Below are 68,791 nucleotides of genomic sequence, written 5' to 3'. Positions count from 1 at the left end.
GGAACCAACAAACCTTCTGTTCTACCTGCCGCCTGAGAGTCTCCTCTGGCTGCGGGTGGGGTGCAGGGCCCAGTGGCTCCCCCCCCCCCACTCCGTGACACTCCCCAGCCCATTTCGTACAAGGGCCTTATGGGAAAGGCCAGACTGAGGCTGCTGCAAACCAAAGTGGCATCTGGCCCGGAGGGTTGAACTCGTCACTTTCCTATTGCCCAGGGAGCCGAGCTGGAGGCCCAGAGAGGGTGACAAACGTGACGCACACATCACTGGCGGGGCTGCGTCGGGTTTTAATGAGGGGCACAGGGACAGCCTGAAGAACAGCACGTTGGGATGTAAACAGGCAGCGGGGGCAGGCTCGGGCACTGGGAGAGCTCCCGCTGTGGGGAACATGTTGCTGTTACATGGCCGGAACTTGGATCCTCTGGGTCTCACATTTGGGGGGAAATCTGGTGCCTGGAGGTCAACCTGCAGTAGCAGCTCCAGCACCTGCCTGGGGAGAGATTCTCACCCCTCCCAGCTGCTCCCGCATCCGTCCTTCCCCTGCAGACTCCCCTGACATGTCCATGGGGCGTTACTGCAAGGGGAGCCCGCGCCTTCCGGAGAGCCGGGAGCTGCGACACACTCAGGCTCCTGCCAGCCGGCCTCACTCCTTGTGCTGCTCAGCTGTGTCCAAGTTCGCCTTCAGATGGGGGGAGGGTGATGAGAACAATAATTGTGTTGCCATAGCACCCAGCAGCTCCAGTGTTGGACCAGGGCCCGTGGTGCCAGGCGCTGCACAAACACAGACAAAGAGACAGTCCCTGCCCCAAAGAGCTTGCAGTCTAACACACACGTGACGTGTAAAGTCTCCTGCACCAGGAAACCTTTATATCCCCAAAGGAGATTTCCCACCTGGTGAGGCTGGGCTCTGCATATTCTAACCAGAGAAGTGGAGAAAACTAAAGAGAAAGGCGACGGCGACAGACAGAACCTTCTTCCAGCTGCCACGTCCGGTCAGCAGAGACCCAGCCGTCAGTTCCCATGTGCAGATTCTCTTGCACCGGACAGCTCAGGGTTTTGAACGTTTCCCTCTGGCTGGTTGCTGCAGCGTGCGCCCGCCACGATTCCGCGAATCGAAATCCAGATGAGAGTAGACGATTCCAGCCTGTTTGGCGACAGTCAGTAAAATTAGCCACCCACTTTGTGAAATGAGGGAGTACAAGCTGGGCATCCAAGTGGGTATAACCTGATAAAAAACTCCCCCTCATCTCTGATTCCCCTGCTTGTCGTGGAGACAGTGCGTCAGAATGGACCCTGGCTGGATTTGCACTGTAAGAACTCATCTGTTGACAGGATTTTGCCAGACCCAAAGCCCATATAAATGGACAGTCTCCTCCTGAGATCAGTGAGCTCTGGATCAGGCCCATAGCACCTTTCAGTGGGAAACCTACATGTGCTTTAGGAATATAATGTCTCAAAACTCTTTTTCAGAGAAATGTTAAAGCTGCACACCAAAAACCAGTAGAGAGTGCGGTCCAAATCAATATCAAACTTCCCCTCATCCAGCAGCAGGCGTCTTGTTATCCACTTTTTTACAGATGGGGAAACTGAGTCCCGGAGCTGTAAGGGTACGTCTGGATGGCATAGCTCTTTCGGGATAGCATATACAGAAGCCGCCCGTTATTTCCAAATATTATTTGAAATAATGGGCTTGATATTTCACAATCCTGGTAAACGTTGCGGCATGAGAGATTAGCTATGGCTCATAATAGCGCATCATTTTGAAATTTGGTGCTGTGTAGATGCACTAAATGTCAAAGTAAGGTATTTCTAAATAGATTCAAGATCAGATAAGCAATCTGCATAGTGCAAATTGTATATCTTCTTTCGAGTTCTGGGTGTTGTGTAGATGCACCCTAAAGTATCCTGTCTACTACCCTACAGTGAGTTAGTAGGAAAGCCCACAGAAGGGGCACGTCTCCATGGCAGGGCTAAAGTCGAATGAAGTGATGCAACTTCAGTGATGTCAATAGCGCAGCTGAAGTGGAAATAGCTTAACTCGGCTTTTAGCACCATCTTCACAGCAGGAGGTCGAAGGAAGAAAACTCTTCCTCCGACTGCCCTTACTCCTCGTGAAATGAGGGGTACAGGAGTCGGAGGAAGACGTCCTCCAGCTCGACATTATTTCCAAATAAAGCCTTGTACTTTAGACACGGAGTCTGATATTCCGAAATTACGCTGCTGTGTAGATGCACCCTAAGTCTCTGTCCTCCCTTCCTGCTACTCCAACCACTCGATCTCGCCTTTACCTGCTCCTTCCAGAACAACCAGTAGTTTAAATCCCCAATCTAGTAAGGGGAGGATTAGAAATGCTTGAGACAGACCCGCTGATGTAGACAGGGACAGTTTGGGAAGAGCCGTACCTGGGGCTCCCGGGAAGCTGGAGGCGCTGAGATCCGGGGCCGGCATCCTGGAACAGACAGAGAGAACAGTCAGAGTTTCTCTTCCACCGTCACTCCCCCAGCGGAGGCTCAGTGAGGGATGTTGCAGCCGAGCTCTGGACTGGCCAATGCAGAGAGACTGGTCGGAAGGCCAGTGCTCATGTTGAACCAGGGACAAGGTGGCTGGGTCATGGGCAGTAAAAGCCGTTCTGTGTCGCTCCCCGGACAAGGGAATACGCTGGGACCGGTGCTGGCAGGGGTGACATTTGACACTTGGACGGGACAGCTGCAGCCCCCAGTAGCAAGCTGGGGGCAGGATTTCTCTCTGCGGGGGAGGGGCTGGGCGGGGCTTTTTCTCACCTAGTGTGCAAGGGCAGAGGGTCCAGACGAGGCTCAGAGACACCGACAGCAGCAGCAGCCCAGCCCCAGCCGCCAGGGGCACGAGGTAATGTGAGCATTGCTTGTCTGGGGCTGTAGGGGAAGGGACGAAACAGACACAAGAAGCTGAGTTGAGCCAAGAAGTTTGTGATGCCACCGCATCCAGCCCCTCCCTCCTGATCCCTATTTCACCCTGCGCCCCAACCCCCCAGTGAGAGTCTACCGGAGCCTGCAGCATCTTCTCAGAGAATCCCCGAACGGAAAGGGTCCTCGAGAGCTCGTCAAGTCCAGTCCCCTGCCCTCACGGAAGGACCAGGTACCGTCTAGACCATCCCTGACAGACGTCTGTCCAACCTGCTCTTAAAAATCTCTGGAGATGTGGATTCCACAACCTCCCCAGGCAATTTATTCCAGTGTTTTACCACCTGGACTTTTAGGAAATTTTTCGTAATGTTCAACCTTAAACTCCCTTGCTGCAATTCAAGCCCTTTGGCCTTCTTTTGAAAACGGGGCACTTTATAAAGAAAGGTTGAGAAAAAGGTAGAGAAATTCAAGCTAAGCCGCAAAGAGTCCAGCATTCTGTGCTGGAAACTTACATAGAGGGAGTTCTGAGTGTGGCCCCTTCACACCTCTGTCACTTCTGTGTTCCCATGACCCTGCAATGCAAGATCACTCACCGGCAGGGTACCCGGCACTCGCAGTCAGATTCCTGCCAGAAGAGTTGAATTTGACGTCACAGGTGAAAATCTTCCCGCTGGCCCAGGTGTCCCAGGGGACGCTGATGTGATTTATGAGCGTTAAAGATCCATCCTTCGCCTTCAACCAGCGCATCAGCCCCTGTTCCTGCCGCTCCCCAGAAACGCTCCAGGAAACATGGACGGGGCCGGACACTCCCTGGACCACACAGGCCAGATGTGCTGTCCTGGTGTCTTGGCTGCTGTGTGGAAATGGGACCAGAAGCAACACCCCGCTTCTGTCGGTGTAACTGTCTGAGCAAGGGATGGTGGAGAATTCAGTGTCATTATCATGTGTGCAGCAGCCTGATTACAGATGTGACTCTTTCTCCCAGAGACCAGGTGGATCAGATAATATCTTTTATTGGACAAAATTCTGTCTGTGAGGGGGACAGGCTGTTGAGCTCACAGAGAACTCGCAATGTCATTTCCCAGACCCAAAGAAGAGCTTTGTGTATGCTCCAAAGTGGGTCCAATAAAAGATATCGCTTCACCCATCTTCTCTCTGTAACATGCTGGAAACAACACGGTTTCAACACCACTACACGTATCTGTCTCTAAGACATCAATTCAAAGAAACAAATGAATCGAAGATGGAAATACGAAATGAGCAAACCACCCACTAACATAGAGCACATTCCGTAGCTGCACTAGCTGCAAGGAAATTGTTGTGACATCGTATAGATTTGATAAATATTTTTACTAAAAATATTGTTTAGTGCCTTGAGGACTTTTAGGCTCTGTTTTTCCGCTTTTGGGGAAAAACTTGCCAGCTGTCTACACTGGCCGCTTGAATTTGCACAAGAACACTGATGATCTAATGTAAGATTGTCAGTGTTCTTGTGCAAATACTATGATGCTCCCGCTCAGGGATAAGCCCTCTTACGCCAATGCATTTGGCAATAGGGCCAGTGTAGACAGGAGAGGACTATTTTGTGCAAAAAAGCCCCAATAGCAAAAATGGCGATCGGGGCTTTCTTGCATAAAACCGCGTCTAGATTGGCATGGATACTTTTCCGCAAAAAGTGCTTTTGCGCAAAAGCATCTGTGCCAGTCTAGATGCTCTTTTCCGGAAATGCTTTTAACGCAGCCTTAGGGTTAACATTTTTCCAACCCAGGAGCCGTGTACATCTATAGAGAGTTCACTTTTGGCACTTCCAAGTTTTAATATTTCCATTATATTACTTGCGTACCCATATCATTTAATGGTAAGCTGCTCTGTTAAACTTAAAGTATTATTTCCCTTTGGCTGTTCCTCGGGAGCTATTGTATCCTGTCACATTTCAATGGGAATATAAAGTATGCTTTGTCAATCAGTTATTAGTTTCCCAAAACAAGGCTGGGTTCCTTACCTCCAACAATCAGTGCAGATCCATTCCCGAAAACCAGGTAGCTGACGTATCTATATGCACAGTAGTAAATGCCAGACTCATTCTGTTGGATGTTGCTGATTTCCAGCTTCGTGCTGTGTGACTTGTGTTTGCAAACAAATTTACTCACATTTTGATCATCCAAACAGCGCTTAATGCATGTGGGTGTCTCTCCTTCTCTTCTGACATACCAAAGCACAGCACTTCCCGCTTCCATATTCCGAGTGGAAGAACAGTCGAAAGTTACGTTGTCACCAACTTCAACAAACTGGATCGGCTGAGGCTGGTACAGAAATGACTGCACTCCTAGCACTGGAGAGAGAAAACGTGGTTATGGTCAGTTTCCATCTGGTCTGCACCTGCCACCGAGGGAATGGATAGCGCAGCAATAGAAATTACTTCATCTGACAACATCTACACTCTGCAGCCTATATGCGAAGACACCTGCTATAACCTTGCACAAGTGAAAGGAAATGCAATTAAAATCCAGGAAATCTTTGCAAAGACACAGTCGTTATTCAACACCCATTTGCCTATTGAAGAGGCTGTTTTCCCAGTTGCAAAGCTTAATGGAGAAGTTTTACCTAACGAAGATAAAAGCAGATATCTGGCAAAAATCATTTTCAGAAAAAGGAAGAAAATGCTGACACACTAGCCCGAGGGCTGGTGCCGAGTGCAGTGCTGCAGTGACTGGGCGCAGTGTCTGGGTCCTTTCCAGTGAAGACGCCTCTGATGAGCATGTGATGTGATGACAGACATTAGCTGGGTGGGTGCAGCATCTACAGCAGCAGCAGCATTTCTTGTCGAACTTCTCCACGGTCCAGTGGCTCACGGATGTACCCGAGTGAGTCAGAATAATTTCACACACCCGGAACAGGGATGGTCTAGATAACGAAACCCCCGTGATGCGGGAGCACAAGGCCCATTGACTTTGAAAGGAAAATGCTCCTAAATCACTTGGTTTTTTCCCACAATGTGAATGTTACTCTGTCTGCAGCCTTCCATGCTTGGTCTATTACTGTAGCATACTTTGAGGCGCTAGGACACGTGTGTGTAACAATCACGTGGAGTTTCATCTCGGTGGACATTAATAGCACTTGAAATGATCATTTAATAGCACTTGGAAGCTCTGAGATGTAGGAGAAATACGACAATGCGGGGTGTGATTTTCAAAAGCGTCTCGATTTAAAAAGTGACCTCGGGCCAGATTTTCAAATGTTTTTCGGTGCCTGTCAATGCAGGTGGCACTAGAGCTGTAAAATCCTGTTTAATTGGTTAACTGTCCAAACATATTTAACAGCCCTCTCCTCCCCCGCCGCAGGCAGGGGCTGCTCCGGTGTTCTGGTCGGAGTAGCCCCAGCTTGCTGGCTCCTGGGCCCTCACCGGTTAACCTTAACCAGTTAAACATTCACATCCCTCAGAGGTGCCTAGTGGGATTCTCAACATGGCTAAGAGAGGTAGGGGTAATGTTCCCTCCAATTTTTTTTCCATCCATGTGTGGAATGAATTTCGTTATGTGCACCAAAGCATATGTGGAAGTGCACCACCACGAGAAACACACATGCTGCTGGCTATGAGTGGCAGTGGTTGCTCTGCTATTAGCTGGGTAGCAGTTGAATCTCCCGGGGTGGCCGCCGAAGTGTTCAACTTACAGGGAACACTGGTTAGAGGCCTCGCTCCTGCTAAAGTCCATGGAATTCATGCGACTCCCCTCAGATCTAGCAATAAACTGGCTGACAGGGAACCGAGCGGGGCTGGTGAGCAAGCTGCGTGTGGCCGCAGGGTGCAGGAAGAGAGAAGGAAAGTGCATCTGTCCCTGAGTGCCCTGACAGAGCTGACAATAGAGGGCAACGTGGGCTTGCGATTTGAATACAGATGGAGAGGGGCTTGATACAAACTGGAATCAGGCCCCCTGGCTGCCTGGGAAGGGGCTGCCTGTTGGCAGGGATTCTACAGCTCAGACTCTGGAAATCAGAGCGCTGATCACGCAGTGTCTCTCTGTGAGGGAGTGGGGGTTGGGTTCGCTCTGTTTGCTTTGTGACACTGTGTGTGATTCCTACTGTCCCGTGCTGTTCTGCAGTAACTCTGTGTGTGTGTGTGTGTGTGTGCGCGCCTCAGTTTCCCTGTTCATTGTACTGGTGCCCGGATGCGGATGGGAACTGTGGGCGTGACTCTCACTGAGGGTGGCTGCTCCAGGCTGCCCAGCCAAGCACAGACACAATGGCTCAGGCTACCTTGTAACCTGAGCCTAGGTGGGAGATGCAACTGGGTGGCACGTTTTGCCCAGGGAAGCTGAACAAAGAGGAGGTGGGGCTGCCTGTGGGGCTGGGGCTGGGGCTGGTTGCTGAATGTGTGAGCTAGTCTGGACTGGCTGAGTTTGCAGAGAGGGGGTCAGGGGGCTGGCTCTCGGACCCTCTCTCCCCAGGTTGGATTGTGCTGAGGGCTCCTGGTTCCTGTGTTAACAACAAGTCTGTGCTACGCTGGGAACCAATAAACCTTCTGTTCTACCTGTTGGCTGAGAGTCACCTCTGGCTGCGGGTGGGGGTGCTGAGCTGGTGGCTTCCCCATACTCTGTGACAATGGTGGCAGCGGTGGGATGGATTGCTCCCCATGAACGGAGCATCCAACAGGAAGTGACTGTGGCACAGTAGAAAGAAGGGGGCTTGCAGGAGCCAGGTGTGCTAAAGCGAGTGAGGAGCGGTTCCACGAAGCGGAGGGGCCTACGGTGTAACCCGGGTGTGATCCCCGAGAAGGGGTGTCACCCCGAGGAGGAGATCCCCTGCGGGCTGTGGGAAGCGGTCCCAGGAGGTGGAGAGGCCTACGGTCTAACCCCCGAGGGGTGCGACACTCCAGGGGGCTGGCACATTGAAGGGATCTTCCTGGGAATTGTGGGCAGCGGCCTGTGAGTCTGCAGCCCTGGGAAAGCAGGGAGGTGGCCAATACCCATCTCGCTGTTCCAGGAAGATCCCAGGGTTCAGCAAAGCCCGGCTCATACCCAGCTGCCAGAGAATGATCCCTCCATGGAGCTGGATCCTGTCCCAGCTGGGAGCAGCCAGACAGCTCCAGGGCTGCACTGCACCTGAAAGGGCCCAGGGCCGAGCTGCTGAGATGGAGGCTGCTGCTGGCTCACTGTGTCACGGAGGGGTCTGTGTTAAGGACGGGGCCAAGTCCTGGCCGATGCTCTGGGGCGGAGAGACGGGTTTGAACGTCTCCAGGTCACTGGCTGAGTGACCCTGCTCAGTTTGGTCTCGCTGTGGGGAGATGTGACGGAGCAGGGGTTCTACTTTGTTGTGCTGTGTGTGAGTCCTAGGGTCCTGGGCTGCTTTCCAGTGACTGTGTGTGTGTGTGTGTGTGTGTGTGTGTGTGTGTGTGCCTCAGTTTCTCTGATGGGCGTTTTGGGTGTGACTCTTACTGCAGGAGGCTGCCCCAGGCTGCCCAGCCCAGCACCCACGTTGGATTGTGCTGACGGCTCCTGGTTCCTGTAACAACAAGTCTGTGCTACGCTGCGTCCCTGGGAACCAATAAACCTTCTGTTCTACCTGCCGCCTGAGAGTCACCTCTGGCTGCGGGTGGGGTGCAGAGCCCGGTGGCTCCCCCCCTCCACTCCGTGACACTCCCCAGCACATTTCATACAAGGGCCTTATCGGAAAGGCCAGACTGACGCTGCTGAAAACCAAAGCGGCATCTGGCCTGATGTGTTGCAGACGTCGCTTTCTTATTGCATAGGGAGCCGAGCTGGAGGCCCAGAGCGGGCGAGAAATGTGACGCACACGTCACTGGTGGGGCTGCGTTGGGTTTTAATGAGGGACACAGGGACAGCTTGAAGAACAGCAAGCTGAGATGTAAACAGGCAGCGGGGGCAGGCTCGGGCACAGGGAGAGCTCCAGCCGCAGGTGACGGGTTGATATTGTCATTAGAAGGGGGAGAGGGGCTGGAACTTGGGCCTTGGGTGTAGCAGCTCCAGCACCAGCCTGAGGAAAGATTTTCTTTGATCCAAGCTGCTCCCGTATCCGTCCTTCCCCTGCAGACTCCCGCGGCACGTCCATGGGGCGTTACTGTAAAGGGAGCCCGCAACTTCCGGGGAGCCGTGCACACACAAGGGCTGCACGTCCCCTCTGCAGGCTCCTGCCATCCGGCCTCACTTCTTGTGCCGCTCAGTTGTGTCTGGGTCCCGCTGCAGATGAGGGGGAGTGTGATGATGACAATGATTGCGTTACCATAGCACTCAGCAGGCCCAGAGTTGGATCAGGGCCCGTGGCGCCAAGCGCTGCACAAACACAGACAAGGAGACAGTCCCTGCCCCAAAGAGCTTCCAGCCTAACACACACATGATGTGTAAAGTCACCTGCACCAGGAAACCTTTATATCCCCAAAGGAGATTTCCCACCTGGCAGGCTGGGCTCTGCTTATTCTATTCAGAGAAGTGGAGGAAATGAAAGAGAAAGGTGACGGCGAAAGACGGAGTCTTCTTCCAGCTGCCACGTCCGGTCAGCAGAGACCCAGCTGTCAGTTCCCATGTGTGGATTCTCTTGCACCAGGCAGCTCAGGGTTTTCCACGTTTCCCTCTGGCCGATGGTGGCAGCGTGCGCCCGCCGCGATTCCATGAATCGAAATCCAGATGAGCGTAGACGATTCCAGCCTGTTTGGTGAAAGTCCATAAAATTAGCTCCCTGGCTTGTAAACTGAGGGGATCCGAGCTGAGCATTGAAGCGGGTGTAGCCTGATGAAAAACTCCCCCTCATCTCTGATCCCCTGCTTGGCTCGTAAACTGTGTGCGCTGTCAGAATGGACCCTCGCCGGAGTTGGACTGTAGGAACTCATCTACCAACAGGATTTTGCCAGACCCAAGCCCCATATAAATGGACAGTTTCCTCCTGAGATCGGTGAGCTCTGGATCAGGCCCATAGCACCTTTCAGTGGGAAAACTACATGTGCTTTATAAATATAATCTCTTCAAACTCTGTGTTGTTGAAATGCTAAAAATGACTCCCATCTACAGAACAAAAGCCTATGGAGGGTACGGTCTGAATCAATATCAAACTTCCCATCTACACACCTGCAGACGTGTTGTTATCCACATTTTTCAGGTGGGGAAACCGAGTCCCAGAGAAGTAAATGACCTGTTCACTACCGTACCATGAGTTACTAGCAAAACCCAGAGAAGGGGCACGTCTCCATGGCAGGGCTAAAGTCGAATGAAGTGATGCAACTTCCGTGACATCAATTGCGCAGCTGAAGTGCAAATGGTTTAACTCTGCTTTTGGCGCCGTCTCCACAGCAGAATGTCGAAGGAAGAAAACTCTTCCTCCGACTGCCCTTGCTCCTCGGGAAATGAGGGGTACAGGAGTCAGAGGAAGATGTCCTCCAGCTCGACATTATTTCCAAATAAAGGCTTGTACTGTAGACGCGCAGTCTGATATTCCGAAATAACGCTGCTGTGTAGACGCACCCTAAGTCTCTGTCCTCCCCTCCTGCTACTCCAACCACTCGATCTCACTTTCACCTGCTCCTTCCACAACAATCAGTTGTTTAAATCCCCAATCTAGGAAGGGGAGGATTAGAAATGTTTGAGACAGACCCGCTGATGTAGACAGGGACAGTTTGGGAAGAGCCGTACCTGGGGCTCCCGGGAAGCTGGAGGCGCTGAGATCTGGGGCTGGCATCCTGGAACAGAGAAAAGCAAAGTTCATCTTCCATGGTCACTGCTGCTCAGTGAGGAATGGTGCAGCCGAGCTCTGGACTGGCAATGGAGAGAGACTGGTCGGAAGGCCAGTGCTCATGTTGAACCATGGACGAGGTGCCTGAACCCTGGGCAGTAAAAGCCGTTCTGTGTCGCCCCCCGACAAGGGAATAAGCTGGGACCGGTGCCGGCAGGGGTGACATTTGCAGCTTGGATGGGACAGCTGCAGCCCCCAGTAGCAAGCTGGGGGCAGGATTTCTCTCTGCGGGGGAGGGGCAGGGGGGGGCTGTTTCTCACCTAGCGTGCAAGGGCAGAGGGTCCAGACGAGGCTCAGAGACACCGACAGCAGCAGCAGCCCAGCCCCAGCCGCCAGGGGCGCAAGGTAATATGAGCACGGGTTGGCCGGAGCTGTGGGGGAAGGGACAGAAAAGGCACAAGACACTGAGTTGAACCAAGAGGTTTGTGATGCCACCGCATCCAGCCCTTCCCCCCCATCTGTATTTCACCCTGCGCCTCAACCCTCCAGTGAGAGTCTACCGGAGCCTGCAGCATCTTTTCAGAGAATCCCTAAACGGGAAGGAACCTCAAGAGGACATCAAGGGCAGGACCAAGCGCTGTCTAGACCATCCCTGACAGGTGTCTGTCCAACCTGCTCTTAAATATCTGCAGGGATGGAGATTCCACAACCTCCTCAGGCAACTTATTCCAGTGTTTCATCACCCGGACAGCTAGAATGTTTTTCCTAATGTCCAACCTCAAACTCGCTTGCTACAGTTTAAGCCTATTGGTGTTCTGGTCCGTGTTGCTTCTTTTTTTCCTTAGGCAAATTATTTCTCCTGTAATCAGAATGGTTGCACCTTCTGCCATCTACAAAATCCTCGCTGTAGGTCTCTCCCCATCTCACCCCCTCTCCATCACTTTATATCTCAGTGGAAAGATCTCTCCTGATATGGATTATTGTTGAACTCGTTACCTGGATCTATTATGTATCATCTGGGTGTGAGCTACCCTAGAGATCAGAGCTGCATTGGCTCGTGGTCCCTGGAATGTCCTTAAGTTATCTTCCCCAATTGTCTGGAGCAGTGTTTCTCAAGCAGTGGTACGAATATCCTTATGGGTACTCGAGATATGTCAGAGGGGTACATTAACACAAGTGATATTTGGAGAAAACTCAATTTTTGTTTTAAATTTTACAGCGTTTTATTTTTTTTTTCCTTTTTACACCCAAAAATGTCATTGCCCGCCTGGCTACAATGAAGCTGTTTAAACAAATGTATTGCAACAATAGAAAAAAAAATGTGTGCCTGAAAAATGTATGTACTAAGGGTACTTATTTTTTGTAAAAGGGGTCCGTTATAAAAAAAAAGGTTGAGAAACACGAGTCTAGAGAAATTTAAGCTAAGTTTCATAATAGTCAATTTTCCAGGCTGGACACTAACACGGAGAGAGTTCTGAGTGTGGCCCCTTCACACCTCTGTCACTTCTGTGTTCCCATGACCCTCCAATACAAGATCACTCACCCGCAGGGTACCCGGCACTCGCATTCACACTCCTGCCAGAAGAGTTGAATTTGACGTCACAGGTGAAAATCTTCCTGCTGGCCCAGGTGTCCCAGGGGATGCTGATGTGATTTACGAGTGTTAAAGATCCATCCTTCGCCTTCAACCAGCGCGTCAGCCCCTGTTCCTGCCGCTCCCCAGAAACGCTCCAGGAAACATGGACGGGGCCGGACACTCCCTGGACCACACAGGCCAGATGTGCTGTCCCGTTGCCTTGGCTGCCGTGTGGAAATGGGACCAGAAGCAACACCCCGCTGCTGTCGGTGTAACTGTCTGAGCAGAAGGAGGTGGCGAATCTGATCATCAAGTGAGCTCTGGTTACAGATGTGAATTGTTTGCTCAGAGAACAGCTGGATCAGGTAATATCTTTTATTGGACCAAATTCTGTCAATGAGGGAGACAGGCTGTCGAGCTCACAGAGAACTCGCAATGTCATTTCCCAGACACAAAGAACAGCTTTGTGTAAGCTCAATATCTTGTCTCCAAAGTGGGTCCAATAAAAGAGATTACTTCACCCATCTTGTCTCTCTAACCTCCTGGGAACAAGGCTACAGCACCATTGCACATATCTGTCTCTGAGACACCAATTCGAAGCAACTAATCTACTGAAGATGGAAATACGAAATCAGCTACCCACTAATACAGAGCACATTACATAGATGGATTAGAAGCAAGGAAATTTGTGTCTTTTTATACATTTGTAAATATTTTTACTCAAAATATTATTTTGTGACATGAGGACATTTGGATTAAAATTTTCCAAACCCATCACCCTATACATGTATAGAGAGACGTCAGTAATTCTGTTTTGGCACTTTCAAGTTTTAGTGTTTTCAGATAGAAAATGCATTATATTCCTTCTGCACCCATATCATTTAATGGTTAGCTGATCTGTTTTGCTTAAAATACTACTTCCCTTTAGTTGTTCATCAGGTTATATTGTATCTTGTCACATTTCAATGGGAACATGAAGTATGATTTGTTAATCAGTTATTAGTGTGCCTAAATAAGGCAGGGTTCCATACCTCCAACAATCAGTGAGGATCCATTCCCGAAAATCAGGTAGCTGAGGTATCTATATGCACAGTAGTAAATGCCAGACTCATTCTGTTGGATGTTGCTGATTTCCAGCTTCGTGCTGTGTGGCTCGTGTTTGCAAGCAAATTTACTCACATTTTGATCATCCAAACAGCTCTTAATGCATGTGGGTGTCTCTCCTTTTTTTCTCAGATACCAAAATACAGCACTTCCAAGTTTCGAGGTTTTAGTGGAAGAACAGTGGATCTCTGCGCTGTGACCGACTTCCACAAACTGGATCGACTGAGGCTGGTGCAGAAATAACTGCACTCCTAGCACTGGAGAGAGAAAACGTGGTTATGGTCAGTTTCCATCTGGTCTCCACCTGCCACCGAGGGAATGGGTAGCGCAGCAATAGAAATTACTTCATCTGAGAACATCTACACCCTGCAGTTTAAATGCCAAAAGACCTGCTATAACCTTGTACAAGTGAAAGAAAACGCAATTAAAATCCAGGAAATCTTTGCAAACACACAGTCGTTATTCAACACCCATTTTCACATTGAAGAGGCTGTTTTCCCAGTTCCAAAGCTGAACACAGAAGTTTTACCTAAAGAAGATAAAAGCAGAAATTCGACAAAAATCATTTTCAGAAAAAAGAAGAAAATGCTGACACACTAGCCCGAGGGCTGGTGCCGAGTGCAGTGCTGCAGTGACTGGGCGCAGTGTCTGGGTCCTTTCCAGCGAGGATGCCTCTGAAGAGCATGTGATGTGGTGACAGACACTAGCTGGGTGGGTGCAGCATCTATAGCAGTGGCAGCATTTCTTGTCGAACTTTTCTATGGTCCAGTGGCTCATGGATGTACCCGAGTGAGTCAGAATAATTTCACACACCCGGAACACGGCTGGTCCATATAACGAAACCCCCGTGATGGGGGAGCACAAGGCCCATTGACTTGGAAAGGAAAATGCTCCTAAATCACTTGGGTTTTTCACAGTGTGAACGTAACACTCTCCCCACCCGGCCATCCTCATTCTAGGATTGTCGCATACTTTGTGGTGCTGGCACACTTGTCTGTAACAATCACGTGGAGTTGAATAGCACTTGAAATCATTATTTAATAGCACTTGGAAGCTCTGCGATGGAGGAGCAATATGAGAATGCGGGATGTGATTTTCAAAAGCGTCTCGTTTTAAAAAGTGACCTAGGGCCAGATTTTCAAATGTCCTTACTTGTCTGTCAATGCAGATGGCTGCTAAGGATGCAATATCCCATTTCATTGTTTAACTGGTTGAACATATTTAACAGCCCATCCTAACCCTGCCACAGGCAGGGGCTGCTCCATTGTATGGTTCTCGGCCCCCACCAATTAACCTTAATCAGTTAACCGGTTAAACATTCACATCTCTAATAGGTGATTAGTGGGATTCTCAACAGGGCTAAGAGAGGTGGGGGTAACATTCCTTCCAACTTTTTCTTTCCATCCATGTGTGGAATGAATTTTGTTATATGTGCCAAGGCATGTGTGGGTGTGCACCAACCACATGGGGAAACACACACATGCTGCTGGCTATGAGTGGCAGTGGTTGCTCTGCTATCAGTCGGGTGGCATTTGTATCTCTCTTGGGTGGCTGCCCAAGCGCTCAGCTTACAGGAAACTCTGGTTAGAGGCCTCACTCCCACTGAAGTTGATGGAATTCACACGACTCCCCTTGGATCTATCAATCAACTGGCTGACAGGGAACTGAGCAGGGCTGGTGAGCAAGCTGCGTGTGGCCACACAGGGCAGGGAGAGAGAAGGAAAGTGCATCTGTCCCTGGCTGCCCTGCAACAGCTGACAATAGAGGGCAACGTGGGCTTGCGATTTGAATACAGATGGAGAGGGGCTTGGTACAAACAAGAAACAGGCCTCCAGGCTGGCTGGGGAGGGGCTGCCTGTTGTCAGGGCTTCCACAGCTCAGACCCTAAAATCAGAGCACTAGTCGCGCCGTGTCTCCCTGTGACGGAGTAGGGGTTGTGTTCACTGTGTTTTCTTTGTTACATTGTGTGTGATTCCGACTGTTGTGCTGTTCTGTAGTAACTCTGTGTGTGTGTGTGTGTGTGTGTTTGCCTCAGTTTCCCTGGGCACTGTACCAGTGTTGGGCTTGGAATGGGAGATTTGGGAGTGACTCTCACTGAGACAGGCTGCCTCAGGCAGCCCAGCCCAGCACACGTACACAATGGCTCAGGCTGCCTTGTAAGCTGAGCCTTGGTGGCAGATGGAAGCAGGTGACACCTTTTGCCTGGGAAGCTGGAGGAAGGAGGAGGCGGGGCTGCCTGCAGGGCTGGGATTGGTTGCTGAGGGTGTGAGCTACACTGGACTGCCTGAGGTTGCAGGAAGGAGGCCCAAGTCTATGGGCTCATCTCCCAAGGTGGGGGTGTACTGACGGCGGGCTGTGGGAAGCGGTCCCAGGAGGCAGAGAGGCCTCCGGTTTAACCCCTGGGGGGTTGTGATGCTCCAGGGGGCTGGCACACTGACAGGGTCTTCTTGGGAATCGTGGGGGGCTGTAGCACCGGCCTGTGAGTCTGCAGCCCTGGGAAAGCAGGGAGGTGGCCGATACCCATCTCGCTGTTCCAGGAGAGAGGGATGAAGATGGGAGGGTTCAGCAAAGCCCGGCTCATACCCAGCTGCCCGAGAACGATCCCTCCACGGAGCTGGATTCTGTCCTAGCTGGGAGCAGCCAGACAGCTCCAGGGGCTGCACTGCACCTGAAAGGGCCCAGGGATGAGCTGCTGAGATGGAGGCTGGTCCTCCCGGACTGTGTCACGGAGGGGTCTGTGTTAAGGACGGCGCTAAGTCCTGGCTGATGCTCTGGGGCAGAGAGACGGTTCCGAACTTCCCCAGGTCATTGGCTGAGCGACCCTGCTCAGTTCGGTCTCGCAGTGGAGAGATGTGACCGAGTTGGGGTTGTGTTCACTGTTTGTTGTGCTGTGTGTGATGCCTACTGGCCTGTGCTGTTGTGTAGTGACTCTGCGTGTGCCTCCATTTCTCTGTAGAATAGTGATAGAAAGGTAGCCGTGTTAGTCTGTTGTAGCTGGAACAAAAAACAGGACGATGTAGCACTTTAAAGACTAACAAGATGGATTATTAGATGATGGCCCACGAAAGCTCATCACCTAATAAACATCTTGTCAGTCTTTAAAGTGCTACATAGCCCTGTTTTATGTTTCAATTTCTCTGGGCACTGCATGGGTGTCCGGCTGGGGATGGGGGTTTTGGGCGTGACTCCCCCTCAAGGAAGCTGCCCCAGGCTGCCCAGCTCAGCACCGAAGCTGGACTGTGCTGACGGCTCCCGGTTCCTGTGTTAACAACAAGTCTGCACTACGAGTCCCTGTGAACCGATAAACCTTCTGTTCTAGATGCCAGCTGAGGGTACGTCTATGCTATCCAGCTTTTCTGAGATGCCAGAGGTACCCAGAAAAACTCTGCTGCATTTAGGGAAAGTGTTTGCTCTTCCAAACAAATTTTTGGACAAGCAGCCCCTTTTTTGGGTATCCCTGTTAACCTCATTGTATGGGGGAAGAAGGGGTGATGTGAAAGAGGCATTTTCCCCAACATTTGGCCCAGTGTAGACATGCCAATTGTCGGAAAAGCCACTTTCAGAAGAAAAGCAAAAAAAGATACATAAACTGCAAACCAGTATGTGTGAATCTGCCTCCGACAGAACGTTGTAGTGTAAACACAGCCTGAGAGTCACCTCTGGCTGCGGGTGGGGGGCAGGGCCCAGTGGCTCCCCTCCCCCCACTCCGTGACACTCCCCAGCCCATTTCGTACAAGGGCCTTATCGGAAAGGCCAGACTGACGCTGCTGCAAACCAAAGCGGCATCTGGCCCGGAGGGTTGAACTCGTCACTTTCCTATTGCCCAGGGAGCCGAGCTGGAGGCCCAGAGCGGGCGACAAACGTGACGCACACATCACTGGCGGGGCTGCGTCGGGTTTTAATGCGGGACACAGGGACAGCTTGAAGAACAGCAAGTAGGGATGTAAACAGGCAGCGGGGGCAGGCTCGGGCACTGGGAGAGCTCCAGCCGTGGGGAACGTGTTGTCGTTAGATGGCGCAGAGGGGCTGGCGCTTGTGGTCTATGGATCTCGCCCTGGGGGGAAAGCAGCTGCCTGCAGAGGAGTAGCAGCTCCAGCACCAGCCTGGGGGGAATATTCTCTCCTCTCCCAGCTGCTCCTGCATCCGCCCTTCCCCTGCAGACTCCTCCGGCAAGTCCATGGGGCGTCACTGCAAAAGGAGCCTGCGACTGCCGGGGAGCCGGGAGCTGCGGCACACACAGGGGCTGCACGTCCCCTCTGCAGGGTCCTGCCAGCCGGCCTCACTCCTTGTGCTGCTCAGCTGTGTCCCGGTCCCCCTGCAGATGAGGGGAGGGTGATGAGAACAATGATTGTGTTGCCATAGCACCCATCAGCTCCAGTGTTGGACCAGGACCCGTGGCGTCAGGCGCTGCACAAACACAGAGAAAGAGACAGTCCCTGCCCCAAAGAGCTTCCAGTCTAACACACACGTGACATGTAAAGTCTCCTGCACCAGGAAACCTTTATATCCCCAAAGGAGATTTCCCACCTGGTGAGGCTGGGCTCTGCATATTCTAACCAGAGAAGTGGAGGAAATGATAGAGAAAGGCGACGGCGACAGATGGAGCCTTCTTCCAGCTGCCACGTCTGGTCAGCAGAGACCCAGCCGTCAGTTTCCACGTGCGGATTCTCTTGCACCAGACAGCTCAGGGTTTTGCACGTTTCCCTCTAGCTGCTTGCTGCAGCGTGCGCCCGCCACGATTCCGTGAATCGAAATCCAGATGAGCATAGACGATTCCAGCCTGTTTGGGGACAGTCAGAAAAATTAGCCACCTGCCTTGTAAACTGAGGGGATACGAGCTGAGCATCCAAGCAGGTATGGCCTGATGAAAAACTCCCCCTCGTCTCTGATCCCCTGCTTGGCTCGTAAACTGTGTGCGCTGTCAGAATGGACCCTCGCTGGATTTGCACTGTAAGAACTCATCTACCCACAGGATTTTGCCAGACTCAAGCCCCATATAAACGGACAGTCTTCTGAGATCGGTGAGCTCTGGATCAGGCCCATAGCACCTTTCAGTGAGAAAACTACATGTGCTTTATAAATATAATCTCTTCAAAGTCTGTGTTGTTTAAATGTCAAAAATTACACCAAGCTGCACACCAAAAGCCTGTAGAGGGAACAGTCTGAATCAATATTAAACTTCCCGTCATCCAGCCACAGACGTCTTGTTATCCCCTTTTTACAGATGGGGAAACTGAGTCCCAGAGCAGTAAGGGTACATCTACATGGCATGGATATTTCAGGATACATAAGGCACCCGTTATTTTGAAACATTTTTGAAAATAATGTGTGTGCTATTTTGGGATCCTGGTAAACCTTGTTCTACGAGGTATAAGTGATGACAGTAAATATAACGTTATTTCAAAATTTGGTGCTGTGTAGATGAGCCAAATTTCAAATTAAACTATTTCGAAATAGATTTGACATGCAATCGGCAACTTGCGTGTCTTATTTTTAGTGTAGGGTGTTGTGTAGATACACCCTCACTGACCTATCCACTACCCTACAGTGAGTTAGTAGGAAAACAAACCCACAGAAGCGGCACGTCTCCATGGCAGGGCTAAAGTCAAATGAAGCGACGTGGCTGAATTGTGCAGCTGAAGTGGAAATAGCTTAACTTGGCTTTTGGCGCCGTCTACTCAGCAGGAGGTTGAAGGAAGAAAACTCTTCCTCTGATTGTCCTTGCCCCTCGGGACATTAGGGTTACAAAGAGTCACAGGAAGACGTCCTCCAGATCGACATTATTTCCAAATAAAGGCTTCTATTTTAGACGCACACTCTGATATTCCGAAATTACGCTGCTGTGTAGACGCACACTAAGTCTCTGTCCTCCCCTCCTGCTACTCCAACGGCTCGATCTCACCTTCACCTGCTCCTTCCACAACAATCAGTTGTTCAAATCCCCAATCTAGGAAGGGGGAGGATTAGAAATGCTTGAGACAGACCCGCTGATGTAGGCAGGGACAGTTTGGGAAGAGCCGTACCTGGGGCTCCTGGGAAGCTGGAGGCGCTGAGATCCGGGGCCGGCATCCTGGAACAGACAAAGAGAACAGTCAGAGTTCCTCTTCCATGGTCACTCCCCCCGCTGATGCTCAGTGAGGGATGGTGCAGCCGAACTCTGAACTGGCCAATGGAGAGAGACTGGTCAGAAGGCCAGTGCTCATGTTGAACCATGGACAAGGTGGCTGGGCCCTGGGCAGTAAAAGCCGTTCTGTGTCGCCCCCCGACAAGGGAATACGCTGGGACCGGTGCCGGCAGGGGTGACATTTGCAGCTTGGACGGGACAGCTGCAGCCCCCAGTAGCAAGCTGGGAGCAGGATTTCTCTCTGCAGGGGAGGGGCGGGGCTGTTTCTCACCTAGTGTGCAAGGGCAGAGGGTCCAGACGAGGCTCAGAGACACCGACAACAGCAGCAGCCCAGCCCCAGCCGCCAGGGGCACAAGGTAATATGAGCACTGCTTGTCTGGGGTGGTGGGGGAAGGGACAAAACAGAGACAAGAAGCTGAGTTGAGCCAAGAGGTTTGTGATGCCACCGCATCCAGCCCCTCCCCCCTGATCCTTATTTCATCCTGCGCCCCAACCCCCCAGTGAGAGTCTACCGGAGCCTGCAGCATCTTTTCAGAGAATTCCCGAATGGGAAGGGACCTCGAAAGCTCGTCAAGTCCAGTCCCCTGCCCTCACGGAAGGACCAGGCACCGTCTAGACCATCCCTGACAGGTGTCTGTCCAACCTGCTCTTAAAAATCTCTGCAGATGTGGATTCCACAACCTCCCCAGGCAATTTATTCCAGTGTTTTACCACCCGGAGTGTTAGGAAGTGTTTTGTAATGTCCAACCTCAACCTCCATTGCTGCATTTTAAGCCCATTGGCCTTCTTCTCCATGTTGCTCCTTTTCCCTTAGCCAAATTATTTCTCCTGTAATCACAATCGTTGCACCTTCTGCTGTCTACGAAATCCTTCCTGTAGGTCTCTCCCCACCTAACACCCCCCCCCCCCCATCACTTTATACCTCAGGGGGAAAGATCTCTCCTGATGTGGATTACAGGCAGTCCCCGAGTTACGCGGATCCGACTTATGTCGGATCCGCAGTTACGAACGGGGCCATTCCTCTCCTTGGTCTCCAGCAGACCAGGGAGAGGAAGCAAAGCGGCGGAACACGTGGGCAGCGGACAGGGCTGTCCGCTGCCCACGCGCTTAGCGGCTTGGCTCTGCTTTGCTCTGCTTTGCCCCCCCCCCCCGTCCCCCTGGTCTGCAGACCAGGGGGACGGGGGGCGGGGGGGCAAAGCAGAGCCAAGCCGCGGAGCGCCCGGCCAGCTGACAGCCCAGACGCGTCTGGGTTGTCAGCTGGCAGCGCGCTCCGCAGCTTGGCTCTGCTTTGCCCCCCCCGTCCCCCTGGTCTGCAGACCAGGGGGACGGGGGGGCAAAGCAGAGCAAAGCCGCGGAGCACGCGGGCAGCGGACAGCCCAGACGCGTCTGGGCTGTCCGCTGCCCGCGTGTTCCGCCGCTTTGCTCCCCGTCCCCCTGGTCTGCAGACCAGGGGGACGGGGAGCAAAGCAGAGCAAAGCCACGGAGCCCGAGGGCAGCAGGATAGCCACGGCGTGTCTGGGCTGTCCTGCTGCCCCCGTGCTCCGCGGCTTTGCTCCGGACACCTGTGGTACAGCAGCTGGGGCGCTGCCAGTTGGTCCCGTAGCGCCGCTCTGGGCGCTACTGGACCAACCGGGCAGCACCCCAGCTGTTCTGCCCCAGGCGTCCTGATTCAGCCACTGCTGGTCAGATTCAGCAGCGGCTGAATCAGGACGCCTGGGGCAGAGCAGCTTGGGTGCTGCTGGGTTGGTCCAGTAGCGCCGAGGAGCGGCGGCGCTGCTGGACCAACCCAGCAGCACCCCAGCTGCTCTGCCCCAGGCGTCCCCAAGTCAGCCGCTGCTGAAACTGACCAGTGGCTGACTACAGGAAGCCCCTGCCCTGGGCTTCCTGGAATCAGCCGCTGATCAGTTTCAGCAGCAGCTGACTTGGGGATGCCTGGGGTTCTTATGTTGAATCTGTATGTAAGTCAGAACTGGCGTCCAGATTCAGCCGCTGTTGAAACTGATCAGTTTCAGCAGCGGCTGAATCTGGACGCCAGTTCCGACTTACATACAGATTCAACTTAAGAACAAACCTACAGTCCCTATCTTGTACGTAACCCGGGGACTGCCTGTATTATTGAACTCTTTACCTGGATCCATTATGTGCCATCTAGGTGCGAGCTGCCCTAGAGATCAGAGCTACATTGACTTGCTCTCCCTAGAATGTCTCAAGTTACCTTCCCCAAATTATCTAGAGCACTGTTTCTCGACCAGTGGTATGAATACCCTTAGGGGTACTCGAGAGATGTCTGGGGGACATGTCAACACAACTGAAATTTGGAAAAAACTGAATTTTTAAAAAGTTTTAGTGTTTTACTATTTTTTCTTTTTTACACCCAAAAATTTCATCGCCCAGCTAGCTATGATTAAGTTGTTTAAACAAATGTGTTGCCACAGGAAAAAAAAATGTGCGCTACTGAGAGTAGTTATATATATATAATAAAAAAAGGTTGAGAAACACTGGTTTAGAGAAATTCAAGCTAAGCCGCAGAATAGTCCAGCTTTCTGTGCTGGAAACTTACATAGAGAGAGCTCTGAGTGTGGCCCATTCACACCTCTGTCACTTCTGTGTTCCCATGACCCTCCAGTACAAGATCACTCACCGGCAGGGTACCCGGCACTCGCATTCACACTCCTGCCAGAAGAGTTGAATTTGACGTCACAGGTGAAAATCTTCCCGCTGGCCCAGGTGTCGCGAGGGACACTGATGTGATTTACGAACGTGAAAGATCCATCCTTCGCCTTCAACCAGCGCGTCAGCCCCTGTTCCTGCCTCTTCCCAGAGATGCTCCAGGAAACCTGGACGGGGCCGGACACTCCATGGACCATGCATGCCAGATGCGCTGTCCCGTTGCTTTGGGTGTCGTGTGGAAATGGGACGAGAAGCAACACCCCGCTGCTGTCGGTGTAACTGTCTGAGCAAGTGATGGTGGCAAATTCAGTGTGATCATTGGGCGAACTGCAGCCTGATTACAGATGTGACTTTTTCACTCGGTGTGGATCAGGTAATATCTTTTATTGGACCAAATTCTGTTGGTGAGAGAGACAGGCTGTCTAACTCACTGAGAACTTGCAATGTTATTTCCCAGACCCAAGGAACAGCTTTGTGTAAGCTCAAAATCTTGTCTCCAAGGTGGGTCCAATAAAAGAGATTACTTCACCCATCTTGTCTCTCTAACATCCTGGGAGCAAGACGGCTACAGCACCACTGCACTTATCTGTCTCTAGAACATCAATTTGACAAAATAAATCTATTGAAGATGGAAATACGAAATCAGCAAACTACCTGCCAACCCAGTGGTTTGCAACCCAGGGGTCGGGGTCATGGATGTCTTCCTGGGGGGTCGCTGTAGTAGTGGGCATAAGCCCCGGCCACTCAGATTTAAGTGCCACACTGCGCCACTCCACGGGGCCACCAACAGCCAGGCCCAGGCTTTCGCTGGACGGATCTAAGCGCTGCTCAAATTACCTTGGGGGTCATGACAAGAGTAAAGGAAATATGGGAGTCGTAGTTGAGAAAATGTTGTGCACCACTGCACTAACCAATAGAGAGCACATTGTTCCGTAGCTTCAGGGAAATACTGGTGTAATTTATACATTTAATAAATATTTTTACTCAAAATATTCTTTTGTGCCATGAGAACTTTTAGCATTAAAATTTTCCTAACCCAGGCACTGTTCATTTATCGAGAGACATTCGTAAGTCACTTTTCACACTTCCAAGGTTTAGTATTTTCAGATTGCATTGTAAAATGCATTATATTCCTACTGCACCCATATCATTTAATGGTTAGCTGATCTGTTTCGTTTAAGATATTACACCCCTTTAACAGTTCCTCAGGAGCTATCGTACCTTGTCACATTTCAATGGAAACATGCAGTATGCTTTGTTAATCAGTTCTTTGTCTCCCTAAACAAGGTAGAGGTCCTTACCTCCAACAATCAGTATAGATCCATTCCCGAAAATCAGGTAGCTGCTCTGTTTATTTGCACAGTAGTAAATTCCAGACTCATTCTGTTGGATGTTGCTAATTTCCAGCGTCGTGCTGCGTGGCTTGTGTTTGCAAGCAAATTTACTCACATTTTGATCATCCACACAGCGCTTAATGCATGTGGGTGTTTCTCCTTCTCTTCTCAGATACCAAAACATTTTCCCTTCCCCATCCAAGTTTTCAGTGGAAGAACAGTGGATCTCTGTGCTGTGACCAACTTCCACAAACTGGATCGGCTGAGGCTGGTACAGAAATAATTGCACTCCTAGCACTGGAGAGAGAAAACATGGTTATGGTCAGTTTCCATCTGGTCTCCACCTGCCACCGAGGGAATGGATAGCGCCGCAATAGAAATTACTTAGTCTGAGAACATCTACACCCTGCAGCCTAAATGCTAAAAGACCTGCTATAACCTTGCACAAGTGAAAGGAAATGCAATTAAAGTCCAGGGAAACTTTGCAAAGACACGGTAGATCTTCAACACCCATTTTCACATTGAAGAGGCAGTTTTCCCAATTCCAAGCTTAATGCAGAAGTTTTACCTAAAGAAGATAAAAGCAGATATTCGGCAAAAATCATTTTCAGGAAAAAAAAAAAAAAAGAAAATCCTGACACACTAGCCCGAGGGCTGGTGCCGAGTGCAGTGCTGCAGTGACTGGGCGCAGTGTCTGGGTCCTTTCCAGTGAGGATGCCTCTGAAGAGCATGTGATGTGATGACAGACACTAGCTGGGTGGGTGCAGCATCTACAGCAGCGGCAGCATTTCTTGTCGAACTTCTCCACGGTCCAGTGGCTCACGGATGTACCCGAGTGAGTCAGAATAATTTCAAACACCCGGAACATGGATGGTCCAGATAACGAAACCCCCGGAGAAGAAAGCCCATTGACTTTGAAAGGAAAGTGCTCCTAAATCACTTGGGGTTTTTCACAATGTGAATGTAACTCTCTCCCCAGCCTCCCATGCGTGGTCTGTTATTGTAGCAAACTGTGTGGTGCCTGGACACTTGTGTGTAACAATCATGTGCTGTTTAATAGCACCTGAAATCATTATTTAATAGCACTTGGAAGCTCTGCAATGTGGGAGAAATACGACAATGCGGGATGTGATTTTCAAAAGTGTCTCATTTTAAAAAGTGACCTTGGGCCAGATTTCAAATGTCTTTCAGTGCCTGTCAGTGCAGATGGGCGCTAAGGATGCAAAATCCCATTTAATTGATTAACTGATTAAACACATTTAACAGCCCAGCCTCCACTGCAGGCAGGGGCTGCTCCGGTGTCCTGGTTGGGCAGCGCTTGCATGTTGGCTCCTGTCCCCACAGGTTAACCTTAACCATTTAACAGATTGAACATTCACATCCGTAAAGGTGAGTAGTGGGATTCTCAACGTGGCTAAGAGAGGTTGGGGCACTAGTTACTCTAATTTTTTTTCCATGTGTGTGTGGAATGAATTTTGTTATGTGCACCAGATCATATGTGGATGTGCACCACCAGGAGAAACACACATCTGCTGCTGCTGCTGGCTATGGGTGGCCATGGTTGCTCTGTTGTCAAGCGGACGGCATTTGAATGTCTCCTGTGTGGCTGCCCAGGCGCTCAGCTTACAGTGAACACTGGTGAGAAGCCTCGCTCCCACTGAAGTCGATGGAATTCATGCGACTCCCCTCGGATTTAGCAATAAACTGGCTGACAGCGAACTGAGCGGGGCTGGTGAGCAAGCTGCGTGTGGCTGCAGGGAGCAGGGAGAGAGAAGGAAAGTGCATCTGTTCCTGGCTGCCCTGCCACAGCTGACAATAGAGGGCAACGTGGGCTTTCGATTTGAATACAGGTTGGGAGGGGCTTGGTACAAAAGAGAAACAGGCCCCCAGGCTGGCTGGGAAGGAGCTGCCTGTTGTCAGGGCTTCCACAGCTCAGACCTAGAAATCAGAGCGCTGATCACGCAGTGTCTCCCTGTGAGGGAGTGGGGGTTGGGGTCGCTCTGTTTGCTTTGTTCCGTTGTGTGTGATTCCTACTGTCCTGTGCTGTTCTGTAGTAACTCTGGGGTATGTCTACACTGCAGGTTTCTTGCGCAAGAACTGTTTTGCAGAAGAGTTCTTGTGCAAAAGTTCTTGTGCAAGCGTGCGTCCACACTGCCATGTGCTTTTGTGCAAGAGCGCCCATGGCAGTGTGGACACTCTCTTATGCAAGAAAGCTCTGAAAGCCATTCTAGCCATAGGGCTTTCTTGTGCAAGAAACCCCTGTTGCCCATCCACACTGCCTTCTTGTGGAAGAGCTCTTCCGCAACTGGGTTTATTCCTCATGAGGAAAAGAATAACTGTTGCGCAAGAAGCCCTGTTTTCCGACGCTGTACTATAAATTTACTTGCGCAAGAACGCACGTGCAGTGTAGAGGCTCTGCAAGTTTAGACATAGCCTGTGTGTGTGTGTGTGCCTCAGTTTCCCTGTTCACTGCACCGGTGCCCAGCTAGGGATGGGAGTTTTGGGCGTGATTCTCACTGAGGGAGGCTGCCCCAGGCGGCTCAGCCCAACACATGCACAATGGCTCAGGCTGTCTCCTAAGCAGAGCCTAGGTGGGAGATACAATCAGGTGACACCTTTTGCCTGGGAAGCTGGACAAAGGAGGAGGCGGGGCTGCCTGCAGGACTGGGATTGGTTGCTGAGGGTGTGAGCTAGACTGGACGGGCTGAGTTTGCAGAGAGGGGGCCCAGGGCCTTGACTCTCCCTCTGGTCCCCTTGCTCCCCAAGTTGGATTGTGTGGATTGCTCTTTGTTCCTGTGTTAACAAGTCTGTGCTACGCTGTGTCCCTGGGAACCAATAAACCTTCTGTTCTACTTGCCACCTGAGAGTCACCTCTGGCTGCGGGTGGGGTGCAGGGCCCGGTGGCTCCCCCCCTCTCTGTGACACTCCCCAGCCCACTTCATAGAATCAGAGAATCCCAGGGCTGGAATTGACCTCAGGAGTCATCGAATCCAGCCCCCTCCCCAAAGCAGGACCCACCCCAACTAAACCATCCCAGCCAGGGCTTTGTCAAGCCAAGACTTACAAACCTCCAGGGATGGAGATTTCACCCCTCTCTAGGGAACCCACCCCAGGGCTTCCCCACCTCCTAGTGAAATAGTTTTTCCTAATATCCAACCTAGACCTCCCCCACTGCAACTTGAGACCATTGCTCCTCGTTCTGCCAACTGTCATTACTGTGAACAGCCTTTTTGGAACCCCCCTTCAGGGAGCTGAAGGCTGCTCTCAAATCCCCCCTCACTCTTCTCTTCTGTAGACTCAATTAGCCCAAATCCCTCAGCCTCTCCTTGTAGGTCATGTGCACCAGCCCCCTAATCATTTTTGGTTGCCCTCTGGTGGACTGTCTCCCATGTGTCCACATCTTTTTATAGCTAGGGGGGGCGGGGGTAGGGCCCAGAACTGGACACTATACTCCAGATGTGGCCTCACCAGAGCCGAATAAAGGGGAATATTCACTTTTCTATATCTGCTGGAAATATTCTTTCTAATGCAACCTAATATGCCATTAGCCTTCCTGGCTACAAGGGCGCACTGTTGACTCATATCCAGGTTCTCATCCACTGTAATCCCCAGGTCCTTTTCTGCCAAAATGCTAGTTAGCCAGTCAGTCCCCAGCCTGTAACAATGCTTGGGATTCTTCCGTCCCAAGGGCAGGACTCTACACTTGTCCTTGTTGAACCTCATCAGATTACTTTTGGCCCAATCCTCCAATTTGTCTAGGTCACTCTAGACCCTATCCCTACCCTCCAATGTAATTACCTCTCTCTCTCTAGCTTAGTGTCATCTGCAAGCTTGCTGAGGGTGCAATCCATCCCCTCAACCAGGTCATTGATAAAGATGTTGAACAAAACCAGTTCTACAACCGATCCTTGGGGCATTCTGCTTGAAACTGACCACCAACCTGTCATCGAGCCATTAATCACTACCTGTTGGGCCCGACAATCTAGCCATCTTTCTGTCCACCTTACAGTTTATTTATCTAATCCATACTGTCTTAACTTGCTGGCAAGAACATTGTGAGAGACCGTATCAAAAGCTTTGCTAAAGTCAAGATACATCACATCCATGGACTTCCCCATGTTCAGAGAGCCAGTTATCTCATCATAGAAGCTAATCAGATTGGTCAGACATGACTAGCTCTTGTTGAATCCATGTTCACTATTCCTGATAACTTTCCCGTCTTCCAAGTGCCTCAAAATGGATTCCTTGAGGATCCTCTCCATGATTTTAACAGGGACTGAGGTAAGGCCGACTGGTCTGTAGTCCCTGGATTGTCCTTCTTCCCTTTTTTAAAGATGGGCACTACATCTGCCTTTTTCCAATCATCCAGGATCTTTTCCAATCTCCACGAGTTTTCAAAGACTCAGAAATGACATTTGCCAACTTCCTCAGTACCCTCAGGTGCATAAAATCTGGACCCATGGATTTGTGTACGTTTAGCTTTTTCTTAAATAGTTCTTTTCCCACTAGGGACTGTCCACCTCCTTCCCATACTACATTGCCTATTACATTAGACTGGGAGCTGACCTTGTCCATGAAGACAGAGGCACAGAAAGCATTGGGGACTTCAGCTTTTCCCACATCATCTGTCACTAGGTTACCTCCCTCATCCAGTAAGGACTCCACCCGCTCTCTGATCACCCTCTTATTGCTAACCTGCCTGTAGAAACCTTTCTTGTTCCCCTTCCCATCCCTTGCTAGTGGCAATTCCAATTGTGCTTTCACCGTCCTGATCACTCCCCTGCATTCTGGAGCAATAGAAGGGCCTTATCTGAAAGGCCAGATTGACGCTGTTGCAAACCAAAGTGGCATCTGGCCCGGAGGGTTAAACTCGTCGCTTTCTTATTGCACAGGGAGCCGAGCTGGAGGCCCAGAGCGGGTGACAAACGTGACGCACACATCACTGGCAGGGTGGCCGTTGGGTTTTAATGAGGGGCACGGTGACAGCTTGAAGAACACCAAGCTGGGATGTAAACAGGCAGCGGGGACAGGCTTGGGATAGCTCCAGCCATGGGTAACAGGTGGCTGCCGGTGCAACGGGGCCGGCATTTGGGCCCTGGCAGTAGCAGCTCCAGCACTGGCCCGGGGAGAGATTCTCGCCCCTCCCAGCTGCTCCCGCATCCGTCCTTCCCCTGCAGACTCCCCCGGCACGTCCAATGGGACGTCACTGCAAAGGGAGCCTGTGACTGCTGGGGAGCCGGGAACTGCACGTTCCCTCTGCAATCTTCTGCCATCCGGCCTCACTCCTTGTGTGGCTCAGCTCTGTCCCTGTTCCCCTGCAGATGGGGGGAGGGTGATGAGAACAATAATTGTGTTGCCATAGCACCTAGCAGCCCCAGTGGTGGACCAGGGCCTGTGGTGCCAGCCGCTGCACAAACACAGACAAAGAGACAGTCCCTGCCCCAAAGAGCTTCCAGTCTAACACACAAGTGACGTGTAAAGTCACCTACATCAGGAAGCCTTTGTATCCCCAATGGAGATTTCCCACCCGGGGAGGCTGGGCTCTGCATATTCTAACCAGAGAAGAGGAGAAAACGAAAAAGAAAGGTGAAGGCGACAGACAGAGGCTTCTTCCAGCTGCCACATCCGGTCAGCAGAGACCCAGCTGTCAGTTCCCACATGTGGATTTTCTTGCACCAGACTGCTCAGGGTTTTGCACGTTTCCCTCTGGCTGGTTGCTGCAGCGTGCACCCGCCGTGATTCCGCGAATCGAAATCCAGATGAGCGTAGACGATTCCAGCCTGTTTCGTGACAGTCAGTAAAATTAGCCTCCTGCTTTATAAACTGAGGGATACGAGCTGAGCATCCAAACAAGTGTAGCCTGATGAAAGACTCCCCTTTGTCTCTGATTCCCCCGTTTGTCTTGTAAACTGTGTGCGCTGTCAGGATGGACCCTCGCTGGATTTGCACTGTAAGAACTTATCTGCCAACAGGATTTTCCAGACCCAAGCCCCAGTCTCCTCCTGAGATCAGTGAGCTCTGGATCAGGCCCACAGCACCTTTCAGTAGGAAACCTACATGTGCTTTCTAAATATAAAAACTCTTTTTCGTTGAAATGCTAGAAATTACACCCAGCTGCACATCAAAAGCCTGTAGAGAGTACGTTTTGAATCAATATCAAACTTCCCATCAGCTATCCTCAGACGTCTTGTTATCCACTTTTTACAGATGGGGAAACTGAGTCACAGAGAAGTCTGGGTATGCCTACACTTCGTGGCTATTGCAGGATAGCGTCCACACAAAGCGCCCATTCTTTCCAAATATTTCTGGAAATAATGGACGTCCTATTTCGCCATCCTGCTAAACCTCGTTGTACGAGTGATAAGTAAAGGCTCAAAATAGCACCTTATTTTAAAATGTCGTGCTGTTTAGATGTGCCAAATTTCAAAATAAGCTATTTTGAAATAGATTCGAGAAGAGATACACAATTTACATAGCACAAATTGTGCATCTTATTTTGAGCTTAGGGTGCTGTGTAGACACACCCATCAGTGACCTGTCCACTACCCTACAGTACATTAGTAGCAAAACACACAGAAGGGGCACAACTCCACCGCAGGGCTAAAGTCGAATGAAGCGACGCAACTTCAGTGACGTCAATTGCGCAGCTGAAGTGGAAATAGCTTAACTCGGCTTTTGGCACCATCTTCACAGCAGGAGGTTGAAGGAAGAAAACTCTTCCTCTGACTGCCCTTGCTCCTTGGGAAATGAGGGGTACAGGAGTCAGAGTAAGAAATGCTCCCACTCGACATTATTTCCAAATAAGGGCTTCTACTGTGGACGCACACTCTGTTATTCCGAAATAACGCTGCTGTGTAGACGCACCCTAAGTCTCTGTCCTCTCCTCCTGCTACTCCAAACGCTCGATCTCGCCTTTACCTGCTCCTTCCACAACAATCAGTTGTTTAAATCCCCAATCTATGAAGGGGGAGGATTAGAAATGCTTGAGACAGACCCGCTGATGTAGACAGGGACAGTTTGGGAAGAGCCATACCTGGGGCTCCCGGGAAGCTGGAGGCGCTGAGATCCGGGGCTGGCATCCTGGAACAGACAAAGAGAACAGTCAGAGTTCCTCTTGCATGGTCACTACCCCCGCTGATGCTCAGTGAGGAATGGTGCAGCCGAGCTCTGGACTGGCCAATGGAGAGAGACCGGTCGGAAGGCCAGTGCTCATGTTGAACCAGGGACAAGGTGGCTGGGCCGAGGGCAGTAAAAGCCGTTCTGTGTCGCCCCCCGACAAGGGAATACGCTGGGACCGGTGCCGGCAGGAGTGACATTTGCAGCTTGGACGGGACAGCTGCAGCCCCCAGTAGCAAGACAGGGGCAGGATTTCTCTCTGTGGGGGAGGGGCGGGGCTGGGCTGTTTCTCACCTAGCGTGCAAGGGCAGAGGGTCCAGACGAGGCTCAGAGACACTGACAGCAGCAGCAGCCCAGCCCCAGCCGCCAGGGGCACGAGGTAATATGAGCACTGCTTGTCTGGGGTGGTGGGGGAAGGGACAAAACAGAGACAAGAAGCTGAGTTGAGCCAAGAGGTTTGTGATGCCACCGCATCCAGCCCCTCCTTCCTGATCCCTATTTCACCCTGCACCCCAACCCCCTAGTGAGAGTCTACCGGAGCCTGCAGCATCTTCTCAGAGAATCCCAGAATGGGAAGGGACCTCGAGAGCTCGTCGAGTCCAGTCCTCTGCCCCCAAGGCAGGACCAAGCACTGTTTAGACCAACCCTGACAGGTGTCTGTCCAACCGGCTCTTAAAAATCTCCAATATATAGAGAGTCCACCACCGCCCTGAGCAATTTTTTCCAGTGTTTCACTGCCTGGACTCTTGAGAAGTTTTTCCTAATGTCCAACCTCAATCTCCCTGGCTGCAATTCAAGCCCATTGGTCTTCTTCTCTGTGTGACTCCTTTTCCATTAGGCAAATTATTTATACCGGAATTAGAATAGTTGCACTTTCTGCCATCTACAAAATCCTCCCTGTAGGTCTCTCCCCACCTCACCCCCTCTCCGTCACTTTATAGCTGAGGGGGAAAGATCTCTCCTGATATGGATAATTATTGAACTCTTTACCCAGATCCATTATGTACCATCTGGGTGCGAGCTTCCCTAGAGATCATAGCTACATTGGCTTGCTCTCCCTGGAATGTCTCAATAGTAACAGAGATGTAACCGTGTTAGTCTGATCTTGCTGAAACAAAAGATAGGACTATGCAGCACTTTAAAGACTAACAAAATGGTTTATTAGGTGATGAGCTTCCGTGGGCCAGACCCACTTCCACAGATCAAATTGTGGAAGGAAATCTATCCCCAATTATCACCCCTAATACCATTACCTCATAGACACTAACCTTTCCCCTCGCCTCCCGTCTGCTCTAAAATCTGATTTGTCAGTTTTATATGTGTTCACTTTTTTTTCCATTGTATCCTTTTGGTATATATGGTCCTGCCAATTTTCTTCCACAATTTGATCTGAGGAAGAGGGTCTGGCCCACGAAAGCTCATCACCTAATGAACCATCTTGTTAGTCTTTAAAGTGCTACATAGTCCTGCCTTTTGCAATGTCTCAAGTTACCTTCCCCAAACTGTGCAGAGAAATTCAAGCTAAGCTGCAGAATTGTTCAGCTTTCTGTGCTGGAAATTTAAATGGAGTGAGTTCTGAGTGTGGCCCCTTCACACCTCTGTCACTTCTGTGTTCCCATGACCCTCCAATACAAGATCACTCACCCGCAGGGTACCCGGCGCTCACATTCACACTCCTGCCAGAAGAGTTGAATTTGACGTCACAGGTGAAAATCTTCCCGCTGGCCCAGGTGTCCCAGGGGACGCTGATGTGATTCACAAGCATTAAAGATCCATTCTTCGCCTTCAACCAGCGCGTCAGCCCCTGTTCCTGCCGCTCTCCAGAAATGCTCCAGGAAACATGGACGGGGCCGGACACTTCACGGACCACACAGGCCAGATGCGCTGTCCCGGTTCCTTGGCTGCCGTGTGGAAATGGGACCAGAAGCAACACCCCGCTGCTGTCGGTGTAACTGTCTGAGCAGAAGGAGGTGGAGAATTCAGTCTGATCATCGGATGAACTACAGCCTGATTACAGATGTGACTCTTTTGTGCAGAGACCAGGTGGCTCAGGTAATATCTTTTATTGGACCAAATTTTGTCGGTGAGGGAGACAGGCTGTCGAGCTCTCAGAGAGCTCGCAATGTCATTTCCCAGGCCCAAAGAAGAGTTTTGTATAAGCTTGAAACCTTGTCTGCAAAGTGGGTCCAATAAAAGAGATTACTTCACCCATCTTGTCTCTCTAACCTCCTGAGAGCAACACAGCTACAGCACCACTGCATGTATCTGTCTCTAGAACATCAATTCGACAAAATAAATCTATTGAAGATGGAAATACGAAGTCAGCAAACCACCCACTAACATAGAGCACGTTCCGTAGCTGAACTAGCTATAAGGAAATGTTTGTGTCATTTTATACATTTGATAAATGTTTTACTCAAAATATTGTTTCGTGCCATGAGGACATTTAGGGTTAACATTTTCCCAACCCAGGTGCTGTGCACATCTATAGAGAGACGTCAGTAGTTCTCTTGTGGCATTTTCAAGTGTTAGTATTTTCAGATAGAAAATGCATTATATTCCTTCTGCACCCCTATCACTTAATGGTTATCTGTTTTGTTTCACTTAAAATATTACTTCCCTTTAGCCATTCCTCAGGAGCTGTTGTACATTGTCACACTTCAATGGGAACATGAAGTATGCTTTGTTAATCAGTTGTTAGTCTCTGTAAACAAGACAGGGTTCCTTACCTCCAACAATCAGTGCAGATCCATTCCCGAAAATCAGGTAGCTGCTGTATCTATATGTACAGTAGTAAACGCCAGACTCATTCTTTTGGATGTTGCTGATTTCCAGTGTCGTGCTGTGTGGCTTGTGTTTGCAAACAAATTTACTCACATTTTGATCATCCAAACAGTGCTTAATGCATGTGGGTGGTTCTCCTTCTCTTCTCAGATACCATAACACTTTCCCTTTGCCTTCCAAGTTTTCAGGGGAAGAACAGTGGATCTCTGCGCTGTGACCGACTTCAACAAACTGGATCGGCTGAGGCTGGTACAGAAATAACTGCACTCCTAGCACTGGAGAGAGAAAACGTGGTTATGGTCAGTTTCCATCTAGTCTCCACCTGCCACCGAGAGAATGGGTAGCGCCGCAATAGAAATTACTTTATCTGAGAACATCTACACCCTGCAGCCTAAATGCTAAAAGACCTGCTATAACCTTGCACAAGTGAAAGGAAATGCAATTAAAATCCAGGAAATCTTTGCAAAGACGTGGTAGATACTCAACACCTGTTTTCTTATTGAAGAGGCAATTTTCCCAATTCCAACCTTAATGCAGAAGTTTTACCTAAGGAAGATAAAAGCAGATATTCGGCAAAAATCATTTTCAGGAAAAAAAAATAGAAAATGCTGACACACTAGCCCGAGGGCTGGTGCCGAGTGCAGTGCTGCAGTGACTGGGCGCAGTGTCTGGGTCCTTTCCAGTGGGGATGCCTCTGACGAGCATGTGATGTGGTGACAGACACTAGCTGGGTGGGTGCAGCATCAACAGCAGCGGCAGCATTTCTTGTCGAACTTCTCTACTGTCCAGTGGCTCATGGATGTACCCGAGTGAGTCAGAATAAATTCCAGCACCCGGAACATGGATGGTCCAGATAACGAAACGCCCGTGATGGGGGAGCATAAGGCCCATTGACTTTGAAAGCAAAATGCTCCTAAATCACTTGGGTATTTTCACAATGTAACTCTCTCCGCAGCCTTCCATGCTTGGTCTGTTATTGTAGCATACTGTGTGGTGCTGGGACACTTGTCTGTTACATAAATCTGGAGTTTCATCCTGGAGGAGTTTACTAGCTCTTGAAATCATCAGTTAATAGCACTTGGAAGCTCTGACGCTGGGAGAAATACGACAATGCGGGGTGTGATTTTCAGACGCGTCTCATTTTAAAAAATGACCTCGGGCCAGATTTTCAAATGTCCGTAGGTGCCTGTCGATGCAGATGGGCACTAAGAATGTAAAATCCCATTTAACTGGTTAACTGGTTAAACGTGTTTAACAGCCTCCTCACCCTGCTGCAGGCAGGGGCTGTTGTGGTGTCCTGGTCAGAGGATCCCCTGCCTTCTGGGCTCCCACCGATTAACCTTAACTGATTAATGGATTAAACATTCAGATTCCTAACAAATGACCAGTGAGATTCTCAACGGGGCTAAGAGAGGTAGGGGAAATGTTCCCTCCAATTTGCTTTCCATCTGTGCGTGGAATGAATTTTGTTACATGCACCAAAGCATATGTGGAAGTGTACCACCAGGAGAAACAAACACGTGCTGCTGGCTGTAGGTGGCAGTGGTTGCTCTGCTGTCATCTGGGCAGCATTTTAATCTCTTCTGGGTGGCCACCCAAGTGCTCAGTTTACAGGGCACACTGCTTGGAGGCCTCTCTCCTGCTGCAGTCGATGGAATTCACGCGACTCCCCTCAGATCTAGCAATAAACTGACAGAGAACCAAGCGGGGCTGGTGAGCAAGCTGCATGTGGCTGCACGGGACAGAGAGAGGGAAGGAAAGTGCATCTGTCCCTGACTGTCCTGCAACAGCTGACAATAGAGGGCAACGTGGGCTTGTGATTTGAATAACGGTGAGGAGGGGCTTGATACAAATGGGAAACAGGCCTCCGGGCTGGCTGGGGAAGGGCTGCCTGTTGTCAGGGCTTCTACAGCTCAGACCTAGAAATCAGAGCACTAGTCACACCGTGTCTCCCTGTGAGGGAGTGGGGGTTGGGGTCGCTCTGTTTCCTTTGTGACATTGTGTGTGATTCCTACTGTCCTTGCTGTTCTGCAGTAACTCTGTGTGTGTGTGTGTGTGTGTGTGTGTGTGTGTGTGTGTGTCTGTGCCTCAGTTTCCTTGGGCACTGCACTGGGGCCCGGCTGGGGGTGGGCGTTTTGGGCATGACTCTCACTGAGGGAGGCTGCCCCAGGCTGCCCAGCCCAGCATAGACACATTGGCTCAGGCTGACTTGTAACCTGAGCCTAGGTGGGAGATGGAACCAGGAGGACAAGGGAGGAGGCAGAGCTGCCTGCAGGCCTGGGGCTGGTTGCTGAGGGTGTGAGCTAGTCCAGGCGGGCTGAGGTTGCAGGGAGGGGCCCAGGGCGCTGGCTCTGGTCCCCTCTCTCCCCAGGCTGGATTGCGCTGACGGCTCCTGGTTTCTGTGTTAACAAGTCTGTGCTACGCTGTGTCCCTGGGAACCCACAAACCTTCTGTTTTACCTGCTGCCTGAGAGTCTCCTCTGGCTGCGGGTGGGGTGCAGGGCCCGGTGGCTCCCCCCCACTCTGTGACACTCCCCAGCCCATTTCGTACAAGGGCCTTATCGGAAAGGCCAGACTGACGCTGCTGCAAACCAAAGCGGCATCTGGCCCGGAGGGTTGAACTCGTCGCTTTCCTATTGCCCAGGGAGCCGAGCTGGAGGCCCAGAGCGGGTGACACACACATCACTGGCGGGGCTGCGTCGGTGGGACACAGGGACAGCCTGAAGAACAGCAAGTAGGGATGTAAACAGGCAGCGGGGGCAGGGTCAGGCACTGGGAGGGCTCCAGCTGTGGGTGACGAGTTATTGTTGTTGTTAAATGGTGCAGGGTGCTGGCATTTGGGCCCTGTGGGTCTCGCCCTGGGGGGAAAGCAGCTGCCTGCAGAGGCTGCAGGGGTGTAGCAGCTCCAGCACCGGCCTGCGGAGAGATTCTCTTTGCTCCCAGCTGCTCCTGCATCCGTCCTTCCCCTGCAGACTCCCCCGGCACGTCCATGGGGCGTTACTGCAAAGGGAGCCCGTGCCTGCTGGGGAGCCAGGAGCTGCGACACACACAGGGGCTGCACGTCCCCTCTGCAGGCTCCTGCCATCCGGCCTCACTCCTTGTGCGGCTCAGCTGTGTCCGGGTCCCCCTGCAGATGAAGGGAGGGGTGATGATGACAATGATTGTGTTGCCATAGCACCCAGCAGCCTCAGTTATGGACCAGGCCCCGTGGCGTCAGGCGCTGCACAAACACAGAGAAAGAGACAGTCCCTGCCCCAAAGAGCTTCCAGTCTAACACGTGTAAATCACCTACAATAGGAAGCTTTCATATCCCTAAAGGAGATTTCCCACCTGGGGCTTTTGACTTTTATATTCTAACCAGAGAAGCGGAGAAAATAAGTGAGGGGATGGAGGCCGACAGAGCCTTCTTCCAGCTGCTACGTCTGATCGGCAAAGAACCTGCCGTCATTTTCCGCATGTGAATTCCCCTGCACTTGGCAGCTCAGGTTTTACACATTTCCCTTTGGTCTATCACTGTCCTGTGTGTCCGTCGCGATTCCACAAATCACAATCCAGATGAGCGGTGTGGTGAGAAGTCCTGCTTGGTGACATTTAGTAAGATTATCCACCTCCTTGTAAAATGAAGGGATAAGAGCTGAGAGAACCAAACATCCAAGTGAGTTTAGTCTGATGGAGAAATTCCCTCTTGTCTCTACTTCTCCTGTAAATTGTGTGTCTTGTCAGAGTGGAAACCGTCGCTGGATTCTGACTTAAAGAACTCAGCTACTGGTAATATGTTACCAGGTCCAAAAAAACATATAATTGGACATTCTTCTGAGGTCATTTAGCTTTGGAACAGGCCCAAAGCACCTTTCCCTGCAAAATGTTAATGTGTATTAGGAATATAATATCTTAAGAGCTATTTTTCTTTTAAGTGCCAAAAATGTTCCAACCTGCAATGCATAAGTCAGAACCAGTAAAATATCAAACTTACTATCATCCGTTTGCAGAACTTTTGTTATCCACTTTTTACATATGGGGAAACTGAGTCACATAGCAGTAAGTGACTTGTCCACTATCGTACAGTAAGTGTAGCAACACTCACAATAAGTCTTGATCTCACGTTTACCTCCTTCCAGAACAATCGGTTGTTTGAATACCAAACATATGAACGTGGAACAGTGGCTTCAGGTAGGATGTGACTAGGAGCAACGGGGACAGCTGCAGCTGCAGGAGCAATTTACACTCACGTCTTTACAAGGCTGGGGCAGGAAATAGATTTTCCACCCCACCCAAAGTATTCAAGGTGTCAACATTTTTTCTCATCTCCAATTCAGAGTAAAAAGTCAATTATCTGAAACTTTTCCCATGAATCAAAAATCCTTTTCGGTGTAGGGAACAGAAGCCTTTTTTCTTTTCATCGTTTTGAAAGGGTTCCATTCAATTTTGACCAAGCTGAATTTTATTTTATTTTTTCAGTTGCAATGGCCTGAAGCCTCTAAGCAAGATGCCATTTTGAACCGGAGAACTGAAATTTATCCTTTTTCAGTTTTAGAATTCTTTTCCCCCTTGTAAAAAAACAAAAATGCAGCAATATCCACTGTGTTCCCACGGGGAAAAAAATCTCCATTCAATAAATGGGCATTTTCCGACAAAGCAACGTTTCTTATAAAGACTTTTCTCGCAGTTACCAAAGAATCTAGTCATTGGCCACGGCTCCAGAGCCCGCTTCTCTCATCTCATGGAAAGCAGCCTTGGTAACAGCAAGGCACCAGTCATTCAAGACCTCTGCTTCAAGGTTCATTGGAAAGCTGGGCTGTCCTGCAGCCACACTGGGATCACTACGCAAGGTAACAAGAGATCAATTGCAGGCATTTATGCATTCATTTTTTAATAGGCATAAAGAGAATCATGGGAATGCCAGGCTGGAAGGCACCTTGACAAGTTATTAAATCCATCACACTATGCTGAGACAGGAGCAAGTGACCCTCGATTGCCCTTCAAATGTGTTTGTCCAGCTTGTTCTTAAAAACTTCCAAAGACAGGGACTCCAGCACCTCCCTTGGAAGCATTTGCAGAGGCGAACTGCCCTCAGAGTTGGGAAGTTTTTCCAATTATTGAACGTAAATCTCCCCAGGTACGTCTACCCGGCACGCTTATTTCAAAATAAGCTATTCCAGAAGAAATACTCCAAAATAGCTTATTTCGAAATGGCACGTCTACACTGCAGGGAAGCGTCAAAATTAGTCTGAGGCGGGTTTCCCTAATGTGGAAACGCTACCTCGATTTAGAGCCCCCGAGACAGTGAGGAGGAATTACTTTGAATGGCCCTGGGGATGAGCAATTTCAAAATAGCATCAGTGGAGCGTTAACACGACTGCTATTCCAAAATAGCTGTTTTGGAAGAGGCGCTACTCCTCGTGGAATGAGGTATACAGACGTCAGAATAAGCTGTCCGTTATTTCGAAATAACGGAATTGCTGTGTAGACACTCGCAAATAACGGAATTGTCATGTAGACACTCGCTTTGTTATTTTGGAATAACAGCCTTTATTCCAAAATAACACTGCTGTGTAGACACACACCCTGGCTGCAGATCATGCCCATAACTTCTTGTCCTACCATCAGTGGGCACAGGGAGCAATTGATCACCACCCTCTTTATCACAGCCCTTAGCATGTGTGAAGAGGTGTGGGTAGCAAGGGAAGTGTGACAGATTTCTTGGATCAGCCATCAAGAGACACAGGAATGCTAAATGGGACAGAAAAGGCTCTCAGAGACACCGGTGTAAAGCAGAAATAACTCTGCAGCAAACCAGAGCAGAATCTGACTCAATGGCATCTCCATCACTAGAGGTGTTTAAGTCTCGGCTTGACAAAGCCCTGGCTGGGATGATTGAGTTGGGATTGGTCCTGCCTTGGGCAGGGGGCTGGACTTGATGACCTCCTGAGGTCTCTTTCGGCCCTGGGATTCTATGATTTGAGAGGTCACGTTTCTTATTGCACAATTACACAGCAGAGAGTGACGCGTTGAACAGGTAAGAACAGACAACTCAGACATCACCAATGAGTTTGTCAGCTCTTTAATGAGGGACACAGGGACAGCTTGAAGAACACAAAGCTGGGATGTAAAGAGGCAGCGCAGGCAGGGTCGGGCATTGGGAGAGCTCCCGCCATGGGTAACATGCTGTTGTTGTTAGAAGATGCCCGGGGCTGGCACATGGGCCCTGCAGATCTTTTCCTGTGGGGAAAGCATCAACCTCTAGTCTAGAGCAACGTTTCTCAGCCTTTTCAATACCTAGCTTCTTGCTGCCTTAAGTTCCTAACTGTGTTGGGAAACGCCAGGGCCCGGAGTCGCTCCGGAGTCGGGGGGAGGGTGATGAGAACAATTATTGTGTCGCCATAGCACCCAGCAGCCCCAGTGTTGGACCAGGGCCCATGGTGCCAGGCACTGAACAAACACAGGACAGAGAGTCCCTGCCCCAAAGAGCTTCCAATCCAACACACAAGTGACATGTAAAATCACCTACACCAGGGTGCTTTTATATCCCCATAGGAGATTTCCCACCTGGTGAGGCTGGATTCTGTGGGGATTTTGACTTTTATATTCTAACCAAAGAAGAGGAGAAAATTTAAAAAAGAAAGGAGACAGGAGACAGGCAGAGCCTTGTTGCAGCTGGCTACCCCCGATCAGCAGAGACCCAGCCGTCAGTTCCCACGTGTGGATTCCTCTGTATGAGACGGCTCAGAGCTTTACACGTTTCCCTCTGGCCGATCGCTGCATCGTGCCCCCGTCGCGACGCCGTGAATCAAAAGCCAGATGAGCGTACACGATTCCAGCCTGTTTGGCAACAATAAAATTAGCCACCCGCCTTGTAAAGTGAAGGCTTACAAACTGAGACAGAATTGAACCTTTAAGTGAGTGTAGTCTGGTGAAATATTCCTTCCCATCCCTCCTTCTCCTGCTTTTCCAATGGAGCGTGTAGGTGAACAGAATGGAAACCGTCGCTGGAGTCTGTCGTTAAGATCTGATCTACTGATAATATTTTTTTCTGATCTAAACCCCCTATGAATGTACAATCTCCTCTTGAGGTCATAGAATCATACAAGATTAGAGTTGGAAGAGATCTCAGGAGGTCATCTAGTCCAACCTCCTGGTCAAAGCAGGACCAACGCCAACTAAATCATCTCAGACAGGGATAGAGGTTCCGCTCCCTCTCTAGGCAACCCATCCCAGTGCTTCCCCACCTTCCTAGGAAATAGCTTTTCCTAACATCCAACCTAGACCGCCCCAATGCAACCTGAGCCCATTGCTCCTTGTTCTGCCATCTGCCACCACTGAGAACAGCCTCTCTCCAGCCTCTTTGGAACCCCCTTCAGGAAGTTGAAGGCTGCTGTCAAATCCCCCCTCACTCTTCTCTTCTGCAGACTAAATAAACCCAAATCCCTCAGCCTCTCCTCGTAAGTCACGTGTTCCAGCCCCCGAATCATTTTGGTTGCCCTCCACTGGACACTCTTCAATTTGCCCACCTCCTTTCAGTAGTGGGGGCCCGAAAACTGGCCTCACCACTGCTGAATAGAGGATCTGCTGGCAATGCTCCTATTAATGCAGCCCAGTAGGTCAGTGAGTTTTGGATCAGGTCCAGAGCAATTTCACTAGCAAATCCTACTGCACTTTATAAATATCATTTCTTAAGAAAAAACAGTTTCTTGACATTTCAACCAGACTGGGCATTGTCTCAATGACCTGACTACATGCATCCTGCTTCAAAAAGACTTTAACACAAGACTACAAAGGTAAGTCTCAGAACTGTCATTCATGCTTAAATTTGACACTTTACGAATGGGCCTTAAAGATGCTAATTATCTTACCCATTACAAAGATAGCTTCCCCAGTTATTACCCCTAATATCATTATCTCATAGACACTAACCTCCCCCCCTCACTCCTCCTCTGTTCTAAAATCTGATTGGTCAATTTTATGTGTGTTCACTTTTTTTTTATTGTATCCCTTTGGTATATATGGCCATGCCAATTTTCTTCCACAATTTGATCTGAGGAAGTGGGTCTGGCCCACGAAAGCTCATCACCTAATAAACCATCTTGTTAGTCTTTCAAGTTCTGCGTTGTCCTGTCTTTTGTTTCAGCAAGACCAGACTAACACGGCTACATCTCTATTATTATTCTTACAGCTATGTCTCTTTAAAGTGCCAGAAATGTTCCCTGCAGCACCCTGTTACGGGTATGGCCAGAAACAATAAAATATCAAAACTTCCTGTTGTGCCTGTGCAGTAAGTCTCATTATCCGCTTTTTACACATGGGGAAACTGAGTCACAGAGCCTGTGACATGCCCACTATCCCACAGTCCCACTGAGTTAGCATTATGGCTCTTTGCTCCCTGTCAGCTACTCCAGCAGCTGGACCGCCCTTTCCCCTTCCCTCTCCAGAACAATCATAGGTGAACGGATTAAAAAAGCCGTGGACCGCCACGCTGATTTAAACAGAGGCAGTTTGGGAAGAGCCGTACCTGCTGCTCCTGGGAAGCTGGAGGTGCTGAGATCCTGGACAGACATCCTGGAACAAAGAAAGACAACGGTGAAAGTTCCATGGTCACTCCCCCAGCTGGAGTTTACTGACTAATGGGGCGTCTCAGCTGTGGGGGGGCCCCATGCACCACCCTGCTTGGCCAATGCAGAGAGGCTGGTCGAAAAGGCCTGTTTCCTTTGTGAGCTATAGACAAGTGCCTGAGCCATGAGCAGTAGAAAGGTTTCTGCATGCTCCCTTTTAGGGTTGCCAGATGGTTTAACCAACAGCTCCCCTGCAGAACCAGGTAAGCAGGGGGGCTGGACCCAGTTGCTGAGTGTGTGTAGGGTTGCCAGGTGTCCGGTATTGACCTGGACAGTCCAGTATTTTCGCCCCCTGGCTGGGAAAAAAAATCAGAAAATACCAGACATTTTAGGTGTCTGGTATTTTCTGAATTTTTTTACCAGACAGGAGGTGAAAATACTGGACTGTCCAGGTCAATACTGGACACCTGGCATCCCTACTCCCTTCGTGACTGAGCACAAAGCCGTTCTCCCAACACAGGAAATTCAAGTTTCAGGAAACAAACGCTCAGACCAGTCCTGGCAGGGGTGACGTCAGACGGGACAGCTACAGTCCCCAGTTGCAAACCGAGGGCAGGATTTCTCTCTGCGGGGAAGGGGCTGGGCCATTTCCTACCTCGAATGCAAGGGCAGAGGGTCCAGACGAGGCTCAGGGACACAGACAGCAGCAGCAGCCCAGCCGCAGCCGCGAGGGGCGCAAGGTAATTTGAGCACTGCCTGGCCATGTCTGTGGCAGAAACTATAAAACAGACACAGGTGACTGAGTCGAGCCAAGAGGTTGGTGGTGCCACCGCATCCAGCCCTTCCCTCCCCATCTCTATCCCCCTATGGGCCTTAAAATGGGAAGTGTGAGGCTACCGGAGCCTGCAGCAACTGTGGCTCCTTGTGTTGCTTCTTGTCCCTCAGGCAAGTTCTTTCTCTTGTCATTAGAATCTTTTCTGCACCTTCTGCCACCTACACAATCCTCCCTGTGGGTTTCTCCTCATCCCCTTTCCATCACTTTATATATCTCATGGGAGGGAATCTCGCCTCTCAAATGCCTTTAAATTGCCCTTTCCTCCGGAGAGTTATTTAGTTCACTCTACCTGGATCTAAATGTACCATCTGGGTGCGAGCTGCCCTAGAGATCGGAGCTACATCGGCTTGTGGTCCCTGGAATGTTTCAAGTTTCCATCCCCCAAAGTCTCGTGAGAAATTCTAGCTAAGACGCAGAACAGTCCAGCTTTCTGGGCTGGAAAGTTATGTCAGAGCTGCTCCAATTGGGGCCACATCACATTTTTTCACGTCTGTGGTGTGACTGTGTCAGACGAAGCCATAGAACAGTCCAGCTTTCTGTGAAGAGAAGTTTCCTAGAGGGAGCTCTGACTGTGGTCAGTCACTTCACACCTATTTCACATCGGAGTCCCCCTAAGCCTCCAATACAAGATCACTCACCCGCAGGGTACCTGGCACTCGCATTCACACTCCTGCCAGAAGAGTTGAATTTGACGTCACAGGTGAAAATCTTCCCGCTGGCCCAGGTGTCGCGAGGGACACTGATGTGATTTACGAACGTGAAAGATCCATCCTTCGCCTTCAACCAGCGCGTCAGCCCCTGTTCCTGCCACTCCCCAGAAATGCTCCAGGAAACATGGACGGGGCCGGACGCTCCCTGGACCACACAGGCCAGATGCGCTGTCCCGGTGCCTTGGCGGCCGTGTGGAAATGGGACCAGAAGCAACACCCCGCTGCTGTCGGTGTAACTGTCTGAGCAGAAGGAGGTGGCGAATTCAGTGTGACAATGAGCAGAGCTGCAGCCTGATTTATCTTTCACCAAGACCGACAACAGGGCTGAGATACTATCTGTGATGGGACCAGCTTCTCGGTCTGAAAGAGGCCCACATACCCAGAGCTCTTCCCTCAGGGCTAGGAAACGTGTGTCAAATGTCATTCACCAGCCCTGATGAAGAAGCTCCGTGTGAGCTTGCAAGCTTGCCCCTCTCTCCAACGGAAGCTGGTGCAATCAAAGAGATTACCTCCCACACCTTGCCGCTCGCTCGTCGCCTGGGACCAACCCGGCAACAGCAAGGCTGCCTGCTGCCTGCCACTGAGACGTTAAATGCAGAAAGGCCACTGATGAAGGAATGTGACATCTAAGGAGATGTACGCGCCTGCACTAACAAGAAGGAAGAAGATGTGCAATTTTATGAATGGATCTGCCCTTCAAAACCTGTCATTAATGCAAAGCATCCTTACTTGTCGTCACAGCTCTTTGGTTAGAAATATTCCCAGCCTGGGTGCCTTGAACTGACACAGAGAAACGTCAGTGGTTTATTTTCAGCACTTTCAAATGTCTGTGTTTTTTTTATGAATGAAAAATACATATTTGATCTTTGCTGTATCCATAAAATTTACTGTAGAGCTGTTGTTTTTGGCTGAAAGACTACGTTCCCTTTAACTGTTCATCCATAGCTCTGGTATCTTGTTACTGGGATCTTGTTAGAGAAGAAACAGGCAACCCAGGAGCGGATGTGGTAAATGGAACTGCTTTATTGCCCACGCAATTTTACTTCGGACATTCAACACAACGTCCAAGTGGCAACAACCTGGCACCAATTATACCCTTGTGTCTATTTTAGTATGTTAATTCACACGCCTATCGCTACTTTTCCTAAAACCTTATTTAGTAATGTTAACTCCCATAAAATGAATATTAATAAGCAAATAATGAATACAATTATACCCACCTAATTACTATTTACAGAATTTCTAATTAAATCAACACTTTTTTACACCACAAACTTTCTAAATCAGCAGGTTACAGAGATTACAAGAAATTTAACCCTGAAGATATTTTATAGAGAGCCAATGAGAATAAGCAAAAGACACAACAAAGTAGAGCGGCCAGATGCTTATCTATTTTTCTAGGCTGCAAAAATGAAGGGAAAGAACATGTTCAAGGGTATTGCCTATTGTGGCTGAACTCCGTACCGCTATCCCAGACCCAACAGTTACATTTCATGGGAACGTTGACATACACTTTGTCAGTCAGTTGTTAGTTTCTCTAAACAAGCTCTGGTTCCTTACCTCCAACAATCAGTGTGGATCCATTCCCAAAAATCAGGTAGCTGGTAATTGTCACCGCACAGTAGTAAACTCCAGTCTCATTCCGTTGGAGGTTGTTGATTTTCAGCGTCGTGCCGTGTGGCTCGTGCTTGCAGACAAATTTACTTACATCTTGATCATTGAAACACTTCTTAAAGCATGTGAGTGTCTCCCCTTCTCTTCTCAGATACCAAAACACTTCCTCTCCTCCTTCCAATATTTTCTGGAAGGAACAGAGGATCGTTGCAGTGTCACCGACTTCAACAAACTGGATCAGCTGAGGCGGGTACAGAAATAACTGTACGCCTAGCACTGGAGAGAGAAAACATGGTTATGGTCAGTTTCCATCTGGTCTCCACTTGCCACTGAGGGAATGGGTAGCGCAGCAATAGAAATGACTACATCTGAGAACATCTACGCTCTGCAGCTTAAATGCCAAAAACCTGAGTATAACTGTATTACAAGGAAAGGGAAATGCAATTAAAATCCAGGAACATTTCAAAAAGATCTCCTATGTATTCAACACGGGTGTCCTATTGAGGCTGTGTTCTCAATTCCAAAGCTTAATGCAGATGTTTTACCTAAGGAAGATAAAATCAGACACTCGGCAAAGATCATTGTAGTAAAAAAAATTAAATAAAGGAAAGTCCTGACTTGCTAGCCAAACGTCTGATGCCTTGTGCACTGCTGCAGTGACTGCACAGCATCTTGGTCACTTACAGGGAGGAACACCTCCGAGAGGCATGGGCTGTAGTGATCGATATGGGGAGCTGGGCCTGGCAGGTTGTTAATGAATCTACAGAGAATTCTGTAATTCTTGCAGCATTTCTCTGCATTCCAGTGGCACAAGGATGTTCTTTAATGTTTAATAAGAAACTGAAACAACTTCCAGTAACTAACACAATGTTTCCTACATAGAAATGGAAAAATGCCCTGCCTGACGTAGAAGCAGCAGTCCCATGTTTGGCCTGTCCTTGTACCGTGTTTCTTGGTGATACGATGCTGATCAGGAGCAACCATTTGGCTTCTCACCAGACAAGGAAGGATGCGATTTTCAAAAGCGCCCAAGCCCCATTCTGAAAAGTGACTTTGGGCCAGATTTTTAAAAGTATCCAGGTGCCCATTAATGCAGACGGGGGCCAAATGGGATTTTCGAACACAGTGAAACTGGCTGGGGCTCGTTCCTACTGAATTCAGTGGAAATTACACGCCTCACCTGCCTCCCCTTGGATGTGGCAATAAACTGGTTAAAAACAAACTAAACAGGGGCTGGTTAATAAGCTGCATCAGGCTGCACAAAGGAGGGAGGGAGAAGTAAAGTGCATCTGCCAATTACCCTTCTGAAACAGCTGACAATATGGGCTAGTGTTTAAAGCAAGAGATTCAGAAATGACCAGGTTCCCTAGATGCCTTGGAAATATCTCCTTAGCCTAGGCCCCATTTTGAGGGTGCACTGACTGGCTGCAGCTCTCCCGGATAAATCTATTACAAACCTCTTCCCGGCAGCTCTCAAATGCTGGGAACCACCACACCCACCAAGCCCACTCCAACATACCAACCCCAATCCTCCAATCAAGCCACTCACCTCAACCCAACCAATCAACCTCACTCCAAACCACCAATGCCAACTCTTCAACCAACCAACCAGCCCCACCCTAATCCAACAACCCCAATTCTCCAACCAGCCAACCAAACCACCCACCTGAACCAAACGGCACCCCAATCCACCAACCCCCAACTCTCCAACGAACCCACACACCTCAACCCAACAATCCCACCCCAATCCACCAATTCCAACTCTCCAACCAATCAAACCACCTCAACCAAACCATACCCAATCCACCAATCCCAACTCTCCAACCAACCACCAACCAACCAACCTACCCTAATCCACTAACCCCAACTGTCCAACCAACCCTCACAACCAACCAACCCCAACCCAATCCACCAACCCCAACTCTCCAACCAATCAACCCAACCCAACCAATCCCACCAACTAACCAACCAAACCCACCGCAATCCACCAACCCCAACTTTTCAAGCAAGCAACCCACCTCAACCCAACCCAACCCAACCAACTACCAACCAGCCAACCCAACCTTACCCCAATCCACCAACCCCAACTCTCCAACCAACTACCCACCTCAATGCAACCCAACCAACCAGCAACCAACCAACCCACCCCACCAACCAATGAACCCATCAACTCACCAACCAACCCACCCCATCCCACCAACCAATCAACATTCCTTCTTTCCTTCCTAGCCTCCCACAGTCTGGGGCAGTGTTAAGGGGAAGCAGGTGTTTCGCTGATGAAGGGAGGCTGGACTGACCAAGATGCTGCCTGATTTCTAACCACAGGGCATGACTCACAATCACCCAACTTCCCTTTTGCCCCAATGTAAAGGGGAGTTTGTAGGAGCATCAATCACACGCCCAGGCCCCCATGGAAAGGGGCTTAGTGCACATGGAAATCAGACCCCTTGGTGATTATGCTTTTATGTTCTCATATATCACTGCTATGGGGCTGCGTGTTGTCAGCAGCCATGCAGATCAGACCCTAGAAACCGTCACTGTCTTCAGACCCAGTATCTCCCCAGCAGAGAAAGAGAGACAGTGCCTGGCACAGACCTCCAAGGAACACCGCTTGACAATGGAACTCTGCCTTATTGCTCCAGGGACCCCAGCTCAATATTTGGCAACGTACAGAGATTGTTAGGAAGTGGAGGTAGGTGCGGATCCTAAGAGCAGCTGAGTGCCCACCCTTCCCCATGACGCTGCTGAGTCTTCTAGATACCCAGCATGTCCCAGCATATACTTTATGCTGTGTATAGGAATGTCTCCATCCACGGCGGGGGTGGGGCGGGGCAGTGAAAAGGAGCAACGTAGCCCACTGCAGCTACATTTTACACTCGTGTACTCCTCGGGGCTGGAGAGAAGATGGATTTCCCATCCCATGCACATTGGTAAGATACCGAAAGAGTTCCCCGTCTTGAAGTGGGATGAAATAATCAAAACCCTAAACATTTCCCTTGCACCAAACCTCCAAACATCGGTTTTGGTTTTGGAGAAGGGAAGAGTTTTGTTTCAATAATCTGGGATGTTTCCTTTCCATTCGGATCCTATATAGTTTTGACCCGGTTCACTGTTATGTCAGCTGTAATTAGTTTACGCTTCTCTGCAAGACGCCATTTTGAAATCGAGATTGGGAATGGCTTATTTTTCAGTTTTGAATTTTTTTTTAAAGTTAACAGTTTAATCAAAGCTGATATCCCCTCCCCCCCCCCCCCCCCCCCACTCCCACCCCAGGAAAATATCCAAGAAAAGGGCATTTTCTAACACAGAAATGTTTCTTCAAAATAAGGCCTCCGCCAGGGAGAGGGGAGGCAAAGGGGGCAGTTGTCCTGGGGTCCAGAAATTTAAAAGGGCAAGGGTCCAAGGCCACCATCACCGGTATCATGGTGACAGCAGTGGCTGGAACCCTGGCCAGGCCCTGTAAGTCACCACTATATTCCCAGGCGGTGCTGAGGGCTGACTGGGGGAGGCTCGCCCCTAGCTCCTCCCCTTCCATATGATGCCCCACCCCTTTTGGGTGGCCTAGAGCTGAGCCCCCACCTCACATCCCTGCCAAGTGTTTGTCCAACTAGTACTTAAAAACTCCAATGCTGGGGATTCTGTACCTCCCTTGGAAGACAGTTCCAGAACTGAACTCCATTTAGAAGTTTTGCTGCAAATTAAGCCCATAACGTCTTCTCCTGCCTTCAGTGGACAGGAAGAAGAATTGATCCTCATTCCCCATATTGGAAGGTGAGTGTGTAACAAGTGCTGTGTAACATTTTTATTGTATCCATCAAAAGAAGCACAGGTGCCAAGAATGATAGAAATCGCCAAATTCTGCTCTCTAAGGATTCTGCTCTCAAATTCTGCACTAAAGGGGATGGTTGACTTAAGATATGAAACTTCCGATATATTAAATACGTAGCTGGAGTCGACGTATCTTAAATCACCATCCACACAACTGGCGGTCAATGGGAGCCAATGCTCCCGTTGGCTTCTCTCACTCCTCGTGAGGAGCAGGAGAACCGTCACTGACGGGGGTGCCCTCTGACTTCGATTTAGTGGGTCTTTACTAGACTCACTAAATCGAACCTCGAGTGGATCGTCCATGTAGTGTAGCCGTGGCCAAAGACACTGGCGTAAAACTGGAGTAACTCTACTGACTACACCAGATCTCCTCCAGATTAACGCTGCCCCAAATCAGAGCAGAATGTGGCCCAGGGGATTTGAGTGGTTGCCTTTCTTATTGCACAGTGAGCACTGAACTGGTAAAAAAGGTGACACACACAGCACTAGCTGGGTTGCCATCTGTTTTTAATGAGGGACACAGTGACAGCTCGAAGAACACCAAATTGGGATGTAAACAGGCAGCGCGGGGAGATTCGGGCACTGGGAGAGCTCCAGCCGTGGGTGACGGGTTGTTGTTGTTAGATGGCGCACAGGGGCCAGCACTTGAGCCCTGTGGATCTCGCCCTGGGGGGAAATCAGCTGCCTGCAGAGGCTGCACCGCAGAAGCAGCTCCAGCACCGGCCTGGGGAGAGATTCTCACCCCTCCCAGCTGCTCCCGCATCCGCCCTTCCCCTGCAGACTTCCCGGCACGTCCATGGGGCGTTACTGAAAAAGCAAGTCCACGACTGCAGGGGAGGTGAGAGCTGTGGCAGTCACATGCAGCTGCAGGGGTTCAGCTGTGTCCAGGTCCCCCTGCAGATGGGGGAGGAGGGTGATGACGACAATGACTGTGTTGCCATAGCACCCAGCAGCCCCAGTTATGGTCCAGGCCCCGTGGCGCCAGGCGCTGCACAAACACAGACGAAGAGACAGTCCCTGCCCCAAAGAGCTTCCAGTCTAACATACAAGTGACGTGTAAATCACCAACACCAGGAAGCCTTTATATCCCCAATGGAGATTTCCCACCTGGTGAGGCTGGGCTCTGCATATTCTAACCAGAGAAGAGGAGAAAAAGCAAGGAAAGGGAGGCAGACAGAGCCTTCTGCCAGCGGCTACGTCCAGTCAGCAGAGACCCAGCTGTCAGTTCCCACGTGCGGATTCTCTTGCACTGGATAGTTCAGGGTTTTGCACGTTTCCCTCTGGCTGATTGTGGCAGCGTGCGCCCGCCGCGATTCCGCGAATCGAAATCCAGATGAGCGTAGACGATTCCACTCTGTTCGGTGACAGTCAGTAAAATTAGCCACCCGCCTTGTAAACTAAGGGGATACGAGCTGAGACAGGACTGAGCAGGCAAACGAGTGTAGCCTGATGGAAAACTCCCTCTCACCTCGGATTCCCCTGCTTGACCTACACACTGGGTGTGTTATCAGAATGAACCCCTTGCTGATTCTGACTTTAAGAACTCAGCTACTGACAATATTGTCCAGATCCAACCCCTGATATAAATGGACAGTCTCCTACTAAGAATAGGGAGCTTTGGATCGGGCCCAAAGCACTGTTCACTAGAAAAATCTTCATATTGTTTATATTTATAATTTCTTTTATTATTTTATAGAAGTGCCAAAAATGCTCCCCGATGCACCCCAAACCCTGACACGGGTAGAAGTCAGAAACATTGATCGCTCCCTCATCTTTGACCCAAAAAGGGTTGTTATATCCTCTACCTGTGTAAAGGGAAACTGAGTCCCAGAGCAAGTATGGGACTTGCCCACAGTAAATTGGCACCAGAGTTAGCATTAACGCCCTGTGTTCCACTCCGGCTACTCCAACAGCGGGATCTCAGCTTCACTTTCACTCCAAAGCCAATCCGTTTAAGAGTGAAATATACAAGTTCAGTGGGTGGATTAGAAATGCCTCGGACCCACATTGATGGATACCGAGTCCACTTCCCAGCCCTGACGAAGAGCTCTCTCTAAGCACCAGCACCTGCCTTCCTCAACAAGGCTATGTCTAGACTGCATCCCACTTTCGAAAAGAAGGATGTAAATTAGGCAGATCGAAAGTGCAAATGAAGCACGGATTTAAACCTCCCGCGCTTCATTTGCATATGTGCATCCGATCGCTCTTTCGAAAAAGAGTATTTCGAAAGTGAAACAGCAGTCTAGACGCGGTTCTTTAAAAAAAAAAAAACCTTTTTAGAAAGACCCTGTACTCCTGAAAAAATGAGGAGTAGGGGATCTTTCAAAAAAGGGGTTTTTCCCTGAAAGAACTGCGGCTTCACTTTCAAAATACCCTGTTTTGACAGAGCTATCTGATGCACATATGCAAATGAAGCGCAGGATATTTAAATCCATGCTTCATTTGCACTTTCGATCTGCCTAATTTACATCCCTCTTTTCGAAAGAGGGAGATATTCTAGACGAGCCCCAAGAGTAGCTGCTCCCATCACAGGTAGTACCTCACCCTCCTTGTTTCGCTGCTACAGGGGTAACACAGCTATAAGAAACAGGCACACACGGAGCTGGGAAGAACCGTACCTGGTGCTCCCGGGAAGCTGGAGGTGCTGAGATGCGGGGCTGGCATCCTGGAACAGACAAAGACAAGAGTAAAAGTTCTTCTTCCACCAATGCTTCCCCAGCTGCACTTCCCTGACTAACGGTGCAGCCACGCTGTGGAGGCCCTGAGCACCACCCTGCCTGGCCAATGCAGAGAGGCTGGTCCGAAAGGCCAGTGCTCTTTGTGAGCTATAGACAGGTGCCCGGGCCATGGGCAGGAGAAGGGTTTCTGCCTTGCTGCCTTGTCACCAAGAACAAAGCCGTTCTCCTGACACAGGAAAACCAACTTTCAGGAGACAAACGTTCTGGGACCAGTCCTGGCAGGGGTGACATTTGGGGTGTATCTAGACTACAGGGTTTTGTCGACAAAACTATACCTGCGTCTACACTACTGCCGAGTTCTGTCGACAGAACGTTGACAGATTTCCGTCTACAGAAGGCGTCACTGCATCCACACTGTGCTTTGCGTCTACACTCTCATGTCGACAACGCGGCTCATGTTGTCGACCGAACTGGATGTAGTCTAGATGCTCTTGGTTGACAGAAAACGTCTGTTGGCAAAGGGTGTAGTCTAGACGTACCCTATCTGTCGACAAAGCCTCTGTCGACAAAAGCCTGTAGTCTAGACGTAGCTTGCCGCTTGGACAGGGCAGCTGCAGCCCCCAGCAGCAAGCCGGGGCAGGATTTCTCTCTGCGGGGGAGGGGCTGGGCTGTTTCTTACCTAGCCTGGAAGGGCAGAGGGTCCAGACGAGGCTCAGGGACACCGACAGCAGCAGCAGCCCAGCCGCAGCTGCCAGGGGCACGGTGTGATGTGAGCACTGCCTGGCCGGGGCTGTGGAGGAAGCTACAAGTCAGACACAAGTGGCTGAAGCCAGGAGGTTTGTGGTGCCACCGCGTCCAGCCCTTCCCTCCAGCTCCCGTTTCCCCCCTGGCCTGAATAGAGGAAGATGAGGCCACAGGAGCCTTTAGCATCTTTTGCCCTCAGTGTGGTGCCCGAGTCAACAGGCTGATGTTGTACCGAGACCCCCCTGCCGCTGGCTCTCGTCTCACTTGCCCGTAGCTCACAGGAAAACAGCCCCCTTCTCCCGCACACGCCTCTCTATCCCTCCCCCCCAGCGACACTGCTTGCTATTTCACTCTGGAGGGTGTTTACTGGCACACCTGGGCTACATCTACACAGTTTGTTTGTTGCAGAAGAGGAAATGCAAATGAAGCGCTCATTTGCAAATCTCGTGCTCTCATTTGCATAGTCTCTTCTGATCCTTTTTGCGGAATTTTGCAAAAAAAAAAAACCCGCCGTGCAGACGGGGCCACGTGTCAGAAGAAAACCTCTTTTGCGCAACATCCCTTAGTCCTCAAAAAATGAGGTTTACAGGATCTGGCGCAAAAGGGTTTTTTTCCGACAAATGGCCCCGTCTCCACTGCGGGTTTTTTTCATCACAAAAACCTCTTCCCCAAAAAGGATCGGAAGAGACTATGCAAATGAGTGTGCGAGATCTGCAAAGGAGCGCTTCGTTTGCATTTCCTCTTCTGCAACAAACAAACAGAGTAGACGAAGCCCAGGTGTGGAAGTGTCTAATGACGATTACAGAGCACTGCAGTTCCTCTTTGCTCCTCTCCCGAAATTCTCTGCTGAGCCGCCTGCTCCTCAGGGTCACGGACAGAGGGCAGAACAGGGGGCAATTGTGCCGGGGCCCGATGATTCAAAAGGGCCTGCTGCACCTGGCTGCCACACTCGGGGTGGTGCTGAGGACTGCCTGAGGGGAGGGGACTCTGCGCAATGCACTCCAGATGGTGCTAAAGGCTGGCTGCCCAAACCCCGCCCTTTCTGCCTGAGGCCCTGCCCCTTTCGCCTGAGGCTCCGCCCCCTTTGCCCGAAGCCCCGCCCCTTCTGGGAGCCCCCTTGTACTTTGCCCAGGGGCCGGAATCCTGTCGGTCTCTACTGCACCTAACTAGCACCCGACATCCCCACTTTCTGATTGCAAGGGACACTAACATAGCTCTGACTATGAACACTTCCCATGTCTGTTCGATTGTTGCCATAATCACCAGAGTGTCTAGGAGTCCTAGTGATGCGTCAAGCGCTCATTGTGCTTTTTCTCCTACTGCCCAGGAGTGAACAGAAAGTGACTCACCTTCCGGGTACCTGGCAATTCTCTTCACGCTCCTGCCAGAGGAGTTGAATTTGACGTCACAGGTGAACATCTTCCCGCTGGCCCAGGTGTCCACGGGGACGCTGATGAGATTTATGAACACGAAGGAGCCGTCCTTTGCTTTCAGTGTCCTTGGGACCCTTGGCTCCTGCAGCTCCCCAGAAATATTCCAGGAGATTTGGACGAGGTTGGAGACTCCGAGGACCATGCAGGCCAGATGAGCCGTCCCGTTGGCGAGGAGGCTGCTGGGAGATGGAGCCAGAGACAGCACCCAAGTGTTGGAGGTGTAGCTGTCTTGACAGAATAAAGCAGAGAGTTTAATGTGACGCGCAGCCGAGCCGCAGCTGGAGTTAACGGTTAATGGCAGAAGATGAAGCAGCAAACAGGGAAAATGTGAAGAATAAAACGGAATGATAGCCAGCCAAACCCAAACCCACATTTGCAGAAGGGAAACTCCGTGCTAACCTAGACACTGGGGTAGTTCTAAGAACACCTCTTAATGCCAATATGTTGTTTATTCACACATGGCTCAGGCTTCAGTGGTTGATTTTCCGTTGTGCAAAAATAGATGCTCTGTTCTTTGAGATGAGTGATGGTGTATTCGCTCCTTACAGATTTCAGAGCGGCTCTGTTTTAACAACGGGATCCTTGATAAAAACGACCAGAATGGGTCAGACCAAAAGTCCATCCAGCCCAGCATCCTGTCTACCCCCAGTGGCCAATGCCAGGTGCCCCAGTCGGAGTAAACAGAACCGGTAATGATCACATGATCTCTCTCCTGCCATCCATCTCCACCCTCTGACAAACAGGCTAGGGACACCATTCCTTATCCATCCTGGCCAATAGCCATTAATGGACTTAACCTCCATGAATGTATCTAGTTCTCTTTTAAACCCTATTACAGTCCTAGCCTTCACAACCTCCTCAGGCAAGGAGTTCCACAGGTTGACTGTGCACGGTGTGAAGAAGAACTTCCTTTTGTTTGTTTTAAACCTGCTGCCCATTAATTTCATTTGGTGCCCAGTAGTTCTGTTATTATGGGAACAAATAAATAACTTTTCCTTATTTACTTTCTCCGCACCACTCAAGATTTTATAGACCTCTAATACCTCTGATAACTGTGACACCACCATTTAACATGTTCCTGCGCACATGAAATCAGCCTGCATTGCCCCACCATTTCTTTTCTGCACACCCAGTTCTGCATCCTTACCTCCAACAACCAGGGTGGATCCGTTGCCAAACTCCAAGAAGCTGACGTACGAATCGGTGCAGTAATAAACCCCGGAGTCATCCCTTTGGACATTGTAGATTTTCAGTGTCACAGTGTCTCCTTCAGCTATACAAGCAGCTTTACTTACATTTTGCTTATCTGCGCATCTCTTAATTAACATGGGTGCCCCGGCGTCTCGCCTCCTGTACCACTGAACTGTAACGCCGCCTCCTAAAAATTTATTTTGGGAAGAGCACTGGATCTCGGCTATATCGTTCATGTGCACGAAGAGGAACGGCTGAGGCTGGTGCAGAAATAGCCGCACTTGTACCACTGCAGGAATAAAACAGGGCGCGTTATTAGAGTAAGCCTCCAGCAGATCTTCACTGGCCCCCAATAAACTCGAGAGATCAGAACAAAATCAAAGGCCATCAGAGGATCTCTGAGCTGTACACCAAAGCCCTGGAGCTCATACTAAAACTGTGCACAAGTGAACTGAAGATCATCTCCGTCCTAGCAGACCTGTCCCAAGCTACCAGACATCAGGAAAGCCAGTGTCCAATGCAAAAGGTTCCATTCTCAATTCCAATCCGGACCAAGCCGGGTGGTGCGAAATCCTTACCCACGAGAGACAAAAGCAGATACTCAGCAAGCAGCATGATTTGTAATAAACCCGGTCATGAAAGACGAAGTCTACAAGCCCCCGTCTGGTAGACTGCTCAAGTGGAACAGTTCAACATCCTGAGATGAACGCCTCCGGGGGGGATGTGCTGTGCAGATAGATGCTTTGAACAGGGCTGTTGGTTTTTTTTAAAGGACCCTTTGGGGACAAACGATCGCTTCTCATTTGTTGCAGCATTTGAATCAAGCCTGGGCATGTCGTTCAGATTCCTGACCGTAAAAGAAGCACCGGGCCCTGGCACAATGTGGACCACGCAAGGGATTGTCATGGGCTTGCCTCTGTGTTGAACTGAGACAGCTTCAGAGCTTTCTGGCAGGTCAGGCGATTGCATGCAACACAAGTTCAAGGTGTGACAGTGTAGATAGAATTCTCTGTGCTGCCCGTTGCAGTTGGTTTTCCCACAAACAGCTGGGGCTAGAGTTTTTAAGAGGCCAGGTGCTATTAGACATTGAACTAACAATGTGTTAGCTCTGCCATGCCTATCGGAAGAGAGCAGCATCCAGTGGGCGTCCAACGTGCTAAGCACCTGGGAAAATCTAGCCCTTTTTTTATGTCCTGGGGTTACGTCTACACTGCAATCGGATTCTGCTGCAAGGAGTCCCAAAGCTCAGGTCAACTGACGTGGGCTCATGCGACAGGGTTTCAGTGTAGACGTCCTGCAGGGGCTGTGGCCAGGGCTAGCCACACAAGTACTTACAGGTGGTCAGGCAACCCCCCAATTCAGGCTGGTAGCCGTGCCACTCCAGCCAGCCTGCTAATATTTAAGGCACTCGTTTGAGCAGCTCCACTTCCAGTTGCAATGAAGACATACCCTGAATGGGAGCTGGGCTCTTCTCAAAACATGGCCCAAAATGGGGGCGACAGACACTTCTGCAGGTTGAACTTCTTTAATCCAGCACCCTCAGGAACTGCCTGGTGCCGCACCAGAGAATTTGCTGGACCATGGGGGGTCCATATCTAGCAGCATGCCCAACGCGTCCACTGATGAATGGGCTCTGAGAAGACATTTAGGGGTAAATCAGAGTTAAAGAATAACACAGAGGGCCAGGACCGGGGGCTGTCAACAAACTTTATGGGACCGCGGGAAACTCAGCCACACCCAGGATAAGTGGACGTCCTTGTTGCTGGACATGATGCTGGGACGTAATTGGGGACCAGTTTTGCACCTGCTCAAAGCGTGGCTCGCTTCAGGAGCAAGATGAGGGAATCCCTGAGAGTGACTTTCCAGACTCCAGAGCAGCTCCAGCTTTGTCAGCGGCCTTCAAACGCTGCAGTTTCTGATCTCGCATTTTGCAGACCCCCAACTCCCCTTGAGTTGAGTGGGGCAGAGCTGGGCGCACCAGGAATGTAGGATCAGACCTTGTTAGTCCAGACTCGGGGGGGCTGTGAGGGGTGCACCGCACACTTCATGCAGCACAATACACCTTTGTTCATCCCAAGATGGGGGTGATTTTGGCGCTGGTGCATGTTGTTTGGCTCCTTGTTATTAATAGCAATCCTGAGCTAATAAGAATATTGCAAAGTGTTCCCTAAAGGAGATCAGTATTATTAGACCCATTTTACAGATGCAGAAACAGAGAGGAAGTGACTTACCCTAGGTCCTGCATTAGGAATGTCAGGAATACAATCCAGGTCTCAGGCTTGTGGACTATCCATTAGGCCACACTACCTAGGGCAAAACTCCTCCCCAAACAGCTTGAGAAAATATCTTGGTTTGTGCCATGACATGTCGTGTGTTTCACGCTACTGAACGGTACAGTCATGCTTGTGTTTCCTTCATGGCCTGTTCGGCTTCTCCTCTGCGCCAGCCATTTCCTCTACAGATGAAGCGGGGGAGCCGTTTCTGTCTGTTTGGCAAGCAAAAGCGGGGAGAGACCTGAGAAAGCAAACAGCCCACGCGCTGGGCTAGCGGAACGAACACAACGAAGGTGGCAAAATGAATGGCTTGAAACTGACCACAAAAGCAAGTGCAATCATCCAAGCATCCGGTTCTGACCTTCTTTGAAACAGCAGCTCCTGTGCAACCATTTGTGTCACTTCCTTGGTGGCTGTTTGTCTTGCAGCTTGTGGGTTGTTAATCTTGGTTGCAATTTGTTTTTGTAAAACAAGGTAGAAAGCAAATCAGTCAGGGCACATAAGTACAGGAGCTTCCTCTTGGATTTTAATAGACTTGTATTATCACTGGATCATAAGACTAGAAGGGTCCTTGAGAACTCATTCAGTCTAGTCCCCTAAACTCATGGCAGGCCTCAGTGTTGTCTAGATCATCCCTGACAGGTGTTTGTCTAACCTGCTCTTAATGATTTCCAGTGGTGGAGATTCCACAACCTCCCTAGGCAATTGATTCCACCCTGACAGTTAGGAAGTTTTTCCTAATGTCCAACCTAAACCTCCCTTGCTGTAATTTGAGCCCATTGCTCCTTGTCCTACCCTCAGAGGTTAAGAACAATCTTTCTCCCGCCTCCTTGTAACAGCCTTTTATGTAGACAAAACCCATTGTAATGTCCCCTCTCAGTCTTCTTTTTTCTAGACTAAACAAACCCATTTGTTTTTCAATCTTGCCTCATAACTCATGTTTTTTAGATCTTTAATAATTTTTGTCGCTCTTCTCTGGACTTTTTTCCAATTTGCCCATATCTTTTCTGAAATGTGGCACCCAGAACTGGACACAATACTCCACTTGAGGCCTAATCAGTGCAGAGTAGAGCGGAAGAATGACTTCTCATGTCTTGCTCACAACACTCCTGTTAATGCATCCCAGAATCATGTTTGCTTGTTTTGCAAGTGTCACACCGTTGACTCCTGTTTAACTTGTGGTCCATTATGACCCCTAGATCCCTTTCTGCAGGACTCCTTCCTAGACAGTCGCTTCCCATTCTGTATGTGTGACATGAATTGTTCCTTCCTAAGTGGAGCACTTTGTATTTGTCCTTATTGAATTGCACCCTATTTACGTGAGAAAAATTCTCCAGTTTATCCAGAAAATGTTGAATAATCTTATCCTCCAAAGCTCTTGCACCCTTTCCCAGCTTTATACATGTACTCCCTATGCCATTGTCTAAATTGTTGATGAAGATACAGAATAGAAATGGTCTCAGAAGTGATCCCTGTGGGATCCCACTCATTACGCCCTTCCAGCATGCCTGTGAACTACTGATAACTACTCTCTGGGAATGGTTTTCCACTCAAGTTTGCACCCACCTTATAGGTTGCATCTCCCCCTTCTTTATGAGAAGATCCTGGAAGACCAGTGCTTTTTTTGTGATGGTATTGCTCAGTATGCACTACCGGCACCTCCAGTCAGAGCTTACCTGTAAAGAACGGAGCGTACCCGCACCTCTGTATGCAAATGTCCAACAGTCGACTGGGCTGCATGTCTTAAAGGGACCACGTCTCTTAAAAGGGCAATGATGGCCCCACCCTGCCTTTTTTATATTTTTTGCTCAACAACTTTTCCCCTGGAGTACCGGCACCATTTTTTTTTTAACAAAAAAAACCCATGGTGGAAGACAGTATGAGAAGCTTCACTGAAGTCCAGCTATACTATGTCTACCACTTTCCCCCATCCACAAGGCTTGTTATCCTGTCAAAGACAGCTTCCCGGTGTGACAGGGCATGTGCCCTGCACTGGCGCTTTAAGAGCAAAACCCAGCCCTGACCAAGGGTCTGAGCACGAAGCCTCAGCTGAGGTGGGTATTGCTCATTAGGGCCCAGCTGGGGGCTATATAAAGAAGGGCTCCTGGCAGGAGAGGGGAGGCTCAGTTTCTATTATAGTTATAGCAAGGGATGCAGTGTTATCAGGGAAAATTTAACATTTAAGAACATCAGAATGGCCATACTGGGTCAGACCAAAGGTCCCTCTAGCCCAGTATCCTGTCTGCCGACAGTGGCCAATACCAGATGCCCCAGAGGGAGGGATCACAACAGGTGATCCTCATGTGATCCCTCCCCTGTCACCCACTTCCGGAGAAACAGAGGCTAGGGACACCATTCCTGCCCATCCTGGCTCATAGTCATTGATGGACCTAACCTCCAGGAATCTATCTAGCTCTTTTTTTAACCCTGTTAAAGTTCTAGCCTTTACTGCATCCTCTGGCAAGGAGTTCCACAGGTTCACTTCACAGCAGCAGTGCAAGAAAACAATGATCTGTCATGGAAAGGAGGGTAGCGGGGCGGGGGGAGGGGAGAGAGAGAAAAGGAGCCCACCCTGCACTCCGGCATGAGGCCCCAGTTCAGCAAAGCTCCTTCAACCTATGTACATATTTATCCTGAGCACCCCACTGTGAGATACCAAGTATTATCCCCATGTCACAGCTGGGGCACGGAGACCCACAGCGACTGGGGGTAACATGGTCAGAAGCCCCGAAGTGACTTGAGAGGCAAAGTCCCACTTTCAACAGGGACTAAGGCCTGACGGTCAGGGACCGGCCCAATCACACATGGAGCCTGTGACAGAGCAGGGATTTAACCCCTGAGTGGCCGGCTAGCACCATGCCAACCGCACCCTCCTTCCTCCCTTCGGTGCTGACGTCCCAGTGAACTGGCTAGGCTAGGGGAAGTGTTTGCACCACATTCACCTTCCCCTGGAGCTCGGTCTCAATGACTCTGGCCTGCTCTCTCTGTGTTGCTCCCATGATGCAAAGGGAGCAGGACCTGGCTGCATGTGCCGGGGGGTATAAAGGCAGCAGAACCAACTCCTGCAGCCAAGAGCCATTGGCACGTGGGGTGTGGCCAAAGCAGGGGGGTATCCCCTGCTAGCAAATGGATCCTCCCCCTAACGTCCTGGCACACACACGCCACAGAGCTGACCCCATTCCAGACTGCAGGAGTGGCCACGGTTTCAGTGCGGAGGGGTTGGAATCCCTCACTGGACATTTCACTTTGTTCCCTCTGCAAAACATTTTGCACGTGACACTCGGGCGCGCATGGTACGCATGTCTGTATCAGTGCCCTCAAAGCCCCTCCCTACGTTCATATTCTAGACTCCCCCCTTCCTTTCCCAGAGGGACCTACTCCAAGCCTTGTCCTTAAATCCATAGCACACACGAAACACACAAGCTAAGTTGTGTTTTTGCTAATTTGCCCCCTTCCATGGTGTGCAGGGAACTTTTCTGTTGGTTTCCTCCTTCCTTTGTTAATCTTGGAGAAATGTGACATCCAACTTTTGGTGATTGTGTTCATGGCATTAAAAAAACATCAAATACCCTCACTGAAAGTCTGCGACCTAACTCTACCCTTGTTCTCAGACTCCAGAATGATAATGCAGAGCAACCGAAAACAGAGGGAGACGAAGCAGGTTGCTCCCTAAGGCAATGAAACAAAACTTACCATCTACGTCTAGATGATTTTCCAGAAAAGCATCCGTGGCCAATCTAGACGCGCTTTTCCGCAAAAAAAGCCCCAATCGCCACTTTCGCGATCGGGACTTTTTTGCGGAAAACAAATCTCGGCTGTCTACACTGGCCCTTTTGCCCGAACGGGAGCAGCATAGTATTTCCACAAAAAGTACTGATTTCTTACAGTAGGAAGTCAGTGCTTTTGCGGAAATTCAAGCGGCCAGCGTAGACAGCTGGCAAGTTTTTCCAGAAAAGCAGCTGATTTTCCGGAAAAATTGACCAGTCTAGACACAGCCACCCGGCGTTCTTTGGCTACGTCTTTCCAAACTCACTTCTGTTAGACCAAGCATGCCTGCTTCCATACCAACAGTAAGCAAGATCAGGAGAAGGCCCTGAAACTTTAATGGAGAAACCACAATGTTAATAGTTTCCGTACACTACTGTGATATTGATGTGAATTCCATCTGACTGTCAGGATCTCCGGAGCACAAACAATATTCCACCTCGTTTCAGTCAGAAGAGAGTCTTGTTATGGGAATTCTACTATAACAGAGCAGATTGCACTAGACCCCCCCCCCCCCCATGCTGTTTCAGTCTCTTTGAGTTTCTTCTTTAACGGATTTCAGAGGCAAAGGAATATTTCTCCCCTGCTGGTTCTCAGGGCAGGTTTGGAAAGGGGCTATCAATGGCTCCTGACCCCCTCCTTTTGTAGTGCATGTTGCCCGACAGATCTTTACCAGGAAATGTCATATTTTCCTCTCCACGTGATAAAGTCTTTCATCAAGCTATCCATTAGCTAGCAGGCGTCTGTCAGTCTCACAGCATCACCTGTGCATGATTGAAGAAAGGCACGAGATGTCCCACCAGGCAGTTGGGATGCTTCTAGTCTATCTGCACAGTGAGTATTTTAAGCCTGATTTGCTTCTTTTCTACCTCGCTAAAAACAATTTGCTGTCTGCACAAGGACCTTCTGCAGTTCCAAGAGGGGTTAACAGCGACCTGGTCCAAGAGACAGTCGCATCTTTTAGTTCCTCGACTGAAATCTTAAGAGAGGTGATGAAATATTCTGTTTTAAAACAACCTGGATGCAAGACACAAACAGCTTGAAAATAGTTTTGGGTTCTGGATAGTAGCCTGCAATAAAAATGACTTTTTATTTCTACGCTGGCATTTTTCTGGATGACGTTTTTCTGCAGAATGATCAGAAGGAGAATTTGCAATAAAGGCCTGTGTGAATAAATTATGTTCCCATATACAATTTAGTAAAATGCTGGGGTTTGAACTATTGATTTGGGCAAGCATGAGTGGGAACGAGCAACCCACTGAATAGGGCTGGGAATTGGAAGTCGGTATCCCTTGGTTTTAAACTGTACGGTTGCTTTTGTTAGGTTACATCAATTCCTATGCAGACTAAATGAAAGCTGACACAACAAATGGCTAGAAAGAGAGAAAAGTTGAAATGAATCTTTAGCAATTGTGTGCTTTGTGTTATTCTTGGATTCTCTGCTCTAGAGAGTGTAAGTAGCTGTCTTTTCCAGAGATTCTTGTTTTAACACACTCCTATCTTCCCTTGTATAGTGACAGCCTCGGAAGAATGGATACAGATCCAGCAAAGCCCAGCACAGATGTGGCTGAGTTCTGGGGAGGCGGCACAGCTGGACTGTCGCCCTTCTAAAGGAGAAGGGAGGGTCATGTGGTACAAGGAACAACCAAGTGGAAGTTTGCTGTGGATTTACCAGAGTTTTGCATCTGCCCCTCCAGATGGAAAATATGCGAGTAAAGTAAATAGTACAGCAAACACGTTTTCACTATTGATCAGTAACGTGCAAAGAAAGGACTCGGGGGTTTATTACTGCGGCCTCTCTGCTTTTCTGTATCTCCAGTCCAACTTCGGGAACGGGACCAGACTCATTGTCACAGGTGAGTGTCCAGGGGCTCAGAACACTGAAATTCTAATGCTAGGGGCAGTGTGAAAAAAAAATCGTCTTTTGTGGGCTAGGTAGTGACTGATTCCCAGGCTGCAGCTGTAAGATGCTACGGTTCCTCTGCTGTCTGATTGGAACAGTAAATTAACAATCAGATTTGATAGCCCTGCTTTTTGATGATTCCTACTGGAACTGCCGTGAGTCTCGGCCGTAGGGTATGTTTCTCCTGCTCCCGCTGTCCTGTCAAAGTTTGCTTATAACTCAAGTTCTTTCCCAGACATTCAGCTGGCTCCATGAAATGATTCCACTCCCCGATTCAGAAAGGGGAATAATCAGTGTCTCAAGCAACACAGTGTGAATTGCGCAAAACAATACAACCTCTGAATAGTGAGATCTCTATATGGTGGATCCCCACTTTGAACTGATATTCCGACGAGCACTGCTGAAGAGGAAGGCAGATTAGGAATGTCTTTGGGCAGTACTAGATTTGGGCACTACTGGGATGAATGCGGCACTAGGAAGATGTGGAGGGACTTATTATTTGTCAGTAAGAATGATTCCCCTGTCAGGCGTGTCCGTCCAGAGATCTCAAAGCACCTTGCCAAAGTGATTCTGTGGCATTACTCTGTCACAGTTGGGGAAACTGAGGCAAGGAGCTGGGGTGTCAATGTGTTTCCAAGGTCCCTCAGCAAGGCAGTGTCCTCCCCACTACAATGACCAGCTCTTGCTGTGCCTTGGTGCTGACCCGAACAAGCTGTGGGGCATACAACCTACTGTGCTTATATCGGGACAGACAGCTGAGCAGCGATGGGTCGGGGGACTCTCCAAGGGTGGATGCCCCAGAGTGCTAGACAAAACGTTGGACATTTCACACATGCTGCGCTCAAGGGGCAGAGGCTGGGGTGGGGGGACTTACTGAGCTACCACTGGCAGCTCTTTCCAGTCTCTAGTTTCACGGACTCTCTTTTAGATGCCTCCAAGCCGAGACTTTCCGTCCTGGCGCCCTCCGACCCGGGGGAAGCTGAGCTTCCCCACAACGTGCCCCTGCTCTGCCTGCTCTTGGATTTCACTTCCCCCTGGAGCGTTCTCTGGGACACCAGGGAGGAGCCAGATGGCCAGGCAGATGCCGGAGCCATAGATGGGGACGGGGTCTACAGCATCTGGAGCCTAACGACAATCCCGTCCGAGTGGTGGAACCAGGGGACGAACTGCACGTGTACCGCCAATGAGAATGGCACAGGGAGAAACATCAGCACTACCGTCGCCATGGAAACAGGTCCAGTATCGTGTCCTCCAACCTCACCTGCCTCCCTGGGCACTTATCCTATGCCCCTCACTGTGGCATCTGGGCACCAAGTGTGAGCAACAGCCACTCTAGGCTAGAGAGCCAGACAGAACCAGACGGGACGGCTCAGGTGAAGGACAACTGATGGGAAGGAGGAGAGGTTGGGAAACCATCGAGAGGGGGTCTGAGGGGTGGGGCAGTTAGGGTTGCAGTTCTGAAAGCCTTTATCTTCCACCCCGTGGGGATGAGATGTGGGTTTCTGGTCAGGAAGCTGGAGCCTTCCCCTCCAGGTGAGCACAGCCAGGCCCCAGAAAGGTCACTTGGGGGGAAGCTCTAGGAGTATCAGGAAGAACATTGTCAGAGGGAACAGCTGGATGAACGCTGGGAATGGCAGCCAGACAGCGAGACCGGACAGATAAGGGCACAGACACCCCAGGGCAGAGCGGGGACCCCCTGTAAATTTAGGCTGGACAAAGCACTGGTGACTTTCACGCAGGGGACAATCCTTTGGGGTCAGGGGGAGCTACAGGGCACCCAGTGGAACAGGGTCATCTCCATCACTGGCTGCCAGGATTCCAAGCTGTCCCCTGTAAATAACTTGATCCTATCGCAGCCATCCCAGAAGCAGGAGGTCTCAGGCTGTGCCACACTGTGCTGACGATCAGCTGATCTGACACAGCGCGGCAGTCTAGACGCAGATCTGTCGGCTGAGGAAACCTTTGTCGACCGATCCTGTAAACCTCGTTTAGCTCATGGTGTTGAAGACCCCCCTTGGCTCATGGAGTTGTATGGGATGTAGGGTTCAGCAGCCCAAGTCTTGATAGGTGTTTTCTAGACTCAGCATCTCTCCTCTCTGCAGGAGACTGTAGGATTGTGTTCTACGCCGGGCTGCCCTGTATTTTCATCCTGCTCCTGATCCAGCTGCTGATCGTGCTCTGGAGAAAGTGCCGCATCAGAGGTAACCCGGTCAATTCTCTGTCTGCTCTAAAGGACCCAGAGGGGGAGCTGGGTCAGTCAGTAGCTTTAAAAACAATGAGTAGCCCTGTGGCACCTAAGGGTGTCTCCACAGCAGAAGAGAAGAGTGAGGGGGGGATTCCAGAGCAGACTTCAACTTCCTGAAGGGAGGTTCCAGAGAGGATGGAGAGAGGCTGTTCTCAGTAGTGGCAGATGGCAGAACAAGGAGCAACGGGGGAGGTCTAGGTTGGATGTTAGGACAAACTATTTCACTAGAAGGGCAGGGAAGCACTGGGATTGGTCCCTATAGAGGGGGGTGGAATCTCCATCCCTAGAGGTAAAAGACAGAACTATGTAGCACTTTAAAGACTAGCAAGATGGTTTATTAGGTGATGAGCTTTCGTGGGCCAGACCCACTTCCTCAGATCAAATAGTGGAAGAAAATCGGCACAACCATATATACCAAAGTAATACAACCAAAAAAATGAACGCATGTAAAATTGACAAATCAAATTTTAGAACAGAGTGGGAGTGAAGGGGGGAAGGTTAGTGTCTGTGAGGTTATGACATAGGGGTGATAATAAGGGAAGTTTCTGTGAGGTAATGACATTAGGGGTGATAATTGGGGAAGCGATCTTTGTAATGGGTGAGATAATTCGAGTCTTTGTTTAAACCCATACATAAAGTGTCAAATTTAAAGTGAAACAAGGCTTACAGGATCTGCCAACGAAGGGTTCTGGGGTTGGCAGATCCCTATCTAGACTGTCGCGCTGTGCTGACAAACAGCTGATCGGTGCAGCGCGGTGGCCATTTTGATTTAAATGAAGCGGTGATTATTTCAATCACCGCTTCATTTCCCTTTTTTGAATAAACTAATCTACATGGCGCCGTCGACGGAGATATATGTAAAACCCACTCATCACACATCCCTATAACTGTCCTTTTGTCTCTTTTGTCCATCAGGGAGAGCTGTGCAAAAAGGGAACCCAATACCGATGAGGCAGATCCCACAGGTAAATTGGGTTTTCAGCATTTGGTACATCAGTAGGATACAGCATCTTAACCACAGGGGAATAGAACCAAAGTCTTAGCCAATGTCCAACCCTCGTGTCCACACCTTGCCTTATAAATTCTCTGAGGTTTCATTTGAGTTTATTCTTCTCTGCTCTAGTAGGAGAAGTCGGATGCAGGGTTGTTAGTGCAAAAGGGCTGCCGTGTTCCACCCCAGAGGTGGTTGCAGATTGATGGCGAAATGGTGTGGGGTGTATTTCTGTAAAGGACCGGACTGCCTGAACACCATCCTCACCTCCTGTGTGTCTCAAGCCACCAACAGCAAGATCGGTATAGCTCCTTTTTGGGGCATAAGGATCTTGCGGAAAAAGAGGTTTTTTTTTCACAAAAAGAAAATGTCCACAACTGCTTGTTTTTGTGCAAAAATCCCAGCACAGAAACAGATCGGCAGGAAATATGCAAATGAGATTGTGACTCATGCAAATGAGTCCCTCATTTGCATATTTTTTTACAGAGAAAACTCGTAGTGTAGACGTAGTCAGAATTACACCAGGTCTTTCCTGGATTTTTATTTCAGACGGAATATGCCGCCCTGCCGCACAGGAACCGAAGTGCTCCGCTGTGACTGCTGTCCTCTCACAGGAGTGGTGTGGAGTTTTTAAAGCAAGAGACGCACACAGAAAGGGCGCGAGAGAGAGCCCGAGACGTATGGGAAGTCTCTTGGGTGTGATGTGAGTCTCTCTGAAATGCAGCCACTTCCAGAGGCAGGTCTCTGGCCTGTATTCTGGGCTGACGCCTCCGTTCTTGCAAATAAAGCCGCGTGGATCATTAGCAAGCGTGTGAGGCACTGGAATTACCTCACCTCAAACGTGACACTTCCCATACCGGAGCCCCTGCCACAGTCGGTACTACTTGCGAGGGTACCTCCTGCTGGCAGCTCCTGGGATTAGCTCCTCCCCGTTCCGACACCCCCACCTCTCACCTGGCTCATGCTGCAGCCATGCTCGCTCTCTGGGACGCGGCTCCTTTCCTCCTCACCACTTGGCTGCTCCCTCTTCAGGCCTTGGGCTGCTGGCCTGCTCCCTGAGGGGGTTCCCCTCTGTCTGGGTATCAAAGTGATACAGGATGAACTGCCCCCGATCATCACCGCTCACTGCCCGGCCGCAGGGCCACAAACCACCCTCTGCTCCTGGTGCTAGCTCGGAGACCCTTGAGTCGATGGCGATGGTCTCACCTTGCTGGGGCTACCCCGAGCCGTCGCCTTCCCTGCCTCTCCAACCACACCGCCACGCTGCTGGGGTAAATCCTTCCAGCAGGCCCTGGCTCTCCAGGGCCTCTCCTCTGCCCCCGGGCTTCCTCTTTCCCCTCCGCAATGCCTAGAGAGGGACTCTGGCCGTCCTCACCACAGCCTCGTCTGCTGCCGGCTCCCCGGCTAGAGACCAGCGCTGCCTGGTCCTGCTCCGCTGGGCTCCCCCATCCCTCGGGGCCAAACGAGGCCTCCTCATTCCCCTTCGCTAGAGCCTGCCCCCTTCTCTGGCTCCTCATCAACCTCTGTCGCCTTCTAGGCTGGTGGGGAGGGGAGCCCCCAGCATGCCCCTAGCGTCATTGGTGCTGAGGGAGGGCGATGAGGCACCCGCTCAGCGGGAGAAGCTGCGTCTTGCACCTGAGGAGGTTTCCCAGCCAAGCTCTACCCAGTGGAGGGAGCCCAGCCCAAGGCTGGTTGTGCGGGGGCTCTGGGGTCAGGGCTGAGCTCACAGTCTGGGCTGCATCACCACGTTGTTCCTGTCACGCGTGGGGAGCCACGGAGCTGGCTGGGCATCCGGGGGAAAGCTTTGTTGCTGTTAGAACACAGGCAGGTGCTGGCTCGAGGCCCGTGGACGGAGCCCTGCGGGAAAAGCAGCCGCCTCCCAAGGAGTTCGTGGGAGTAGCTGCCCCAGGATGGGGTCGGCAGAGAGAGCCTGACCTCACACAGCTCCATCCTGACTCAGTTTCCCTCCCAGGGTCTCCCCTCACACCACGGCATGATGCTGCTGGCAGGGTCCTGCCCATGGCAGTTCTTAGGTCAAGGAGGCTGCCCAAAGCAAGGCACACCTTGCTATAGAGTCACTTCCGTCCGGTTCTGCCCCTTCCAGGTGCTGCGCATGTCAGTGCCAGGGCTGGCTCTGTATCTGGGTCACCCTGGTCCTGCTTTGCCCCCAGTAACGTTCCCGCGTCTCATGCCCAGTGAGGTGGAGTTTCAGGTTGCCATGGCTACAACCTCCCTCCCATCTAGCGAAACTAGGGATGTAAAATCCTGTGTAATAGGTTCACCAGTTAAACATGGTACGAAACATTGTTTAACTGGGGGTAGCGGGAGGAGGGGGCGCTCTAGCCAGAAGGGGCTCTTCCAGCCCCATGAGAGGTTGCTTCTTTTGGCCCCATGCAGGGCTGCTGGCTCCTAGCCCCATGGGAGCCGGCAGCCCCTCACACAGGCCAGGTGGGGCTGGAGCAGCCCTTTGCCTGCGGCGGGACGTGGGTGGGGGGCAGCTCCTGGGTACCGTTTAACCGTTACCCAGTAAGCATCACCCGTTAATCATCCCCCGTTCGCATCCCCCATCGAAACCACTCAGGACTCGGCTTAGACACCAGAGGGGCTGCGTTCGCTGCCCCTGCCTGTGTGAGTAAGGCAGGCCCGGAGCCCCAGCTCCTCTCACCAGCCCCCAGCCGGAGGAATCAAGCTCAGGACGTTTTGGGGAGGAGAGAGAGGGGAGCAAACGTCTCCCTCCCAGCTCACAGAACAGCGGTGGGGCCGTTCTGCAGC

General features: G+C 50.3%; 5 protein-coding genes across 6 annotated transcripts; 1 reads left to right on the top strand and 4 right to left on the bottom strand.

Moving 5' to 3' along the window:
* Window positions 1-235: 235 nt before the first annotated feature.
* On the bottom strand, window positions 236-5,207 carry LOC142819634 (immunoglobulin alpha-2 heavy chain-like). Its single transcript, XM_075907927.1, has 5 exons — window positions 4,882-5,207; window positions 3,473-3,784; window positions 2,778-2,888; window positions 2,400-2,446; window positions 236-1,141 (listed from the first exon to the last, which is right to left on the bottom strand). The coding sequence occupies exons 1-5, from the start codon at window positions 5,114-5,116 to the stop codon at window positions 1,046-1,048; spliced, it is 801 nt and encodes a 266-aa protein (XP_075764042.1). The 5' UTR covers window positions 5,117-5,207; the 3' UTR covers window positions 236-1,045.
* Window positions 5,208-28,310: 23,103 nt separating this feature from the next.
* Window positions 28,311-34,106, bottom strand: LOC112545012 (immunoglobulin kappa light chain-like). Its single transcript, XM_075908311.1, has 6 exons — window positions 34,070-34,106; window positions 33,210-33,539; window positions 32,125-32,436; window positions 30,775-30,918; window positions 30,398-30,444; window positions 28,311-29,144 (listed from the first exon to the last, which is right to left on the bottom strand). Exons 1-6 carry the CDS (start codon window positions 34,104-34,106, stop codon window positions 29,049-29,051), a joined length of 966 nt encoding a protein of 321 aa, XP_075764426.1. The 3' UTR covers window positions 28,311-29,048.
* Window positions 34,107-38,943: 4,837 nt separating this feature from the next.
* Window positions 38,944-45,248, bottom strand: LOC142819724 (immunoglobulin kappa light chain-like; the record flags this gene model as incomplete). The annotated part of the gene is made up of 5 exons (XM_075908310.1): window positions 38,944-40,082; window positions 41,770-41,816; window positions 42,465-42,587; window positions 43,283-43,594; window positions 44,915-45,248. Coding segments are annotated over 5 exons (912 nt in total), but the record flags the coding sequence as incomplete, so codon positions are not given.
* Window positions 45,249-48,677: 3,429 nt separating this feature from the next.
* On the bottom strand, window positions 48,678-57,525 carry LOC112545006 (immunoglobulin alpha-2 heavy chain-like). 2 transcript variants are annotated; one of them, XM_075907843.1, is made up of 6 exons: window positions 57,074-57,525; window positions 54,799-55,131; window positions 53,568-53,879; window positions 52,154-52,264; window positions 51,415-51,461; window positions 48,678-50,150 (listed from the first exon to the last, which is right to left on the bottom strand). In XM_075907843.1, the coding sequence occupies exons 2-6, from the start codon at window positions 55,076-55,078 to the stop codon at window positions 50,055-50,057; spliced, it is 846 nt and encodes a 281-aa protein (XP_075763958.1). In that variant the 5' UTR covers window positions 55,079-55,131; window positions 57,074-57,525; the 3' UTR covers window positions 48,678-50,054. The 2 variants fall into 2 exon arrangements, with proteins under 2 accessions (XP_075763958.1, XP_025038022.2); XM_025182237.2 differs by lacking the exon at window positions 57,074-57,525 and adding an exon at window positions 55,421-55,550.
* Window positions 57,526-61,650: 4,125 nt separating this feature from the next.
* LOC142819723 (uncharacterized) lies at window positions 61,651-66,932 on the top strand. Its single transcript, XM_075908309.1, has 6 exons — window positions 61,651-61,714; window positions 62,395-62,736; window positions 63,712-64,017; window positions 64,886-64,984; window positions 65,944-65,993; window positions 66,569-66,932. The coding sequence occupies exons 1-6, from the start codon at window positions 61,651-61,653 to the stop codon at window positions 66,614-66,616; spliced, it is 909 nt and encodes a 302-aa protein (XP_075764424.1). The 3' UTR covers window positions 66,617-66,932.
* Window positions 66,933-68,791: the final 1,859 nt, after the last annotated feature.

This window comes from Pelodiscus sinensis, chromosome 24 (genome assembly GCF_049634645.1).
Source record: "Pelodiscus sinensis isolate JC-2024 chromosome 24, ASM4963464v1, whole genome shotgun sequence".
Lineage (NCBI taxonomy): Eukaryota > Metazoa > Chordata > Testudines > Trionychidae > Pelodiscus > Pelodiscus sinensis.
The sequence above is the reverse complement of the archived record's forward strand: the minus strand, read 5'-3'. Positions and strand labels throughout refer to the sequence as shown.

What these genes read in the sequence shown, in the direction of transcription:
- LOC112545006 (XM_025182237.2), bottom strand. Translation starts at nt 55,457, where the DNA reads ATGCTGCTTGCTGAGTATCTGCTTTTGTCTCTCGTGG. An exon ending in ATCCACCCTGGTTGTTGGAG is followed by an intron (nt 53,880 to 54,798) that starts GTAAGGATGCAG and finishes TATTCTGTCAAG; the next exon opens with ACAGCTACACCTCCAACACT. An exon ending in CAGCTTCCCGGGAGCACCAG is followed by an intron (nt 50,151 to 51,414) that starts GTACGGTTCTTC and finishes GTCACCGAACAG; the next exon opens with AGTGGAATCGTCTACGCTCA.
- LOC112545012 (XM_075908311.1), bottom strand. Translation starts at nt 34,106, where the DNA reads ATGTTCCGGGTGCTGGAATTTATTCTGACTCACTCGG. An exon ending in ATCTGCACTGATTGTTGGAG is followed by an intron (nt 32,437 to 33,209) that starts GTAAGGAACCCT and finishes CCTTCTGCTCAG; the next exon opens with ACAGTTACACCGACAGCAGC. An exon ending in GAGCGCCGGGTACCCTGCGG is followed by an intron (nt 30,919 to 32,124) that starts GTGAGTGATCTT and finishes GGCTCAACTCAG; the next exon opens with CTTCTTGTCTCTGTTTTGTC.
- LOC142819723 (XM_075908309.1), top strand. Translation starts at nt 61,651, where the DNA reads ATGATTGAAGAAAGGCACGAGATGTCCCACCAGGCAGTTGGGATGCTT. An exon ending in GACCAGACTCATTGTCACAG is followed by an intron (nt 62,737 to 63,711) that starts GTGAGTGTCCAG and finishes ACTCTCTTTTAG; the next exon opens with ATGCCTCCAAGCCGAGACTT. An exon ending in TACCGTCGCCATGGAAACAG is followed by an intron (nt 64,018 to 64,885) that starts GTCCAGTATCGT and finishes TCCTCTCTGCAG; the next exon opens with GAGACTGTAGGATTGTGTTC.
- LOC142819634 (XM_075907927.1), bottom strand. Translation starts at nt 5,116, where the DNA reads ATGGAAGCGGGAAGTGCTGTGCTTTGGTATGTCAGAAGAGAAGGAGAG. An exon ending in GAGTGCCGGGTACCCTGCCG is followed by an intron (nt 2,889 to 3,472) that starts GTGAGTGATCTT and finishes CTTCCCCTACAG; the next exon opens with CCCCAGACAAGCAATGCTCA. An exon ending in CCTCTGCCCTTGCACACTAG is followed by an intron (nt 2,447 to 2,777) that starts GTGAGAAAAAGC and finishes TGTCTGTTCCAG; the next exon opens with GATGCCGGCCCCGGATCTCA.